This window comes from Mauremys mutica, unplaced genomic scaffold, assembly GCF_020497125.1.
Source record: "Mauremys mutica isolate MM-2020 ecotype Southern unplaced genomic scaffold, ASM2049712v1 Super-Scaffold_2380, whole genome shotgun sequence".
NCBI lineage: Eukaryota > Metazoa > Chordata > Testudines > Geoemydidae > Mauremys > Mauremys mutica.
In genome coordinates this window covers 1,090,994-1,162,329 of record NW_025423354.1, presented here as the reverse complement: position 1 = coordinate 1,162,329, position 71,336 = coordinate 1,090,994, and the positions used below count along the sequence as shown (strand labels likewise).

General features: G+C 49.8%; 1 protein-coding gene and 3 pseudogenes across 1 annotated transcript; 1 reads left to right on the top strand and 3 right to left on the bottom strand.

The window, feature by feature from the left end:
- Positions 1 to 2,705, bottom strand: part of LOC123361488 — a 4,007-nt pseudogene extending 1,302 nt beyond the window's left edge.
- Positions 2,706 to 9,258: 6,553 nt separating this feature from the next.
- Positions 9,259 to 11,258, top strand: LOC123361503 (annotated as a pseudogene).
- Positions 11,259 to 21,485: 10,227 nt separating this feature from the next.
- LOC123361487 lies at positions 21,486 to 57,737 on the bottom strand (annotated as a pseudogene).
- A 9,379-nt stretch (positions 57,738 to 67,116) lies between these two features.
- Positions 67,117 to 69,840, bottom strand: LOC123361485 (induced myeloid leukemia cell differentiation protein Mcl-1-like). The gene is made up of 3 exons (XM_045001444.1): positions 69,570 to 69,840; positions 67,801 to 68,048; positions 67,117 to 67,233 (listed from the first exon to the last, which is right to left on the bottom strand). The coding sequence occupies exons 1-3, from the start codon at positions 69,838 to 69,840 to the stop codon at positions 67,117 to 67,119; spliced, it is 636 nt and encodes a 211-aa protein (XP_044857379.1).
- Positions 69,841 to 71,336: the final 1,496 nt, after the last annotated feature.

The window sequence follows — 71,336 nt, the reverse complement described above, 5'->3', positions numbered from 1 at the left end:
CACAAATAGTTAGAACCTCCATTTTTGTATGAAAGATGGGTCAGTCCTAAATTAGAGTCATCCACGCGGCTTTCTGCAGCACAGCACCCAACAGGATGACACTGTAACACTAGTGTCAGTACTGAGAGTAGAGAGTACACCTAAGTTGCCCATACTTTCTCCGCAGCGCAGCACCCCCTGCCTTCATGCTGGGGCAATGAGGTCAGCAGTGGCTCCAAGAGTATAGTGAACGCTACTTACAGAACAAGCAGGAACTGACTCATTGCATGCCCCTTGCTTGAGTCTTGAACACCTGTGCAAAGTGGATGGCTAATCCTAGGTGAGCAAGAGGGGACTTCTGACACTGGTAGCATTTCACAGCCTCCTTGCACAGATGTAAATTACAACAGAAGAGACGAGACAGTGGGGAATCTGGCCTTGCCTTGGAGCTCTCCCACTGAAAAACCGACCATGTTTGTAAGACCCCACCTCAAATCAGGGATGCAGCCCAGCCACTAGGATGCCAACACTCTACAGAAGCAGATCTCGGTGTTCACCTGCTTGTAAGTGAGCCCCAAGGCTGAGCCCATCTCCCGGATCTGCTGGGGGCTGAGGTATTTCTGGCTCTGGAACCGCTGGTGCAGGGTTTGCAGCTGCTCCTGGGAGAAGGCCCTGCGGCTCTTGGCCTTCTTCACCCCTCCCCCGCATTCCACCCCACCCATGCGGATCGCAGGGTGTGGGGATGGGGGTTTCGTGTTGGGGCTGCTGGCTGAGTCCGGGGTGTTCCCGAGCTGGAGGAAGCTGGAGAGAGCTCTAGGGAGGGAGAAAGGAAAGTGGCGCATTAAGGGCGCCTGCAGCGTGACAGGAGACGTTCATCCCTAGGGGATACCGATTTGCTTTTGGTCGGTGCCTGAGCTCCCTGCTCGGGAAACGTGCCTATTGCATGTAACGGCAAAGGGTCACACGACTTAACGGGGTGTCTCAACCTCGCTGCGGGCACACCCCGCACAAACAGCCGCGAAAACTGAAGCGCTCTCTGGCGACGCCTGATGGGGGTTCCTGGCACTGCGGGCTCTAGGGTTAAACGCCACCACGGCGCCAGCTGCTACAATTCCTATTAGAAAGAAATGCTGGGGCCGGAGCCAGGGGGAGAACGTGCCCGAAGTAGTAACAGCGCAGATCAGCCTGGAGAGCAAGATGCAGGGCAGCCTCGGGGAAGGCGCTGTACAGAGCAATTCCCCATTGGCCCCGGGGGGTAAATTGGCTCCTGAGGGCTGGGAACAGCCTGAATTCGCTCTTTTCTCCCCGGTGTTGTCCGTGGGACAGGCACGGGGGGGGGGGGGGACCCGAAGGAGCCCCAGGAGTCTGCATGCGCCTTGGGAATCCACAAGAGCCAGACACCAGCAGCATGACAGACTCAGCAGCACCTTCGCAGCCTGGCTGGGCTCCGGGAGCTCTGGGCCACCCTCGCTAGAGACACCACCAAGGAGCTACCTGTCCCCCACCCAGCCCTGGGAGCCGATCCCTGTGCAGAGATCGCACCCCTCACAGCCCCCGACTCAGGCCCTTTCGCCTCCTCCCAGGAAGGGAGCAAGGCCTGATTTGGTCCAGAAGTGGAGCCAGGACAATGGCTAGAGCCTGCCTCCCTTCCTGGGTCTGGATCACCGCGGTGCCCTCCCTGGCGCCTCACCCGCCTCCTGGGACCTCGAGCCCTGCCCCACCACCGGGGGGGGGGCTTATTGCTACTTCTCCCTGCACCCCCCACAGGCTCTCGCGCCCGGTTAGCCACAGGCGGGGCCACAGCGCCCCCGCTTTCCACGCTGGAGCTTTCAGCGGGCGCGCCCCGGCCTGTTGCGGACTGGAATTGGTCCAAGAAGGACAGCCCAGTGCCCGAGCTGCAAATGGCCGGGACCAGACAAGAGGGGTCGGGGCTGGTGGTTTCCCTTCCCGGGCCAGACATGTACCAATCCCCATCGGAAAGTGGGTCCCTCCCAAGCCCCCCGCAACCCCTCGCCCGGCTTCTCTCTGAACAGCCCCCCGCACCCCCACACAACTCGGATTTAAACACGTCTGGCTTCCCCCCACTGAAGGCAGCGTTGGCATTTAGCATCCAGGAGAGCAGGAGCGGGCCTTTAGCTAGAGCCTTCCAACCACATGTCCAAGCAGCCCTGGACACCAACCTTTCTAGTTCTGCTCTGGGTCTGTTCTGAGGGGCGTCCACCCACCCGCACCAACTTGCTGCCAGACAGGACTGGTTATTGCACCTAGGAGTGGGTGCTTAAGCCCCCCATGAAATACCCTCTAAGCTAGTTTGGGTCGATCTTCCCCCAGATTAGACAGCGTTTCGGACTCCCTGTTCCTCCCTAAAAAATAAGGTAGCAGAATCTTTTGGGGAGAGGGGGAGGTCACTTGGCTATGGAGATAGAGGAAAGCTATTGAGATGAGCTCTCCCACACCCGCCCCTTGTTGAGTCATTCCAGACAGCAAGATTGATGATGATAATTTTCAGTCATTCCAAAATTGGCGTACCTGGATTATGGAGGGTCTTCTCCTCTGGCTCTGGGACTGGGACATCAGCATCTGCTGCCTCTTTGTGGGGGACATTGTCCATCTCCGCTGGGCAGTTCCAATAGTAGTCGCCATACCTTATTCCAGTTCCTACCCCGGCTGGGTAAGGCTGGTAGGGGGGCATTGCCAGGTGGGCACTCATGGATGTTTGTGTTTGGGGAACGTTACCCCCAAATAAACCCCTAACCTCAGAGAAGACAAGGTGGAGATGGAGAGGGGTAGACTCTATCAGACAAAGACACACACAGATGCCCATAGAGTGGGGGGTAGATTTATGCCCTTCCTAACTTTGCCTTGATTAGAGAGCATTTTCAAGGCCATTGTCATGTTAAAAGTAAGTTGATTGGAGGGGAGTGTCTGTGGATTGGAAGGAGGAAGAGTACAGAAGGGTGTGAAGGGGATGGGGGCGGAGTGAAAAAAAAAGCTCAATTTGGATAGTTTACAAACACTGTATGTTGTATGAGTATGTTGACAGTATTATATCAACAGCAGATCAGTTCCATGGCTGGATAATTAAGACAGATAATCAATAAGAGATAGACAATTATTGATTCCCTTTCCTCTGATGTGTAAAGTATTATTAAATAAAAGTGAGGTAGACAGGCCATTAAATGGCCAGCACTCTGGAACAGACTTACTCAGATTGGCAGAAAGGTGCCTAAAATTTGGCTATCCTTTATGCAGAGTGGAAACATTTTAATATTCAAGGAAGGATAACTACAGAATTTCCTTCTCACTTTAAGAATGGGTAGTAGGCCTGCCATTATTTCCATTAATAAGTAAATGGTAAACCTCCCCCCCCCTTGACTTCAGTGTCAGGATCAGGTCCTTTTTGAGTATACATTTTGGAAACATAGGGAGGCACCCCTTGCTAGTGCATACAGCCTTTGATTTAAGGGGGGGGGGCACGATGCCTTTGAATTTGATTGGTGAATTTTTTTCCATGCCCCTTCTCCCTGCAAAATAATCCAGAGACAGAGACAATAGCTTCCCACACACACAGACCAGACACCCCCCCCCCCGCAATGAAATCACTCAAAGAAAGGGGGAATGAGACACAGCAGGCACCAGACACCCCCTCCTAAAAGAATTCAAAGGTATCAGGAATTTGGCACCAGACATACACACAAACCTCCAGCGAAAATACCACTGCAAACCTCTTGTGGAGTTGAGCCAGCATAGATCTGCAGCCAAATCACTTGGGAACAAAGGCACCTGGGGGGGGTGCTCGAACCCCCACCCCCAACGGGCAGTCGCTGAGGCTACCTCCTAGAACTAGGTGCTAAGTGTATTAGATATGGTGCCATGGCTAGGAGACAGCTCACAGCTCTTAAATAAGCTCCAACAGGCTGGAGCCTTTGGTGTGCTGCCCACAGTAACAGCCCACTTTGATGAACTCTTAATTAAGTGGGATTTTGTTCCTAAATTAGATTGCATGGGCAGTTGGGCAGTGAACTAGGAACCCAGAGAAAACCTAATCAGGCTAAAAGGATGCATGAACTAAAGAAACAGCACAAACCGTGGCTGTCTCGTTCCCCTCCCCCATGCCGGGTCAGTAGGGTCAATTCCCCATCAGGCATTCTTCACATTCCTAATTTAAATAAATAAAACTATTAGTGGGGGTTGATCTTACTTTCTTTAATGACACTGGCAAAACTCCTGTTGACTCCCACAACTCCAGCATGCGCACTGTGTGTTGCAACATAGTCATGTCATCCTTAATATATTTATTTTCACATATTTGCTATTGCCTTAAATAGTAAATATTGCTATTGTGCTCTATTATCATGTTAAAGGATAATAAAATGGTAATGACAATTAATAATGCCATTGCTTAAGTTGCAGCATCACTCTGTGCCTCAGTTTCCCCAGCTGTCAAATGGAGATAATGGCCCAGATCCACAAAGATATTGAAATCAATAGATCTGGGCCAACAATACTTACTTGCTTTGAGATTTACTGATGAAACGCCCTATGGTAGAACTGGATATTATTATTATAAATAATAATAAAGAAACTGCATCAAAAAATAAGGCCCTGCAAAGAAGTATACACAGGCTTAACTTTATGTATATGGGTAGTGCCATGAAATTATGATGTCAAATTGAAGCATGTGCCTTTTGGATTGGGACCTAAGAGTTTAATTAATAAACAAAGACAAATATTATTTATTGTCATTGTTACTTTAATTGGCAAAACTGATCTATTATGTCAATAAAAATTACACATATATGGGTCCATATTGATCATTCACCTGCACCTTTGGCTTTGCAAAGTGCACCACTCAAAATGTTAATTTTAATACTATAATAATCTTAATACCGAGCTCCGCACATTGCTTTTCATGAGCAGACCTCCTAGTGTGGCAGAGACAAAGGAGAAAGATATGTTTTCTAAAGAGATTTTACAAAAGAGACAGAGGGCTAAATTCAGCCTGGGGGCAAATAGCTCTGATTGCCATTGTTGTCAGTGAGGGTAGTGCCTGCCTCTGCCAGGAGCAGAAAAGGAGCCAGGTTTTGAGCAGTGGTAGAGCCAACGGGTGATGGGTCATTGGCATGCTACCTTCAGTTATACCCATTGACTTGAAAAGACACCACGCATACACCTCAAAGCCAGGGGAGGGAGTCGCCTCTCAGGGAGATGGATTTAAAAATATTATTAAGATGATGTTTTAAAAAAGTGAATGGTACAGAGTTTAAGCATAGAAGTTTCTGGTTATCGGGGAATAATGTACAGATTTCAAGGGGTGCAAAATTCAGTTTAAGATTGGATGGCGTAAGGAATACATAATCTGCAATATTCCCTGATTGCAGGTAAAAGATTAACAGATCAACGTTAAGATGTGGGGGGATGTTCTTCATATGAGTAATTTGGTACTAGTTGCAGCTTCTGTGAGGCTGCTACTGAGAGTCCTAAGTAGAGAGCACTGCAGAGGTTCGTGTGCGGATGTGGCAGAGGGCACGGCCCAACAGGGAGCCAGGGGCGGGCACACGGCAGGGGCATAGGGTGGGGTGCCAGGTGCTGCAGAGGTTCGTGTGGGGATGTGGCAGAGGGCACAGTCCAGCAGGGAGCCAGGGGCGGGAACACTGCAGGGGTCACAGGGCTGGGTGCCGGGTGCTGCAGAGGCTCGTGTGGGGATGTGGCAGAGGGCACGGTCCAGCAGGGAGCCAGGGGTGGGCACACGGCACGGGTCACAGGGCGGGGTGCGGGTGCTGCACCGCAGCCTTTTTGGGAGGCATAGAGGGCCACTGCGAGTCCAGTCTTAGTGCAGCCAATCCCCCCCCCAGCTGAGTTCCGCCGACTCCATCCCGGGCTTTAGCTGCGACCTCCCCAGGGGCTGCTTGTGGTTTCACTCAGGCTCTGGCCACGTTTTGGGACAGGGGTCCTGGCAGGGCCACTCAGTGCTGGCTCCTGGGGGAGGGGAGGGCAGAAAGAGGACACACTGCCCCCTTCCCCCACCCCAGGCGGGGGGAGGAGAATGCAAGGGGGCCTGTCAGACACTCCTCTCTTCAGGACTTAACCCGGGCTGGGACCTGGGCACGGAGCTGGCCAGGCACCTTGGCCCCATAGGAGCATATGAGTTCCCCCTCCATGGAGACAGCCAGACACCTGGGTCTCACAGGAACACGTGGAGATGCCCGGACTCCTGAGTCCTGTAGGAGAGTAGGCAGCTGTCGCTGGCCATGAGGGTCCCCCCAGGAGGCCCGGATGCCTGGGTCCCTCAGGAACAGACGAGGTACAGAGACGCAGCGTCCTCTAGGAGCCAGTCACCCCAGTGCTACATCCCCAGGGCGAGTCCAGGGCCGCCCAGAGGGAGGGGGCAAAAGGGGCAATTTGCCCCAGGCCACACAGGGGCCCCCACAAGAGTTTTCCGAGGCCCCTGGAGTGGGGTCCTTCACTCACTCCGGGAGCCCCGGAAAACTCTCGCAGGGCCAGGGCCCCCGGAGCTGCTTCTGCTCCCGGTCTTCGCCGGCGGGGGGCGTCTTTCCGCTCCGGGGCGGAAGGACTCCCCGCCGGACAAGTAATGCCGAAGCGGGACCCGCCGCTGACGTACAGCCCGGTCTTCGGTGGTAATTCGGCAGCGGGGGGCCCTTCCGTTCCGGGACCTGCCACCGAAGTGCCCCGGAGACCCGCGGCGGGGGCCCCCTGCCACCGAATTACCGCCGAAGACCCGGCTGCACTTCGGCGGCGGGTCCCGCTTAAGCGGTAATTTGGCGGCGGGAGGGGGCCCCGCTGCGGGTTTCTGGGGCATTTCGGCGGCGGGTCCCGGAGCGGAAGGGCCCCCCGCCGCCGAATTACCGCCAAAGCGGGGGCCCCCCACCGCTGAAGACCCCAGGCCCCCGGAATCCTCTGGGCAGCCCTGGGCGACTCCCCTGGGGTCCCTGGGTTGGGAGGGGCGGCTGCCCCCAGGACTCCGCTGTCAGCTGCCCCCGCTGTCCCTGCTGCAAAGCCACTGCCCCTTGGCCACACCCACGGGCGGGCTCCCTGCCCCACACAGAGTCCGTGATTGGTCCAGCCCGGCACCTCTCAGGTGCATCCGATTGGGTGGCAGCCCCTGGACAATGGATGGGTGAAAGGCGCCAGGCAGAAGCAAGAGGTGATTGGTTGAGGTGTCCTGGCCAGGAGATGCAATTGGGTAGATGGCACCATGGAGTGCAGGCTCCAGCAGGCTTTCGGCCAATCGCAGAAAGGGCTTGGGACCCCCCCACCCGAGATCCCAACCCCTCCCCCCAGAACCCTTGGGTCCTCCCACTGCCCCCTGGGAAACTCTTTGCCCTCCCCAGGGAGCCTGCAGCTGTGAAGGGGTTGGTGCGTCTCCCCATGGGGCTGGCTCCAGCAGGGGCGGCTCTAGCAATTTCGCTGCCCCAAGCACGGCAGCACGCCGCGGGGGGCGCTCTGCCAGTCGCCGGTCCCGCGGCTCCGGTGGACCTCCCGCAGACGTGCCTGCGGAGGGTCCGCTGGTCCCGCAGCTCCGGTGGTCCTCGCGTGGACGTGCCTGCGGATGCTCCACCGGAGCCGCAGGACCAGCGGACCCTCCGCAGGCACGGCTGCGGGAGGTGCACCGGAGCTGCCTGCCGCCCTCCCGGTGACCGGCAGAGCGGCCCCGCGGCTTGCCGCCCCAAGCACGCGCTTGGCGTGCTGGGGCCTGGAGCCGGCCCTGGGGTCCAGGGGTCATGGGCAGGAAGAGCAGAGCATGACCTTCAGACGGGGCACCCCCCAGGGGGCTCTGGGAGCTACGGGGGGGCACATGGGCCAAGGGAGCCAGTGGGGTGTTACTGCTGGGGGTCAGGCGGGCGCCAGGGGCACCGGGGGGGGGAAGCACTCGCCATTGGGGGTCAGGGGGTGCCAGGAGCACCGGGGGGGGCAGCACTCACCGTTGGGGGTCAGGGGGGCGCAGGGGGCACGGGGGGTCAGCACTCGCCGTTGGGGGTCAGGGGGGCGCAGGGGGCACTGGGGGGCAGCACTCGCCATTGGGGGTCAGGGGGGCGCCAAGGGCACCGGGGGGGGGCAGCATTAGCATCCACCCTAAAAAGAAAGAAACAACAGAAGGAAGATCAAAGCCAGGTCCCAGGCTGACAGTCACGCCTGCAATTGACGGGTGATCAAGCACCAAACCCAGAGGCAGGGTGACACAGCAAGACCTAGAGACTTTGAATCCAAACTAAAACAGAGAGCAGCAATACCCAAAGTCCAAAGGCGCAAACAATTCGATGTTTATTGGGGTGAACTTCCAGCAAGCATGATTCCAGTTTCCTTCCTTAGTGTCCCCCTTCCCAGCTCTGACACCACAGAGCCTTGCCTGTGGCCCTGTTCCTGTTCCCATCCCGATTCCATTCCCTCTTTAGCAAAACATGATCCCAATTCCCCCACCCCCAGTCCCTGTGCCCATTCCCCCCCTTCCTGATTGAACCTGCGTTTTGCTTAGCTATTTCTTACCCAATCATTTTACTGAAATTTAACTAACCAACCCTAACATATTGTAACATGGTTATTTAACCAATTATACCCCACCACCTTCATTGGTTTACACCCAACAAAATGACTTATACAGCAGACAGAAACAATCACAGAACCAGACAGAGACCATGCAAATAAACATACAAAACAATACAGAAGTGAGGATTTCACAACTACATAGATATAGACATAAGGGTTTCCAGCTGTGTCTATTGATAAGTGAGTTCTTGCCAGACAGGATGCTATCAAACCAGGTTTCCTTTTACATCTTCTAGGCTCTTCTCTTTCTCTGGAGGTGATAGAAATATCAGGCCAGGATTGTATTCCTATCAGCCCAATAGCACCTTATTTCAATGGGACTAGTTTGGAATGTGAGGATGTGACCACACACTTCCCAGCTTATGGCTGCCTAACTACATCTTGGCTGAAGGCCTCAGACTGTCACAGTAAGAGAAGGCCATTCCACAGACAGTGATTTTGATTCTCTTTTATACCTCTATAACTAGTTTAGCAATAAGAATACACCTACATTCTTAAAGTAGAGGTGGCTGGTTTCAGTGGGGAAGACGGAAGCAGGAGTGGGGGGTTAGCGGGGGCTGCAGCCCGGGGAGAGCCGGCGGGGGTGGGAAAGTTGCAGGGGAACTTTCCGGCAGGGGGTCTGTGCGGTCTGGGCGCTTCGCCTCCCCGGGAGAAGCCCGGCTCCCCGCCCGCCCGCCCGCAGCCCCAGGCTCCCCCCGGCTGGCGCCGGCGAGGATGCAGTTAGGGGAGCAGCTCCTGGGCAGTGCCGCTAGCCTGGCCGGGCCCCCCTTCTACCCGCCCGAGAGCAGCAGCGCCCGTGGCGGCCACCCCGCGGCCAGCCCAGCTCGGGCTCCCCGCAGCGCCTGGACTTGGACAAGGGGCCGAAGAAGTGCGGCGGCGCTGGGCCGGGCATGCTGAGCGAGGCGGAGGCCGGCGAGCCCTTCCCCGGCACGGGCTCCAAGCAGGGTGGCCCGGAGGGGTGCAAGGCGGCCCCTGGCAGCGAGGCCGAGCTGCCCCCGGCCGCCGCCCGCTACCCGCTGGACAGCCTGAGCCCGGAGCGCTACTACCTGCAGTCCCCGGGGCCGCAGGGCGCCGAGCTGGGCGCGCCCTGCTCGCTCTTCCCCTACCCGGCGGCGCAGCACGGCTCCGTCTACCCCGCGCCCGGCGGGGCGCGCTACCCCTACGGCTCCGTGCTGGCCCCGGGGGGCTTCTCGGCCGCCGTCTGCTCCCCGGGCGGCCGCGCGCAGTTCGGGGGCGGCGGCGACGGCTACCAGTACGGCCAGGGGGCGGCGGGGCCCCTCTACAGCCCCTACCCGGCGGCGGGCTCCTGCGGCGGGCTGGGCGCCTTGGCCATGCCCGGCTCGGGGCCGGGGCTGCGGGCGCAGGTCTTCCTCTGCAACCGCCCGCTCTGGCTCAAGTTCCACCAGCACCAGACCGAGATGATCATCACCAAGCAGGGCAGGCGGATGTTTCCCTTCCTGAGCTTCAACATCACCGGCCTCAACCCCACGGCCCATTACAACGTGTTCGTGGAGGTGGTGCTGGCCGATCCCAACCACTGGCGCTTCCAGGGGGGCAAGTGGGTGACGTGCGGAAAAGCGGACAACAACATGCAAGGCAACAAGGTGTATGTTCACCCTGAATCCCCAAACACTGGGGCTCACTGGATGATGCAGGAGATCTCTTTTGGAAAACTAAAACTGACCAATAACAAAGGTGCTAACAATAATAATACTCAGATGATAGTACTTCAGTCTCTACACAAGTACCAACCTCGACTTCATATTGTGGAAGTGACTGAAGATGGGGTTGAAGATCTGAATGACTCTTCAAAGACTCAGACGTTTATTTTCCCGGAAATCCAGTTCATAGCAGTTACTGCATATCAAAACACTGATATCACTCAGCTTAAAATTGACCATAATCCTTTTGCAAAGGGCTTCAGGGACAACTATGATTCATCCCACCAGATTGTCCCAGGAGCCCGGTACAGCGTGCAACCATTCTTCCAGGAACAGTTTGTCAACAACTTGCCGCCAGCCAGATTTTACAATGGTGAGAGAACTGTACCTCAGACAAAAGGCCTACTCTATCCTCAGCAAAATGAAGAGGTGGCCAATCCTCCCCAGAGATGGTTTGTTACTCCTGTGCAGCAACCTGGTACCAACAAACTGGACATGAACTCCTATGAAACAGAATATTCTCCTAGCACCTTGCTCCCCTATGGCATTAAATCCCTTCCGTTGCAGACATCCCATGCTTTGGGATATTATCCTGATCCAACATTCCCTTCCATGGCAGGGTGGGGAAGCAGAGGTTCTTATCAGAGAAAAATGGCGACTGGGTTACCTTGGACCTCCCGAACAAGTCCCCCGGCTTTCTCTGAAGACCATCTTCCCAAGGAGAAGGTGAAAGAAGAAATCAGCTCATCTTGGATAGAGACCCCACCTTCCATAAAATCTCTAGATTCAAATGATTCTGGCATCTACACTAGTGCTTGTAAGAGAAGACGACTCTCTCCTAGTACTTCCAGCAATGAAAATTCTCCAACAATGAAATGTGAAGACATGAATGCTGAGGACTATAGCAAAGACACTTCAAAAGGCATGGGCTACTATGCTTTCTATACTACTACTTAGAGCATTATTTCATCCCAATTGGCTAAATTTTCAGAGTGGCTTTGGTTTTTTCTTTTTTCTGCATAAAAGTTGCCAAAAAGGTTCTTGCCTTCCACCTTGAATGAATTGTTTTCTTAAAGTACAGGCCTTTGCAGACAGGCCCGAATATCTATATCCTAACAGGAGCCAGGACTCCTGTGTTCTATCCCTGGCTCTAGGAGGGGAGTGGCGGTGGGGACTGGGAATCGGGACACTCCCAGCTGCCTTTTTGCATTCTCACCCAACAGGTCTTTGCACACTCACCACCATTCTCCTGTGATCACCCTCCAGCACTCACCACCAATTTCTGTCAGCTCTCTGTCCTTGCACACACACCCACCCTTGTACCCTCACCACTGATCTTTGCACACTCATGCAAGGATGCACTCTCTGACCCTTCTTGCACTCGCACATACCCTGACACATCCACCACCCACTCCTTGCACATGTACCCACAGTGGTGCACTCACTGCACAGCTGTGTGCACTGTCACCCCCCTTTGACACTGGTGCCTGCTCACACACTCATCCTTGTGCTCCCCTGCAGAACACGGCCTCTCAGGGGATGGGTGGGGGGTCAGGTTGGGTGAGCAGTGACCCCCCACCCATCCGCCCCGCCCAGTGGGGGATGCAGGATGCCGAGCAGGGACTTAAAACAGTCAAAACAAAACTTCAAAGTGCAAAAGCAAAAAAAAAATCGGTGGTGGGGGGAGCCAAAATTTGTTTTGCTTGGGGCAGCAAAAAACCTAGAGCCAGCCCTGGCTGGGAGAGCTCTTTCTCAGCGCTCTGCTGCGACTACACAAGCCACGTTAAAGCGCTGCCAGTGTAGACTAGCCCGAGGTTCTTTCTACTTATGGTATATTCTCTCTATTTCAGTGAGATGTTCATTCCCTTCATGAATCTGTTGTGAAAACATACGAATGGCCATACTGAGTCAGACCACTGGTCCACCTGGCCCAGAATCTTGTCTTCCGACAATGGCTGGTGCCAGATGCTTCAGGAGGAATGAATGATACAGGACAATTTATTGAGTGATCCATCCATCCCGTTGTCCAGTCCCAGCTCCTGGCAGTCAAAGTTTAGGGACACCTACAGCATGGGGTTGCGTCCCTGACTGTCTTGGCTAATAGCCATTAATGAACTTTTTTGAACCCACTTATACATTGGGCCCCACCCTATGCCCCTGCAGTGTGCCCGCCCCTGGCTCCCTGCTGGACCGTGCCCTCTGCCACATCCGCACACGAGCCTCTGCAGCACCCGGAACCCCGCCCTGTGACCCCTGCAGTGTGCCCGCCCCTGGCTCCCTGCTGTGCTGTGCCCTCTTCCACATCCCCACACAAACCTCTGCAGCACCCGGCACCCCGCCCTGTGACCCTGCAGTGTGCCCGCCCCTGGCTCCCTGCTGTGCTGTGCCCTCTGCCACATCCCCACACGAGCCTCTGCAGCACCCGGAACCCCGGCCCTGTGACCCCTGCAGTGTGCCCGCCCCTGGCTCCCTGCTGTGCTGTGCCCTCTGCCACATCCGCACACGAGCCTCTGCAGCACCCGGAACCCCGCCCTGTGACCCCTGCAGTGTGCCCGCCCCTGGCTCCCTGCTGTGCCATGCCCTCTGCCACATCCCCACACAAACCTCTGCAGCACCTGGCACCCCACCCGATGCCCCTGCAGTGTGCCCGCCCCTGGCTCCCTGCTGTGCTGTGCCCTCTGCCACATCCCCACACCAACCTCTGCAGCACCCGGAACCCCGCCCTGTGACCCCTGCAGTGTGCCCGCCCCTGGCTCCCTGCTGTGCTGTGCCCTCTGCCACATCCCCACACGAACCTCTGCAGCACCCGGAACCCCACCCTGTGACCCCTGCAGTGTGCCCGCCCCTGGCTCCCTGCTGTGCTGTGCCCTCTGCCACATCCGCACACGAGCCTCTGCAGCACCCAGAACCCCGCCCTGTGACCCCTGCAGTGTGCCCGCCCCTGGCTCCCTGCTGGGCCGTGCCCTCTGCCACATCCCCACACAAACCTCTGCAGTGCTCTCTACTTAGGACTCTCAGTAGCAGCCTCACAGAAGCTGCAACTAGTACCAAATTACTCATATGAAGAACATCCCCCCACATCTTAACGTTGACCTGTTAATCTTTTACCTGCAATCGGGGAATATTGCAGATTATGTATTCCTTACGCCATCCAATCTTAAACTGAATTTTGCACCCCTTGAAATCTGTACATTATTCCCCGATAACCAGAAACTTCTATGCTTAAACTCTGTACCATTCACTTTTTTAAAACATCATCTTAATAATATTTTTAAATCCATCTCCCTGAGAGGCGACTCCCTCCCCTGGCTTTGAGGTGCATGTGTGGTGTCTTTTCAAGCCAATGGGTATAACTGAAGGTAGCATGCCAATGACCCATCATCCGTTGGCTCTACCACTGCTCAAAACCTGGCTCCTTTTCTGCTCCTGGCAGAGGCAGGCACTACCCTCACTGACAACAATGGCAATCAGAGCTGTTTGCCCCCAGGCTGAATTTAGCCCTCTGTCTCTTTTGTAAAATCTCTTTAGAAAACATATCTTTCCCCTTTGTCTCTGCCACACTTGGAGGTCTGCTCATGAAAAGCAATGTGCAGAGCTCGGTATTAGGCGGGTCCGGCGGACCTTCCACAGTCATGCCTGCGGGAGGTCCACCAGAGCCCCGGGACGACCGGACCTCCCGTGGGCATGACTGCGGAGGGGGCGCTCGTCCCGCGGCTCCAGTGGACCTCCCGCAGGCATGACTGCGGACGGTTCACTGGTCGCGCGGCTCGGCTGGACCTCCCGCAGGCACGCCTGCGGACGCTCCACTGGAGCCGCCGGACCAGCGAACCCCCCGCAGCAGCGGGAGGTCCAGCCGAGATGCGCGACCAGCGGACCCTCCGCAGTCATGCCTGCCAGAGGTCCGCTGCTCCCGGGGTTCCGGGGCACCTCCCGCGCATGACTGCTTGGGGCGGCCAAATTTGTAGAGCCGCCCCTGATCGCAGGGGGGTGTCTGGTCTCTGTGTGTGGGAAGCTATTGTCTCTTTCTCTGGATTATTTTGCAGGGAGAAGGGGAATGGAAAAAAATTCACCAATCAAAGGCATCGTGCCCCCCACTTAAATCAAAGGCACTTTGGCAAAGTTTGTTGACTTCAGTGGCTCAGGATCAGGCAGCTCAAGCCTGGGGTTCTGCAGCAACTTTATTTTTTCCTGCACATGTTCTGCAGGTGTGCTTTTCAAACTCGATATTTTTCAGATTCATCCTGCAAACTTTCTCCCCTCTCCCCCTCCTCCCTCAAGTGAATGTGCTGCAGAGAAGCTCCTCAATGCTCCTCCCCCATCAGATTTGGAGATTTTTTTGAATCCATTGATTGCAGAAGAGGAATGATCTTCCCAGTATTTATTTTTAATTTTTTTAAATGAAAATAATAGCAACTTTGCCTTCTTTCCACTCCAAAATAAAATAAGTATTCTTAACTTTTAAAGCTAAGGCCCCCAAATTAAGCTTTATTTAACACCTTTATACATTAATGCAATTTTGTTTGCACTTTGAAGGTGTTTGGAAATGTATTTTTAAGTGGAGATTTTTTTTTTTGCACTAGGGTTGGGGAGGAGAAAAAGAGAGGGAGGAGAGAACATAGTAAACAAGGTTTTTGGTTTTTTTTAAGAGCAAAAATTAGGGAATAGGTTTGAAAAATGAGCAGAAACAGCCTGCCAAAAGGCATGAAAAGGAGTAAGAAGTGCAAGGTGGATCTACACGTTGCCTCCCTCTAAATCCAATCCTGGGAATTTTGTTAATACCAAAAAGCTCATCAAATGAGCAAATCTGCTCTGAACTCACCTCTGCACAATTCATAGATTTAGATAACTGGTAGAGAGAGGAAAAAAACTCTAAAATATTGTTGCATTAATTTGCAAGGAGGCTGAGTGGTTAACTGCTTGCAATTATAGCCCTGTTTTTCAATCTGCAGTGCAGACATACATGCTATCCTCATGCCACGGGGGAAACTCTGGGTTGGGGAAAGAGGGGGCTGTATGCACTAGCAAGGGGTGCAGAGAATCCTCCAGCAAGTGACCCGTGCCCCATGCTGCAGAGGAAGGCGAAAAACCTCCAGGGCCTCTGCCAATCTGCTCTGGAAGCAACTTTAGGCTGGTAACTATAATATCTACACAGAACTTGTATGAATGATTGTGTGAATGGATATATATATATATATATATATATAATCATAGGAATAAGTAGTCAAACAACGTTGTTTGCTGTTATCTTCTATTTTATTATGATATTTACAATAAATGTGACAAATGTCTTTTCCCCTTTAATGAGATCCTGCTAGTTTTTATTGGTATAACAAAGATATGCATGTGCCATATGTACTAAAGATTCATATGTCCCTTCATGCTTCAACCACCATTCCAGAGGAAGTGCTATTTCTTTTACTTACCATTTTTACAGTGCATATATTTGTAATCAAAACTAATAATATAAAGTGAGCACTGTGCACTTTGTATGTGTATTGTAATTGAAATCAGTACTGAAAATGTAAATATTTAATACATTTCAATTGCTCTTATATTGTTATAAGTGCAATTAAAAATAATCGTGATTAATCACAATTAATTTTGAGTTAATCACCTGTGTTAACTGTGATTAATTGACAGCACTCGTATGTATGTATTATGTTTGTGGTGTGGGTATTAATAAACATTTACACAACAAATAGATCTTATTCTTGGTTAAATACACCTTTGTTTGGCAGAATTTTGGAAAATCTAGACTATTCAATTGGAGGGTCTTACAATATTGTAGACCTGTCCAGGCAAGGTGAATAGGTTGGGTTTTAAACCACGTTAGCAAACACATTATTTTTAAAAATATAGTATTATCCAGGACTTTTCACCTAGTGGAGACAGGGCAAGGTCTGTCTCCATGTGTTAGGTAGTCATGGGCAATCCCAAACTCCTGTTTTTCTACTCCAGACAGAGCCTAAATGTTTTCTAGACTCCAGGTTTGATTTCTTTACACAGCTGCAAGTCCATGTCAGAGGTCATGCAGGTTGAAATTTCAAAGTACCAATAATTCCACCAAACTGAGAACAGAAAGCACACCTATATCAAATCAATCAAATATCGGTGTGAGAGTCTCAGAATATATGTATACGCACACACGTACACAAAGCACCAATGAAATGCAGCATCCTCTAAGGTGAGAGTGTGGTAACCAACCAGTCTACTGCACAGTGCACAACAGCTGAGGATGGAAAGTTTAGTCCAAGCACAGCAGGAAAATTCATTGCTACTTCAAGAAGTGTAATTAGGTCTTTAATGTTTATGGAGGGAAAACAAGACCTTGTTTAAAAAAAAGGTTTAATTTAAAATAAACTATTTTAAAATCATTTTAACCAGGGCTAAACAAGTTTTGTTAAACTCTTGGCCACATATTCACAGATGTCAACACTGCTAGATGTGATCAAACCCAGCACCAGAAGAATCCATCACTTGTACTAAGGCTAGTCTAGGGAGTTGGCTTCACTGCAGAGTTAACAGTGCTCTAACTTGAGCGTTGCCCCCAGATCAAATCCCATCCACACAATATCTCTGAACTCAAGCATGGGAGTTCTTTAACTTGATTTGGCTGGCTGGTCAATGGAGCTCAAGTGAACACAACTCAGCGGGCAATTCAATCACTACAATCTGAATGTTATTTCACTGTGTAGCTGCTCTCATCCGAGTTAGGCTAATTTGAGGTATTATTACAAAGAAAATAACCAAACCGAGATGCCATCCTGCAAGCTGCTCCCAGTGGGGCTAGCCTCCTGTGCCTCTGTGGAGAAGCTCACAAAATCAGCCCATAACAGTCACCAGTCAGCAAAATTAGTCGAGTTCCTACTCTACCCTTTCTCTTCAAATGAACCTCACTCCTGCTCAGACAGGCTTTGCAAAGGAGTTTTTTAGGCCACAACAGGAAGAGGGGCCCTCACAGAACATATTAAAAATCCCCACTCCAACTGGTAGTATCAGGAAGGAGCTGCAGGATAGACTAGGCATGCACACTAACGTTCTTCCGCCTGGTGACGGTACATTGTTAGTGTGGTGTAAGGCTTACAGGAGCATGGCTCTCACTTACAGGAGCATGGAAAAAGACTAAGAAAGACGGAAATGCCAACAAGCAGGCTTTTAGAGGGTTTTTTTTCCAGCGCGATTGGCAATACCACCCATCAAGCAGATACAATTAAACCTGCTCCAGGTGTGGGCATCCTGTTGATTTATACAGAGGCAACAGGATATTTTCTGTCTTGTTATTGATCCCTTTCTTAATGCTTCCAACCATTGTTCGCTGCTCTGGCTGCAGGGCCGGCTCTACAGTTTTTGCCGCCCCAAGCAGCACGCTGAATTGCCGCCCTGGGCTGGGGGGAGGGGGGGGGCAGTCCGTGTGCCCTTAGGGCGGCAGGTGCTTTTAAAGGGCTCTGGGCTCCCCGCGATTGCAGGCAGCCCAGAGCCCTCTGACTCCCGGCCGCGGCTGGGATTTAAAGGGCTCTGGGCTCCTCGCTGCAGCGGGCAGCCCAAAGCCCTCTGACTCCCCGCCTCGGCTGGGATTTAAAGGGACATGGGCTCCCCGTGGCTGCCGGCAGCGCAGAGCCCTCTGACTCCCCGCCTCGGCTGGGATTTAAAGGGCTCTGGGCTCCTCGCTGCAGCGGGCAGCCCAAAGCCCTCTGACTCCCAGCCGCGGCTGAGATTTAAAGGGACATGGGCTCCCCGCGGCTGCAGGCAGCCCAGAGCTCTCTGACTCCCCGCCTCGGCTGGGATTTAAAGGGTTCTGGGCGCCCCGCCGCGGGGGTGCTTTGGTGCATGCCTGCGGGAGGTCCACCGGGGCCATCTGCTGCCCTCACGCGGGATGCCGCCCCAAGCGCGTGCTTGGCGCGCTGGTGTCTGGAGCCGGCCCTGTCTGGCTGCCACTGCCCATTGAGTGGATGATTTCAGAGAACTCTCCACAGTGACGCTGGCCTTTGCTACGCTGGCACTTTCCAGCGCTGCAACTTTCTCGCTCAGGGGATGAAAACACCCCACTGTGACCCCCCTGAGCGGAGCGAGTTACAGCGTTGGAAAGCGCCACTGTAGACAGGGCCCCAGCGCTGGGAGCTGACCCCTCGGCCGGGACTGGGAGACGTGGGGGCTGGGCTGGGTCTGAACTGCTCCCCTCTCCCCATGCCGGCCGGCCGGACGAGGAGGAGGAGGAGGAGGAGGAGGAAGGGGCCATGCAGCCCAAGCTGGGGGAGCTCTCGACCTCCGAGGTCACCAAAGACTCCGTCCACCTCTCCTGGACCGTCCAGGCCGGGTCCTTCGACTCCTTCCTCCTGCAGTACCGGGACGCGGAGGGGAAACGCCAGGCGCTGCCCGTGGATGGGGGATCCCGCACGCTCATCGTCTCCGACCTGCTCCCCTCCCGCAAGTACAAGTTCAACTTCTACGGCATCTCCGGCCACAAGCGCCTCGGCCCCATCTCCACCAATGCCATCACAGGTCAGTGCCGGGGGGTGGGGGCAGCCAGGGCTCCTCGACAGCCTGGGGCGCCCGGCTGGATTCTACCAGCTCCCTTCCTGCCTCAGGTCTTCCCTCCGCAGCTGGACTCCTGGGTTCTCTCCCAGCTCTGGGAGGGGAGTGGGGGCTGGTGGGTTAGAGCAGGGGGGGGGCTGGGAGCCAGGACTCCTGGGTTCTCTTTCAGCTCTGCCTCTGACCTTCCGGGTGACCATGCAGGAAGCCCCATACCTGCCCCTGGCCTCGCTTTCCCCACCTGTAACACGGGGCTAACGATCCCATTGCGCTACTGACGAGCTGTGGGGACATACCCTTCTCTGCTGGGCCTCACCCCTGTGCCCCCTGCTCCTGACCCCCCCACTCCTGTCCTCCCTCCGTCCTCCCCCAACGCGGCAGTTAACCCTTTCCACTCTGTGACAGAGCCCCAAGTCAGGGCCTGGCTCCCGGTCAGGTGCATGATGGGATAGAATTAACCCCCTCTTGCCTGGCCCTGGCCCCTGGCCCCATCTCCCCCGGGGACAATTAACCCCGTCCTGCCCTTGCGGGAGCCTGAGCCCCCTCCTGCCCCCGCAGCCTTCCCGGAAGCCTCCAGTGTGACGCCCACCCGGCTGGAGCAGCTGCTCATCTCCGAGGTGACCCCGACCTCCCTGCGGCTGCACTGGGACACGCCCGAGGGCGACTTCGACACCTTCCTCGTCCGGTACCGGGCCGAGGGCCGGGGGCCCGCCCAGGAGGTGCCGGTGCCGGTGCCGGGCGCCCAGCGCTCGCCCGTGCTGCGGCCTGGCGCCGTGTACGGCCTGTGGCAGGGTGAGGAGACGGCCAATGTCCGCAGGGCCGCGCGGACCAGCAGCCTCGGTACGGCCTCACTGGGCTGGGTGGGGTGGGGTGGGGCATAGAGCCCGGCTGCCCCCCTGTCCCAGCGCCCCCTGCTGCCCCTTGTCCCAGCGCCCCCTGCTGCCCCCAGCCTGTCCCCGCAGCCCAGCGCCCCCTGCTGCCCCTCGTCCCAGTGCCCCCTGCTGCCCCCAGCCTGTCCCCTTCTCCCAGCGCCCCCTGCTGCCCCTTCTCCCAGCGCCCCCTGCTGCCCCCAGCCTGTCCCTTCAGCCCAGCGCCCCCTGCTGCCCCTTGTCCCAGCGCCCCCTGCTGCCCCCAGCCTGTGCCCGCCGCCCAGTGCCCCCTGCGGCCCCTTGTCCCAGCGCCCCCTGCTGCCCCCAGCCTGTCCCTTCAGCCCAGCGCCCCCTGCTGCCCCTCGTCCCAGCGCCCCCTGCTGCCCCCAGCCTGTCCCCTTGTCCCAGCGCCCCCTGCTGCCCCTTGTCCCAGCGCCCCCTGCTGCCCCTCGTCCCAGCGCCCCCTGCTGCCCCCAGCCTGTCCCCGCAGCCCAGCTCCCCCTGCTGCCCCTCGTCCCAGCGCCCCCTGCTGCCCCCAGCCTGTCCCCACAGCCCAGCGCCCCCTGCTGCCCCTCGTCCCAGAGCCCCCTGCTGCCCCCAGTCTGTCCCCGCAGCCCAGCGCCCCCTGCTGCCCCTTCTCCCAGCGCCCCCTGCTGCCTCCTACGGCACTGCACTGGACAGTCTGCTCATGTGCAAGAAGTTGCAAGATCAGAGACTAAGGCCTGGTCTACACTAGGAGGGGGGATTGATCTAAGTTACGCAACTTCAGCTACATGAATAATGTACTGAAGTCGATGTACTTAGATCTACTCACCGCAGTGTCTTCACTTCACTGCAGTGAGTCGACTGCTGCCGCTCCCCCGTCGACTCTGCCTGCGCCTCTCCCGGCGCTGGAGTACAGGTGTCAATGGGAGAGTGCTTGGGGGTTGATTTATCATGTCTAGACTAGACATGATAAATCGACCCCCGCTGGATCAATCGCTGCCCGCTGATCCGGTGGGTAGTATAGACATACCATAATTCTGCTTCTGATTTAATTATTTAGCAATTCCCTGGAGACATGTGGTACCTTTATACCCACCACTTTGACGCTTTCCTCTCTATGACCCCCAAAATGAACACATTACAATGACTTTCATGCATTTGCCCTTCCGTTTGGAATGTTCTGACTCTTCTGTATACACCAGTCACCCGCAGCCCAAGTGCAAGAGAGGGTTATGATCTATTACAGTCAAACCGCTGTTTGCCACCAAACCATTAACTCCTTTGAGATTGTGACTATGTCAAAAAATGGGATTTTTGTGTGGGGGGGGGGGGAGTTTTTTTTTTATATAAGTAGCTGGGTAATGATCAAGTGACTATAAAAAAAAAACAACCAACAAAAATACAGCTATTTATATAAATATATTAATCCCTGCAGGCAATGTGTCTCTTCAGCTTCACCAAAAAGGTTCATGAACAGATTGCATAAGCAAAGAATTTCTACATTCTTTACACTTCTCCTCCCCAGAAAAAGAAAGGGTTTTTTTCCTCTTCTTTATATTGCAGGCACAGAATGGCAACTCTGGCACTCGATAATCCATTCCCGGAGGTCCAGAAGTCAGCACCCCTACATTTAACAGGGGGGTGTTTGTTTTTTTTTTATATATATATATATATATATATCTCAAATCATCTTGGCTAGAGATTAGTTCCTTCAGGAGAAACAGTGCTTTTAGACTTCTTATACAGCAAAATGGGGAAAAAAATAACCCCAAACTTCTATGGCTCAACAACAAAAAGCTTCTTGAATTACCAAGCAGTTTCACGGAACAGCCTTCATTGCGCAATAGTCTCCCGAAGAGTGGGTGCTGTGTGTGTCCTGTCGGGCGGGGAATACTGCTCAAATGGCACGGAGAAGGTCAAGGTACTCCTGCAAGGAGAGAAGTCACATGGTTACATGGTCAGGGGTGAGGGAGGAGAGATAGCTAATGATGCTGCAACACTTTTCAGTTACCACAAGCATTAGGGTTAGAGCTGGGGATGCCAGAGCTGGGTTTTGAACACCCCCAAAGCATGAGGGTTTGGGGATCTGGGATTTTGGCTTAGCCAATTATAAAGATAGGGGCCAGGTCTGAATTTCAAGCCACCTCCAGAGCGCAACTGCAGGGCTCTGGTTCAGGCCCATCTCTGCTCAGGACTGATCTTTAGCCAGAGAGAAACACTTACCTCCGTTGGTGTTACAGTCAGGACCCTATCCAGGTCTTCCACTAGCTGCTTAAAGGTTGGCCGTTCCGATGGGACTACATGCCAGCACTCCTTCATGATCATGTACCTGAGGAGAACAAAGAGCAAGAGGCCTTCCCTGTGATGGGGTGGGGGAGAGAGAAGAGCACGTGTGCAGATCTACATGTCCCAGCACAGCCAGGCTTTGGCCCATGCACCTGCTGGGGCAGAACCAGCCCCCACTCCTTTGCATTGCTCTAAACAAAGTGAGACATGCAGCTCCTTCTGTGCCTGAACCCACTGCCCAGCCCAGATACAGCCACCAGTCTGTGCATTGCTACAGGGCGTAACACAACCCAGCTGGTATGCCTGCAGCAGAAGTAAAGAAAGGGGATCCCCTAGGTAAACCTCTCCAGCACGGGGCCTTAGGAACCCACAGTGCCGGAGCCCAAGAGGGGCAGGTATGGAAACTGGGTGTGAAGAGGGAGGGAAAGCCCAGGCTACAGAGTACTGAGAAAGGCAGCTGGGTCTATCAGGAGTTTTATTACTGTAGCTGTCTATCACACAGTCCTTGGCAGCATAGGCCTAAGGTTGCCAATGGCTTGGTGCTCTATGTAGCCCCAGCATTCATGGCCTTGGCAGCAGGACCAGAGGCCCCAAAGGGAAATCAAGGAGGAGGAAATTCACACTTCAACTTCTTTGACATGCACGCACACCCCTTTACAATAAGGTGGGCGACCTGCAAATCACAAAGCTAGCCATAAACTGTCACATTTGACTAGGAAGCCATTGGATTATCCAAACAGAAGCCCCTAATGTCCTAGTCGGAAATCTGGTTTGTATGGTAAACAATGCTAAGGCCTGGCTCTCGCCCTGTCACTTTGCTAGGAGCAAGAGGACACTCATCAGGCCCTATTGGTCTTGAGTGCCCTCTCCCTGAAGCAGGAACCAATGATGTTTACAGGAGAGGGCGTCCTCCCACAGAGATGCAGCACTTATGAAACAAGAGAAAATACCAATTTCATACAGATTGGTCTGCTTTGAAATCCAACATACAGCAGGGAAAGCTTTGCCTACAGCAGTTTTGTCCACAGTGTGGAGTAGGCAAAGCCAACTGGACCAGGGAAGAGTTAAGAGACAACAGCCGGGAACGGCGAGACAACAGGCTTAAAATGGAGTACTGCTAGCACCTTATAGACTAACAGACGTTTTGCAGCATGAGCTTTCGTGGGTGAATACCCACTTCTTCAGATGCAAGTGCATCTGCTGCATCTGAAGAAGTGGGTATTCACCCACGAAAGCTCATGCTGCAAAACGTCTGTTAGTCTATAAGGTGCCACAGGATTCTTTGCTGCTTTTACAGATCCAGACTAACACGGCTACCCCTCTGATACTTGACTGCTAGCACGACACTCACTGAATAGTGATTCATCCTGCCTCAGTCCCAGCGTACTGACTGGAGTTAGACACAGGCAATTAAATGTTACTTAATTCACATTTGTTTAGGGCGTTACTGAAGTTGAAACAACAAGGAAGGAAACTAAACGTAATGATGCCATTTTCAGAGGCTCAGAACCGGCCTCCTAGCAATGGTCTCAGGGCCAGAGAAAGTGTTTCTTGTCTGCAGTGACCAATGTGCCGGGAGCGGAGTACTGCTGCAATCAGACAAATACATCAGGCAGGAAATGCTGCATTCTAAGGGTAAGTCACCAGAGGCAGTGCTAGCCCACTGGGGGCTCAAAGAAGGACTATCCTCTTCCCCTGCTCCACCCCAACAAATACTGCTTGGGGACCTAAGCAATTGCTTAGTCTGCTTATGCCTGAGCCTCCCTAGGCAAATCCACAGACCTGAGCTGGGCATGGGTTGACATGAATCGACCAAGCATAGCAAGCGTAGCTGCATATTTTGACTGTCGGTGATGTAATGAGTCTAAATGCATCAGGCTCGGTAAGTCTATCTGGAGCCAGCCGGACAATCGCACAGCAGGACCAGCTAAACAGTAGTAAGTGGGGGTCAGACAAAGGAATGGGCAGCAATATTTATACACACACACACCCTGGAGAAAGTGAATTAAGAAGGAAAATAAACTCGTGCGTCAGCCAAGGTTTCTAGAAATGAAGCCATAAAGCAACTCCCTCCCTCACTTACAGGTCATGAGTGCAGTTTGCTGGCTTGTCCAGCCGATTGCCTTCTTTTAAGAATTTGAAGAGTTCCTTGCTTGGAATTCCCGGATATGGAGACCCCCCCCAAAGAAAAGATCTCCCACAGCAGCACTCCAAAAGACCAGCTGGGAACCAAAGAAAGATGTTTAAAATTCAATGAGGTTTTTCAGTTTGTTTGTTTTTTTGCTTTATTTCAGTGCAGCCATGCACAGCTAACACAGCCGTCAATAGCATGACTAATTGCCTAGGCCATTTTCACTAGTTACTTGGAGATCTCTGCTGATCCAACTCACTAGCAAAGAACTCCCAGGCACCACGTCTGAAACTGAAATCAGCATTTAATCAGATAGGTGACAGCCCATTTATTACCCCTGGCTCTTCGTTAGGTCTTCCACCAGCTCCACTGAATGGAACAAATCCAATGATTCATGCCCAGCTTCACTGAATCACAGGCTAGGAACCACAGGCCACTGTGCAAGCTGATAGCAAAGCTTGCTTGTTACAACCCTTATTTCACTGGCCGGACTGGAAGAAACACCCCCTACAAAAATCAGCACAGGTCTAATGTTAAATGCCTTGGCACTGCTGCTGTGCTACATTTAAAAGTCCACTTTTTCAAAATATATTTTGCCTCCATTTTCTTTTTTAAAATAGAGATTGTGTGTCTCTTTCTCTCTCTCTAATTTAGGTAAACTGACGTGTCCATTGCTGCATTACCTACGTGCTGAAACTACGATTTTGGATCACTGAAGCTACAGCATGTGAAATTTACAGAAGAGAGAATACAAATAATGCTTACACATCGCTCTGGTGAGTGTAGACCCCGTCAAACAATGCTTCTAGAGCCATCCATTTCACAGGCAGCCGACCCTGTAATTAGGAAGACAAAGGGAATGTTCCATCAGCATATTCACTCAGCCACAAGGGCACTGTCATGGTCTCACCCCCACTTGGAACTGTTGGGCTCCAATGTGGGGACCTGACTTGGTTTTCCTCTAAACTAAAATCCTAGTTTAGATCTAGTAAGCTGCCACCACTCAATCAGGAAATGTGGATTGAGACACAGTCCTTCCCCAAAATCCTAGGGGATTCCAAGAGCCCCAAATCCATGGAGTTCTTACACCCAGGAGAAATAAACCATTCCCCTGCTTTCTCAGTGAAAGCAAAGTAACAGTAAACAGGAATAAAGAATTTTCTTTAGCAAAACACACAATTGCAAATGTAGAAATCAAATTATAAGACTAATTCGCCTTTCTAATTAATACTCACTATTAAATAGTAGAAACTACTCCAGGAGAACTTGGAGACATGACTGTCCTCTCTTAGATCCAAAAAAGAGCTTTTTAACAAAGAACACAGACAAAGGCTTCCCTCCACAGAGATTTGAAAAAATCTTGTCTCTGATTGGTCCTCTGGTCAGGTGGTCATCAGGTACTGCATGTTAACCCTTTACAGGTAAAAGAGACCTTAACCCTGATCTGTTTATTTATGACACAGTCTTCCAAGGGGAGTAGTGGAGACAAAGGACATATCTGGCTTCAAGACTAAGCTTGATAAATTTATGGAGGGGATGGTATGATGGGATAGCCTAATTTTGGCAATTAATTGATCTTTGATTATTAGCAGGTAAATATACCCAATGGTCTGTGATGGGATGTTAGATGGGGTGTGATCTGAGTTACTACAGAGAATTCTTTCCTGGGTGCTGGCTGGTGAGTCTTGCCCACATGCTCAGGGTTTAGCTGATCGCCATATTTGGGGTCGGGAACCAATTTTCCTCCAGGGCAGATTGGCAGAGGCCCTGGAGGTTTTTCGCCTTCCTCTGCAGCATGGGGCACAGGTCACTTGCTGGAGGATTCTCTGCAGCTTGAGGTCTTCAAACCACAATTTGAGGACTTCAATAACTCAGACATAGGTTAGGGGTTTGTTACAGGAGTGGGTGTGTGAGATTCTGTGGCCTGCGTTGTGCAGGAGGTCAGACTAGATGATCATGACGGTCCCTTCTGATGCAGAGTCTATGAGGCAGGTCAGCAGCAAATGTAGCACTGAAGAGGAAGGGCCAATGGTTAGAACACTAGCTTAGGAAATGCAAATTCAAGTCCCAGCTCTGCCACAAAGTTCCTGTGTGACCCTGGGTGTGTCACTTTGTCTCTGTGCCTCAGTTCCCCCATCTGTAAACTTCCCTACCGCACAGGGGTGTTCTGGGGGTAAATGAATTAAAGACTATGAGGTGCTCAGATACTATAGTATTGAGGGCCACCGAAGTACCTAAGAAGGTTAGACAGGGACAGGACTCCTCATGACTTATGAGGAGAGGCTGAGGGAACTGGGATTGTTTAGAAGAATGAGGGGGGATTTGATAGCTGCTTTCAACTACCTGAAAGGGGGTTCCAAAGAGGATGGATCTAGACTGTTCTCAGTGGTAGAAGATGACAGAACAAGGAGTAATGGTCTCAAGTTGCAGAGGGGGAGGTTTAGGTTGGATATTAGGAAAAACTTTTTCACTAGTAGGGTGGTGAAGAACTGGAATGGGTTACCTAGGGAGGTAGTGGAATCTCCTTCCTTAGAGGTTTTTAAGGTCAGGCTTGACAAAGCCCTGGCTGGGATGATTTAGTTGGGTTTGGTCCTGCTTTGAGCAGGGGGTTGGACTAGATGACCTCCTGAGGTCCCTTCCAACCCTGAGATTCTATGATTCTATGATTCTAGGACTCGGGTCAGGTTCCCTAGCCAAGCGGCCACTGACAAACATCTCTCTTCAGAACCGACACACAAACATTAACTCAACTGCCTCACTGCCCTGTGGGCGAGCATTATCCTTTCCGTTTGATGGCTGGGAAGGCTTAGACATAGAGGGTACTATGTGAATTGCCTAAACCCACAGGGCTGGGACTCAAAGCCAGCATATTTTGGGCATTCAGGGAGTAAATAATAATAAATGACAGTCAAACCACCACTCTCTCTGCTTCCAGCTCCATTTTTTTCCCCAAAAAGGAGGACAATAAGGAAAAGCTTTTGAAAAACCAGTATCGATAACAGGTAGAGCCATATATATATTTGCTCCAACATCTAAAAGCCACCCAACTTCTCACTGAGCAAAGCAGTTAGTTATGTCTGTGCACACAATTAATCTTGTGGCCAATTCAGATGCATGAAGAAAGGGTGAAATCCTCCTGGCCTCTACACAGCCTGAATAAGAGGCTCCAGGAGCACAATATTACATTACAGGAGGAAACCCCTCTGCTTGCTGGGCCAGAAACCTGCAGTAGAGGTATGGAAAAGCAACTGTGTACACATAAGGCTGAGCTAGTACGGTGTGCACCACAGAGCAGAATGGGACTGCTTCCCACTGAAATCATGAAGTACGATGGTAGCATATGGCCTTCTCTGAAACATACCATCCTGCGTGCAGGCGCCTAGGAGGTTAATGATATTTTTGTGATTCCCAATCATTTTCAACATTTCCATTTCGGACACCAGGTCAGAAAGATCCTCGTCAGTAGCATCGTCTGGAGAAGACGGGGGGAAAAAAGAGAAAGAAACTGTTAGGAAGGGAATAGGCGTTTCTTAGAGTCTAGAGAGTAAAAGCATAACTAGATTGCATTAGTACTATACAGTATGTTATACACTCAGTGAACGGAGGCTGGCCATGTGGCCATCTGAGCATTTCTGAGAGCTGGTCATCCTGCAGGAAATGTTAATCAGGAATCACAGAACTGGAAGGGACCTCGAGAGGTCATCTAGTCCAGTTCCCTGCACTCATGCAGGACTAAGTATTATCTAGACCATCCCTGACAGGTGTTTGTCCAGCCTGCTCTTAAAAATCCCCAATGATGGAGATTCCACTCCCCCCCCGTCCCCAGGCAATTTATTCCAGTGCTTAACCGCTCTATTTGCTTTTGTCCCAAATCAGGGTGAAAACTTGAAACATCAAAACTTGTTGCCAAACAAAAAGTTCTGAAAAATTTTGACACGGAAATAAAACATTGTGAGTTTTGTTTTGATGTTTAGAAACTGAAAAAAAAATTGGATTGTCAACTTCAGTTTTAGGATTTTTTGGGCTTCACCGCCACTCTACCCCACCTTTTTACATCCATACAAACAAACTTTTTCCCATTTTTTGGTACTGGAAAAGAATCAGGGGCAGGTAAAATATGTCTGGAATCGTGGGGTAAAAGCCCCCAGAATAAATTGGAAAACCAATTTTGTTTTTTAGTTTTCAAAATCAAACCAAAACATAAAACATCAAAATGTTTCAGTTTGGCAATGTTGAAATCTTCCCCATCAAAAAAAAGTTTAATCAAAATTGACCAATGAGGTTTTGTCAAACCCCACTTTCTCATGGAAAAAATTTTCATTTGGTGTTAGTATTAATACTGTGCAGCACCTCAGCACTTCTTGCTTTGGCTTAGCCATGCCACTCCCCTCCAGGTGTTTTCCACAGCTAGTCAAGTCACTGCAGCTTCAGTGCTTTAGGCAGGGAAAACAGGAGAATCTGGAGAAGCCCAACCAATCTCATTGTTTTGCCTCTTCTTAAACTGTTGAGATGTAGTCTCAGGGTATGTCTACACTACAAGACTATTTCGAATCAACTTAAGTCGAATTTGTGGAATCGACCTTATGAAGTCGAATTTGTGTATCCACACTAAAAACACTAATTCGACTGTGTGAGTCCACAGTAATGGGGCCAGCGTCGAATTTGGAAGCGGTGCACTGTGGGAAGCTATCCCACAGTTCCCGCACTCCCCGCTGCCCATTGGAATTCTGGGATTTCCCCCCAATGTCTGCTGGGGGAAAAATGTGTCGAGGGTGGTTTTGGGTAACTGTCATCATTGAACCGTCAATCACGCCCTCCCTCCCTCCCAGAAAGCGCCTGCGGGCAATCTGTTCGTGCACTTTTCTGCTCAGTGACAGCACGGGCACCACAGCACTGCGAGCACGGAGCCCGCGGCAGTTATGGCCGTTGTCAACTCCTCGCACTTTATCATCCACCTCTTCCACAGTCAGCTGCTGAGAAATCGGGCTACTTTTCAATGGTGCTGCGAGCACTGGTGGACCATGGGGGACGTTTTACCAACATCAACGTCGGGTGGCCAGGCAAAGTTCATGACGCGCGTGTTTTCAGGAACTCTTGTCTGTTTAGACGCCTGCAGGAAGGTAGTTTCTTCCCGGACCACAAAATAACTCTTGGGGATGTGCAGATGCCTATAGTGATCCTCGGGGACCCAGCCTACCCGCTAATGCCCTGCCTCGTGAAGCCCTATGCAGGCACCTTGCACAGCGACAAGGAACTCTTCAAGTACCAGCGAGCAGCGAGCAGCGTGACCTGTGACTGTTCAGTTTCTTTACAGAGAAGCTGAACCTGCCCCTGTTTCTTTACCAAGTTACTGTTGACCAGCATCTGCAGTTACATACCCCGTCCACCCCGCTTCCCCCACTTCCAACACACGTTTAAAAATAAAATACATGTTCCACTGTAACTTTACAAAGGTTTCTTTATTGATGACTTTGCATTAAAGGGTTGAAACTGGGACGCAGACTGTGCTGGGTAGGGTGTGCGGTGATGTAAAGACCACCTCTAAACTCGAGGAATGACAGGCTCCTGCTCCCAGAGCGGTCTGCAGTGCTGGACCGGTTGTTTCAACGGAGCCTGCCATCCCTCCTTTTTGGGACTCTGTGTGCGGGGGCTATGTGGCCTTGTGGCGGGGGAGGACGGATACAGATTCCTCTGCTGCGTGGCTCTGTGGTCCAGGACAGGGACTGTTGCATGAGATCTGTAACCCCCCTCCCCCGCTACAAAGTCACGTACCCCCCCCCACCCACACACAGAACCTGCAAACCACCTCCCATACCGACCAGGGTGCCTACTGACTGCACTGTGTGTGTGACCTGCTGCTGATCCTGCCCCCGTCTCTGTACCCTGCTAAAGGTGACTGTCCTATGCAATACCCTACCCCCTTCCCCACCCACCCCTTCAAACGCAGCATTGTGTAAAAAAGCATGATGGAAACAGTAATTAACAGCAAAATATTTTTAATAATTAACCAGACAGTCAGGGGATGAAACTGGGATTGGGGCTAGGGTGAGTCTGGAAGGGAAGGAATTCTCAAAAATTAGGGTATGAGAGCTTCTGTGAACTTGAGCACTCGGCTGGGGTGCAGTGACAGTTTTCACGGCCCCTGGCACCACTCCTTCTGGTTACTTTGGGTGACGGGAGGTATGGGACTTTGTGGCGGGGGAGGGCGGTTGCAGATACACTGCGGGGGGGCTCTGTCCTCCTGGCTGCGGTCCTGCAGAACATCCACAAGGCGCCGGAGCGTGTCCATTTGCTCCCTCATTAGTCCAAGCAGCGTTTGAGTCGCCTGCTTGTCTTCCTCACGCCACCTCTCCTCCCGTTCGCTGTGTGAGCGCTGGTACAGAGAGAGGGTCTCCCTCCAGTGGCTCCGCTGGTCCGCCTCGGCTCGGGAGCACCCCATAACTTCAGCGATCATCTCGTCCCGTGTCTTTCTCTTTCGCCGCCTAATCTTTGCCAGCCTCTGTGAGGGGGATGCTGTGGCAGGTCTGGAGACAGTCGAAGCTGTGTGATGGGAAAGAGAGAGTGAATTCCTTGCAAAGATACATTTCTGCGAACAATGAACACAGTCTAGTCTGTGTCTGTGAACAACACCATGCACAGCACCTATCTCGTCCGCACTCCTGCAGCAGGCAATCCGGAAAGCATAAACGCTGCCCCTGTTCCACCCCATCGCAGTGTCCCCCGACCCTTGGAATTCCGGGTTGAGATCCCAGTGCCTGATGGTGCAAATTTCATTGTCGCGGGTGGTTCTGGATACATGTAGTCACTCATTCCTTCCTCCGGGAAAGCAACGGCAGACAATCATTTCGAGACCATTTTCCCTGGATTGCCCTGGCAGACGCCATAGCGTGGCAACCATGGAGCCTGTTTTGCCTCTTGTCACTGTCACCGTATGTGTACTAGATGCCGCGGACTGAGGCGATTCAGCAGCGCTACACAGCAGCATTCATTTGCTTTTGCATGACAGCACAGATGGTTATCAGCCATATTGTACCATCTACCATGCCATTGTAAATTGGCAAGGTGATGATGGTTACCAGCCGTATTGCATTATACCTTCTGCTGCTGTCATAGGTGCCCCTGGCCGAGATCAGCCGGGGGCGCAAAAGACAAAACTGGGAATGACTCCCCGAGTCAATCCCTCCTTTATGGTATCTAAAAATAGAATAATTCCTGCATAGAAGATGGGGCTAGTGTAGTAGAGATCCAGTGTTTCAGAGAACCAGAGAGCACAGCCGCTCCATGTCAGATTATGCAGGAATGATGAGCTGCATGGCATTCACAGGGGGTGCTCCTGCAACAACCCCACCTGTTGCTTCCCTCCTCCCCCAGCTTTCCCGGGCTACCGTTGCAGTGTCCCCTGATTTGTGTGCTAAAGTAATAAAGAATGCAGGAATAAGAAACAGTGACTTGTTACTGAAATGAAATGAGGGGAAGGCAGCCTCCAGCTGCTATGATTGTCCAGACAGGACATTAAGCAGTGTGGTGGGAGAGGAAAACAGCATCCTGCTGCTATGACAGTCCAGGCAGTACAGAATCTTTTCTTTACACATGAAGGGCGGGGGCTGATGGAGCTCAGCCCCCTGTTGCTGTGATGAGGACGGTTAGCAGGCCGTCTACTTATGGGCTGATGATGAGGACGGGTACCAGTCGTATTGCACTACACCATCTACAGCAAGGCTGATGATGATGACGACGGATATCAGTCATACTGCACCGTCAGCCACCCATGAGGCGGAGGGGGGAAAGGATGCTACAGTACAGTGCCGCAGCATCGCGTCTACCAGCAGCATTCAGTACACATAGGGTGACATTTAAAAGAGTCAAGAGACGATTTTTTTTCCTTTTCCTTCTGGGGGTGTGGGAGGGGGGTACATTGACGAGCTATGCCCTGAACCGCCACGGACAATGTGTTTGACCGTACAGGTATTGGGAGATCAGCCAAGAATGCAAATGCTTTTCGGAGACTGCAGGAACTGTGGGATACCTTGCGTCCTCAGTCCCCCCTCCCTCCATGAGCGTCCATTTGATTCTTTGGCTTTCCGTTACGCTTGTCACGCAGCAGCGTGCTGAGTCTCTGCTACGCCGTCTGTCCGGAGATTTTTTAAACATACTTTGGACCAGGCGTAACATTACAGTAATTCCCCTAATTAGATGCAGGAGTCGCCAAGCGAGATCGCACTGAGGAGGGTCACTGAAGGAGATAGAGAGCGCATGCTGCGTGAAAGCCAGCACAAACCAGGGCCCTATGCAGCCGTGCTCAGGGAGGCAATGCTCATGAAAGCCTGGCGCGGAAAAGTGTGCTACCACAGAGCACCCAATAAGGCAGCTCTCCCCAGGAACCTCCTGCGGAGGCTTTTCGATTACCTCCAGGAGAGCTTCGTGGAGATCTCCCAGGAGGATTTCTATTCTATCCCCATATATGTAGAGACCTCCTTTTCACATACTTCAGCTTCCTGTTATATTAAGAATAAAAGTTTACATGTTTAAAGCACTTACCGACTGCTCCTTCCCCTGATTCAGGGTCTGGGTTAACGGCCGGGGAGGGTTGGTAGGGGATCTCCGTGACGGTGATGAAGAGATCCTGGCTGTCGGGGAAACCAGCGTTGTAAGCGCTGTCGCCTGCCTCGTCCTCCACAAACCCTTCCTCATCTTCCCCGTCTGTGAACATCGCCGAGGAACTGTCCGTCAACACTGTCCCATCGTCAGAGTCCATGGTCACTGGTGGGGCAGTGGTGGCAGGCTCCGTAGCGTCCGTTTGCCGCTTTGATTTTTTGGTAGCCTTGTCTGGGGTCCTTGATTTTCACATGGCGCTGCGTTGCATCCCGCCTGTATCCTCCGTCTCTCATGGCTTTGGAGACCTTCTCGTAGGTCTTTGCATTCCGTTATTTGGAGCGCAGCTCCGAAAGCACAGACTCCTCGCCCCACACACCGATCAGATCCAAGACTTCCCGGTCAGTCTATGCTGGGTCCCTCTTTCTATTCAGAGATTACATGAACTCCTCTGCTGGAGAGCTCTGCATTGCTGCTGGTGCTGCTGAGCTCGCCCCGATGTCCAACCACGAAATGAGATTCAAACTGTCCAGACAGGAAAAGGAATTCAAATTTTCCCGGGGCTTTTCCTGTGTGGCTGGTCAGAACATCGAAGCTCGGACTACTGTCCAGAGCGCCAACAGAGTGGTGCACTGTGGGATAGCTCCCGGAGCTACTAAGTTCGATTTGCATCCACACCTAGCCTAATTCGACATAGCCATGTCGAATTTAGCGCTACTCCCCTCGTCGGGGAGGAGTACAGAATTCGAACTAAAGAGCCCTCTATGTCGAATTAAATGGCTTCCTGGTGTGGACGGGTGCGCGGTTAATTCAATTTAACACTGCTAAATTCGAATTAAAGTCCTAGTGTAGACCAGGCCTCAGGGAGCTTGGCCAGGGTTCAGTTTGATAGGAAGATCTATTGAAGTGCTTATATGACCCTCATCACCCAAGTAGACAAGCACTTTACAACCCTGAATGGATTTTATACTCAATACCCCCATGAGATCGGGAAGCATTATCCCTATTTTAAAGGCCAGGTGCTCTGACAAAGGGTAAAGAAAGTGACTTGTCTAACATCATAGAGGAAACCTGTGGTTGAGCTAGGAACTGAACCCAGGTCTCCTGTAGCCAAGTCCAATGCTGTATCTACTCAGCTACCCTTAAGATAACACTCACCACTTCCTGTGACCCACCCTAACAGAAATCTGTGGAAACAAGCATCAGTTATGGAAGCCAAAAGGAGAATTTGGCCTTAGGTTTGCTCTTCTTATGTAGTCATATTTTTTAAATAAAAAATGAACCCCAAACCAAGATAAATGCCAAGGGCAAATGCCTAACAGCCCCAACTCCTGCCATTCCTTCATGGTGCTGTTCTCTGTACCTTTTAACATCTTGACAGCTACAGTGATGGCCTTGTCTGGTTTGTCCTTATCGATCCCAGTCGCTTCTGCCATCACCACTTGACCAAAACAACCTTCACCCAGAGGTTTCCCCAGAGTCAGGCTGAAGTGACAGACACAAACAAATGAATTAATGTGTGACCGGGCAGAGGACTGGAATGAAGACAGAAGAACGACACGTTTAACTGACCGAGATCTTGTTAATTCCCACTTGGGATCAGCAGGCAGCTCGAGCTCTGAGACATTTGCTAGCTTCAGCCCATCGCTGGATGAGAGGTGGGTGAGATTGACCAGCGGGGTACCGGAATTCATGGAAGGGTTTGACTCCAATGACACCGGCTTCAATAGAGCAAATAAAATGTTATTGCCAACTGCCTCTGTGTCAGATACACGCAGCGGTGCTTGAAAAGGAACCAGCCAAGAAAATCACTTTGAACTAATCTTTGATTATTGAAGACTTACAATCAATTGTAACCTGGAAATTAAAAATATCAGTCTCATATTATGGGAGTGTATCTATCTAGGCAGGCAGAGCCAGATCCTCAGACAGTGTAAACCAGAGCAGCCTCACTGAAGACAGTACTCTATTGATTTACACCAGCTACATCAGTTTAGAGCAGCTAAAGTTCTGGCCTATATGCATGGAGTGTGTTTGTGTCCATGGAGTCAGTCCCAGCTTTCCAGTCCCAATAGGTGGTTTACAGCCAGAGAGGCTGAACCAGCAGGGTTTGCAGTCCTTTTTAATTCCTACGCTTACTGCTCTGCAGTGCCAGTCCCTGATGCCCGACTGGATGGGATTTTTATTGTACAGAGTGCCATCATTGTCCCTTGCGGAAAGAAGGCCCAATCCTGGACCCACAGAAATCAGTGGAAGTTTTGCGAGTGACTTCAGTGGGACCAGGACCAGGACTGCACTTCTTTTCCCACTCCTCCCCTTCATGCTGGCTACGGGCACAGGACTGTAGGCTATTCTCTGGAAGGTCCATTTTCCCTGGGGTGTTGTTACGAGTGGCCAGCAGGGCTGGTTTAAGGGTCTGTTTTACTAGTCCTAGGTAAGCCCAGGGCTCTGGGGAATTGCTGGCCTCTGACAAACAATAACTGCAAACTAAAAAGAGAGTTAACTGCCACTCACTACGTTTTCACTGAAAAAAATAAATGAATAAGTGAAACAAACTGAGACACGGGGCCTGACCCTCATTCAGGCAAAGGGCCCGCTGATGTTAATGGGATTGTTGCCTGAGTAAAAACATAGGGTCACGTTCCTAACGTAGAAAGGAAATGTAAAGGTAGGTTGGGGCTATAGGAATCTTGTATCTACTTTCTGTTACCTGTACAGTAGGGGTGTTCATGGCTTTTTTGTTGGTCATTTTCACCCTACAGACAATCATGATGACAACCACCAAGAAGAAGAAAATGAAGCCAACCCCACAGCGGAGGATCACAGCAAAAACGGAGCCAGAATCATCCGCCTCCACTAGCTCTGTAGAGTAACAAGAGACGGCAGTGAGGACAGGCGACAGCAGCCAACATGTACACATGTAGTGTGAGAAATTCAGGTAGGGCCTGAGCGAAAGCTCACTGTCACCAATGGGAATCTTCCCATTGACTTCAGTGCGAATTGGATCAGGCCTAGGTTGGACACCTCTTTGTCTATGTATTTCTGTATTTGCAATTCTGTGTTTTGCTATAGAATTTCTTTAAGTCTGTACTGTGATTGCTTTTACTGAGAAAGAAGGGAGGGGGAATTCTCTCCAGAGATTGATAAGTTTAGACCCTGTATTGTTTCATCTTGATTACAGAGAGAGTGACTTTTCTTTTTATTCTTTAATAAATTATTTTCTTTTCTTAGGACTTGGTTGATCTTTCTTTGGGTGGATTCTCAGGGAAAGGGGAGGGGGAATGGCTTATTTCTCCTGGGTGTAAGAACTCCATGGATTTGGGGCTCTTGGGATCCCCAAGGATTTTGGGGAAGGACTGTGCCCCAATCCACATTTCCTGATTGGGTGGTGGCAGCTTTTACTAGATCTAAACTAGGATTTTAGTTTAGAGGGAAACCAGTGCAGTGGGGGTGAGACCTATGACAGCTTCAAAGACATTAAATAAGATAGCATCACATACTCCAGTCAACTGAGGGCCAGAGAAGTTAAATGGACTCCATCAGCTTAAAGAACCACACCTTTGGGGTTGGTTTTTTTGGCAAATCTTTAACCTACTTGTGTTACCAGTAACACCTACCTGCCGATCACTAGAACTGAAAGAGACCAGTGAGAAAAAAAAATCTATTTTTTACAGTTTGTTTACTCTGGGTATTAGGCAGCACTTTATGTACAGTCAACCTCACTAGTTCCTTTATATAGTTATCTGTTTCCCTTTCTCAATGGGTATGTCTTCCAGTGGGTAACAGGTGAGAGACAAACATTAAAAACCATAGGAAAACCATGAGTGTAAAGCACAAAACTGCCAGGGTGTCCGACACTGGCTCGAGTATAGTACATGAACACCCTGTCTTTTCTTTAACTGATTGGATTTCAGACCAGTGGTGTCCACTTTAAGTGACTTGGCCAAGGTTACAGGGGGCCCATCAGTTGCAGGGCGGAAAATGAATGTTGGCGTCCTTGCCTCAAAGTGATTCATGCACGCGCACATGCACACGTGCTCGGTGTGCATAATCCCTGTGAGCAGAGTTAGTTAACCTTCCCAAGCCTCTGGACATCAGTTAGAAGCCAACTGCCCCCATACAGCTGTCAACAGTATTTTAACAACGCGTTTTGGAGCGGATTCTTGGTATACAGAATCAACTGGCATCAGTGATGCCAGTTCTGCACACTACAGAAAACCAAGGGCTGATGCAGAAAATGAGTGGTTAATCAGCTGTCAGCACTTTTAGCTACAGCAGGTGAATTCAAACGGAGCCACTGTAACCATCTTTCACTAGTTGTTATCTGGATCCCCATGCCTTGTTTGAAAGGGATCAGAGCACAATTAACCTGTCAAAAGCAGCGTTACTGCACTGGACATTGGGTGTAAGGGCTATGAAGCAAATATGGCTTGGTTTTAATGGAGGGTGTCACGCTCTTGCCATAAAACTATACTTTCCCCCCACCTTTTGTATCTCGGCATCTGCTCAAGTAACAGTGTTGACTGGCCTACATTCCTAACTTGTTTCTAAGTGTTGACAACAAAGCATGTCACTGCATTTAAATGTATACGTAATAGAAAGACAGAAAGGTTTTGACTGAAGAAAGGTTTTGGCTGCTGCGATGATGGGTTCAATTCTGATGCTCTTCCTGGAGATTTCACTGGGCATTCTGTCATGTAATTTACAGGTGAAACTGGACCAGATTTGATGCCAGAACTTGGAGTGGGGAGAGGGGTGTCTCGATCTAAACCTGTTACTGATCTGTCTCTATAGTGGCTTATATCATAGCCTTGCATCTTCACACCCCTCTTTATCCTTCTCTCCTAGGCATTTGTAAAGCACCCATCATGGTAGTATCTAGGATCTGAACTCTGGTAAAGCTTGGCTCCAGATACGAAGCATGTGTCATAAACCTAGATCCAAACACTCCAAACATCCAACCACGTGTCTTGCCTATTCTAGATATAAAGTGTCCATCATCTCATTGTATGGGACTTGAGCTCTGGGGAAGTGGGCTCTGAATACAGATTCAAACTGTGGGTCAGAGCTCTGTTCCTGTGACACAGAAGGTGTCTGGAAAGGTTTTTTAAAAATAACTAAGGAAAAGTTTTAGTCGAAAGCTGAGTCCAGACCCAGGGGATCACAAGAAGGATGTTCCCAATTTTGGGCAGTCAGTGTACTCGATAAACCATTAGAAACATGAAGTAACTCGTTGCAGACTTTAATCAAATCAGTGAGACACTGGAAATCCCTCTGGTTTATTTGGTGGTGTCACCAGGGCTGACGAGAGGGTAGGGGGCAAGCCAGTACAAATTACCGGGGCCCAGCAGTCTAGAATGGGACCCTGGCTTCCCCAGCTTCATCGGCCCTGTTTAGCCAGTCCACTCTTGCTGGGGGGCCTGAAAATTGTTTTTCGCTGGGGCCCGAACCCGCTCTCGGTGGCCCTGGTTGTCACTTTTGGCTCCTTGAGAGACCAACATTTGCAGACACACTTAGAAACTAAGACCATGTTTGCTAGACTGGTACGCAAGCCGGTGCAATGGTCTGGGGAAGGGATAATCCTCAGTCTCCCCCTTCCAGCCCCCCATTCCTTTCTAGGGTCATTTAACACACACAGGCTTACAATATTATAGATTCCAGCAAGGATTCTATAATATTAATTCTCTTTGGGAAATGTCATGTGATAAGTCATATGAATTTCACTCCTCTGCCATTTAAGAATGAACTGTATATAATTTATTTCAGCCATGTTTGGAAGTCTTCTCTTCCCCCGTTTTGAGTTTTGATGCACATTAGGGGGTATCTAAATGCCATTTACCAGAGGTAAAAATTAGAGGTTAGGATGGGATATTAAAAAAAAAAAAATCCAAACTTGCATGTTGCAAGTTCCAGCTTTCTTCTGCTGGCCACGGATTTCCAAAGAGCAAAGTCTAAACTACTCTGAACTCTGGAGAAAAAGAGAAAGAGGAAATGTTAATTTGTGATTCTGGTCTTTGTAGGTTAATCCACTGGGCTTGATCCTCAGCTGGTGTAAACTGTCCAAGCTCCACCAGCTGTTGATCTGGCCATTCACTTTTACCGGGCCTAAATCCTGGGATAGAAACTCCATCGTACCTGAAGAGTTTAATCTTCAATAAATGATACACTGAACTGATTTAATTTTTGCTTTATTTCTGGCACAGATCCTCAACTGATATAAATTGGCATATCTATCTATCTAAGCTCTATGAGGGTAGGAGGCAAGAAAGAGAGAAACAAAGCGATGTTTCTGTATCTAGAGAGAGATCTTTTTCTAGGCAGACAGAGGGATTACACTCCTATTGGTTTAACAGGCCTCCCACTGCCTCCGATAGCTTTTTAAACATTTACTTATTGCTGGAAGGTGCCTCTAGAGAAAATAAAGTGCTATGGTGCAAGAGATGTGACTGTGATGCAGAGGATGAAACTTTTCTATCTGAACTCAAGGGTAGATTCACACCACAGGAAAGTGGGAAGTGGAATTACTTTTACCTTTAGGTTTAATTCTGTGAGCATAATTTAGTGCAGCTGTCGTCACACATTTTTGTATAAATGCACATGCAAGCCTGAAAGAGCATGTAATTAGTACAAAATGTTTGTGCTGCACTGGGTGACTTGGAAATGTTATCTATTATCAGATCAGTTGCAGAGAGGAGTTACCTCCCTGATTCTCCTCTCGCCTTAACTTCTCCAAAGATCTAGAACTGCCTGTGTGCCCTCAACCTTGTCAACAAACCACAATGTGCTGATTAGGAAGCTTCAAAGGTTTAAGTGAAACAAACATATTCAGCTCTTCCAGGAGGAGCCTGAGTGAAGGAGGAGGAAACAGTCTGGAAAGAGAGAGATTTTTCTTTCTTTCTTGTGACTCTGCTGTGTTTATAACCATCCCACCAACTATTCTGTTCCCCAAAATGGTAAACAGGAAGGCATTTGTATAGTACAAGAGGGGAAAAATTTTTTTGATGTACAATTACAAGGTGGCACAGAAATTGTGGTCAGATAAGTCGCCTGGTTAGGCATTCATTTACTGGTTTTCGGTGTCTGTGGGCTCTGTTTGTAGACATCAAAATCACGCTGCCAACTGGTCCCTCTTTGGTATTACCCAGGGCAAAGGGGCTTCCAGCATTTCACCACAAGAATGTTACTGAACCGAGTCTCAGTATTTCTGCCGGGCTCGAGTTACACATCTGAATGATGACAGAGAGAGGTCTGCTTAAGAGCTTAGATCAGATGCTGATCTCTGTTACATGGGTGTAAGTCAGGAATCACTTCACTGATTTCAGTGGTATCACTCAGGTTTTTATGCAAGTTACAAAAATGTAAACCCAGTCTCTTTGTACCTTGTTGTATCTAGTTATTGCAGCGAGCACAGCAATACACCTGATCTATTTTTTTCAAGGTTACTTTTAAAAGAGACTAGCAACATGAGCAAATGCTCAGAGTTGGCATTCCACCAGAACGGGCAGCAGCTAATTTTAAGAGTTATTTGAACAATTAGTATGGTTATCAAAAAGACCCCCATTCTGGCACAGTCACTGTTATGATGATATACACTGATATCCTTCTCTCTCACTTATGATAAAGTTGCCAGGATTATGGGCAGTACTAAGGGAAATGCAATTTGTACATATCATAGAAAAAACATCTTGAGCAGAAAAATGTCAAAAGCCCTAATGGGCATGGAAATATTTACTATGTAAAGCCAGGGATCTCATGCTTGCTTGCCCTTATCAGGATTGCTCAGTGAACGCTGGCTCCGATCAAGCCATCAATAATAGCTCCAGAGATGAATGAACACAGCATAGCCAAGATTAGACCCACAATGCCTTACTTTGATGCCCCCAATTCGATGTTCTCCCTTGAATTCTTTGCCATTTTTCAGCCAGTATATGGATGGGGTGGGGTTGCCTGCTGCAGGGCAACGGAAGTGAACAGTACTTGCTGCCGGCACAGCTAGCAGCTTCTTCTCCAGCCTTTTTAAATGGGTCCAGTAAGGAGCACCTGAGAAGTGATAGACACAGAACAAATAGGCTTATTTCTGCAGAGCATAACATGGGGTAGAGCAGCTGCTTTCTAAGACCCAGAATAGAAGCTATACATACATGTGGCAAAACACATGTGGTTTTTCTTTTTAATTTAAGAAAAATGTGTCCTTTTGTAACACCACACAGCCCGTGTTTTGTGACACCCGGTGCTAAGAGATGAAGCAGTTTACTATAAACCACTTTTTAAACAAATATCTATATATAAACCAGCAAAGAACGATAAATTGAGTTAAATCAGGAGTTTCTCAAGTCAGGGCCAAATCCTGAGTAGTGCTGACTATCTTGCTTTACTTCCACTGGCTTCAAGGCATTAAAGGTGCTGAGTATTTGTCAGGGGCTGCTGGTCACCAGGGCCGGCTCTAGGTTTTTTGCCACCCCAAGCAAAAAAACTTGGCTGTCCCCCACCCCAGCCCTTGGCTCCCCGCCGCACCCCCCTGCTGCCCCAGCCCTGGGCTCCCCACTTCCCTCCCACCCACACACCCCCTGCCTCCTCAGCCCTGGTTTCCCCCCCCCTCCACCCACACCCCCTGATGCCCCAGCCCTGGGCTCTCCCCCCCTCCACCCGCACCTCCTGCCGCCCCAGCCCTGGGCTCCTCCCCCCCCTCCACCCTCCTTCTGCCCTAGCCCAGTGGTAACTCGCTCCCAGGGCGGGTCATTCAGCAGGAATTTTGGATGTGCACAGAACACAGACAGGACTGGTTCCCATATAGTTACAGAACTGCAGTCAAGTGCAACAATTTTCAGCTTGTGTGATTGGAGGAGATCTGGATGCATATTATAAGACTGTCCTCCATAAATGAGGAAAAGCTGAGGTGCTATTATTATTCTTTTGCTCCAATCTTTGTTTCTATGGGGAATTTGCCAATGCAATATCACTGTCTTCCTTTTAAACAAATAAAACTAAAGGCAATGGCTGTTGAAAATAGCAATTCCAGTCCTAATAACCACTGGGAAGCATTTCTTGCTCAATTTTATCCTATTTTTTCTACAGCAAGTTACAGTGGATCAGTATATTTGATTTGGGAGAAATGAAGTAACAGCTGCCCAAACTGAGCTTGAGCATTCCTGAATTTTGTGGAAGGCAGGTGCCAGATTCCCTTTCTGAACATTAGCTACATCTGGAAAGGAAAAGTCAATTTCTGCTTCCATGGCTCAGAAATGGAAATCCTCCTAAGTGCCTGGTACTGTATCTAAAGCTGCCCAGGTCCAGAGCCTCCCGTCCCTTACTTTTCATTTTAAATTCTAGTGGGATCCACGTACCTCCCTTGCCAGGCTTCAGATAGAGAGGGGCACTGTCCATTTAGTCCCCCCAATTCCTTCTTTGGGGGCTGCAAGGCGAGGTCACACCAGTATCCCTAATCCAGTCTGGTGACGTCTTCTGAAGGGGATATCTGGGCCAAAGCCTACTCCTTGAGCATATGACTAGGGTTATCATACGTTCGTATTTTCATGGACATGTCCGGCTTTGGGGGTTTTAAATAGCGATCAAACTCTCAGAAGGTCCGGGATTTTCCTCCCAATGCAGAGCGCAGCACGGCTGACATGGTGGCTCGGCCAGATTGAGCTGCTTGCATCGGGGTCTGCAGCATCCAGTGCCCCTCCTCTGCTCCCCCACTCCTGAAGCCTCAGCACGCCACGCCAGCAGCGCTCTGGGGAGGGCGGGGCTGTGCGCTCCACAGGGGAGCGCAGCAGCGTGTCTGCGGCAGAGTGTTGGGCTCTGCACAGAGCCAGACACACTGGTCTGAGCGGCACAGTAAGGGGACCGGGGGGGTTGGAGAAGGGGTAGGGGGTCCCGGGGGCAGTCAAGGGACAGGTAGCTGGGGGGTTGGATGGGTCAGGGGTTCTGTGGGGGTCTGTCAGGTGGCAGGGGTGTGGAGCGGGGTTAATGCAGTCAAGGGACAGGGAGCGGGGGGGTTGGATGGGTTGGGGTTTGGGGGGGCTGTTAGGGGAAATGGGTGTGGAAAGGCGTTGGGAAAGTCAAGGGACAGGGAGCAGGGGGGGTTGGATGGGTTGTGGGGCTGTCAGGGGGTGGGGGTGTGGAGAGGGGTCAGGGCAGTCAAGGGGACAGGGATCGGGGGAGTTGGATGGGTCAGGGATTCTGGGAGGGCTGTCAGGGGTCGGGGTGTGGAGAGGGGTCAGGGCAGTCAGGGACAGGGAGCGGGGGGGTTGAATGGGGTGGAGGTTCGGGGGGACAGTCAGGGGCAGGGGGGGTTAGATGGGTCAGGGTTTCAGGGAGAGCAGTCAGGGGACAGGCAGTGGTTGGATAGGTGTGGGAGTCCCGGGGGTCTGTTAGGGGGCAGGGGTGTGGATGGGGGCCAGGGTAGTCAGGGGATGGGTAGGGGGTGGGATCCTAGGGGGCAGTTAAGGTGGGGGGGTCTCAGGAGGGGACAGTCAGGGACAAGGAGAAGGGAGGCTTAGATAAGGGGTGGGGTCCCAGGGGGTGGTTAGGGGCAGGGGTCTCGGTGGGAGGGGGCAGTCAGGGACCACCAGCAGGGGGGCTTAGATAGGTGGGGTCCTGGGGGGGGCAGTCAGGGGCAGGGGTCCCAGGAAGGGGCGATCAGGAGACAAGGAGCAGGGGGGCTTAGATAGGAGGTGGGGTCCTGGGGGCAGTTAGGGGCAGGAGTCTCGGTGGGAGGGGGCAGTCAGGGACCACCAGCAGGGGGGCTTAGATAGGTGGGGTCCTGGGAGGGCAGTTAAGGGCAGGGTTCTGGGGGGTGAGCAGGGGACAAGGAGCAGGGGGGCTTAGATAGAGGGTGGGGTCCCAGGGGGCAGTCAGGGGCAGAGGTCTTGGGGGGGGGGGGTGATCAGGGGACAAGGAGCAGGGGGTTGGATGGTTTGGGGGGCAGTCAGGGGGTGGGAATTGGGGTCTCCCTGCCCTTCCCAGTGTAGCTCTCCATTCACACCAAGCTGCAGGACGAGGTCTTAGTACCTCACTCCCTTCTCCCTTTCCTGTTGATAGTGGCCAAGGGAATGCTGGGAAATGTAGTTCTTTCCTTGCTCCAGGGCTGGCTCTATAGGTAGGGAGCTAATGAAGGAACTACAGCTCCCAGGGGACCTTGTTCATTCTCAGCTCCCATGCTGGATCCCTGCCGCCCCTGCAAATGGGCCACCCAGAGCATAGGTAATAATTGGAGATATACCAATCTCCTAGAACTGGAAGGGACCTTGAAAGGTCATCAAGTCCAGCCCCCTGCCTTCAGTGGCAGGACCAATTTTTTTCCCAGATCCCCAAGTAGTCCCCTCATGGATTGAACTCACAATTCTGGGTTTAGCAGGCTAATGCTCAAACCACTGAGCTATCCCTCCCCCCAAAGCATCTACTTGCTTTGCTGGTGCCTAGAGCAGCCTCTGGTGGTCACCTTGTAGGAGAAGGCCCTTAATGAGCAGGTATCAGAAAACTAACTGCTGCTGATGGCTCAGCTGGCACCATAACTCCCAATTACTGTTCACCTCTTGCAAGACACTCTGGAACAAATGTATTACATTGGCAGACCTGTTTTACAGAGTCCTAGAGATCTAATGCTGTGGGTAGGAGAAGTGTTCCAGTCATGTTGAATTTCTGCCAAGGTACATAGCTGATCTGGAGTTCAAATACTAGACACACACACAGGCAATCTGCCTTGCACAAATAGAAAGTGCATAATAGAACACAATGCTAATGCCTCTGAAGCATGTAATGATCCAGATTAATGGTATTACACTCAAAATAGCAAGCATGAGGGTTGAAAGAGCCCATTAGAAAAGGAAAACAATACAAATTACTTTGTATTTGTTCGACTAGCCTCCCTAATCTTTTAATGAGCCATTACATTTCTTTTTAAAACTGTACGTAGCAATTTACTTATTTCACCATCAAAAGCCTTTCTATAGCCATTTAGTATCTCATCAGATCAATACACCTGAAACATCCTGAACAGAGCTCCTTTAAATTACATATTGATTTTTCCATTTAAGTCGTCAACAGCTACATTATTTATTCCAAATTTCAGAACAAGCTTTGATAAGTTCTTTTTTGCCTTTAGTAGAATTGTTTCTAAAATTCGAGAAGAAAGCTTCTAAATAAAAATGCTTGAAATTTTTCCCATTCATATGCAGTTTATTTTAAACATACTAGAATGTGAATGTTTTTTTTTAATTAACTGCACTATTTTAGCACATATTTCTCAAACATTTGAAGTAGCAACAATTTCATCTCAGCCTATTGTCACCTAACAAAGAATCTCTTCACTCAGCAAGCACTGCCCAGTATATTAACTCCATCACTCAATGTTTATTTTCTCCTTCTTGCACTTAAGGGCCAACCATATTACCCATTTTTAAAAAAAAAAGCACACTATTCTCAGCTTTTGGATTATTTGACAGAATTTGAATCAAAAGGCTTGTAGTCCTCACATGGATGTGGCTACTTCGACCAAAAAAAAAAGTCACAAACCAACTAATACTGCATTACAACACCTACTCTGTGTTGTCTTCTAAGTCAGCCAGGAGGATTGTTAAAGTAAACTTGAGACAGAAGAATAAGTTGTATACTTCTGTAAGTCACAGCATTAAGAAACTCGATCACTTCCTTACAAAGCTGGAGCCCGCTGACAATATTTGAAACATCTGTCAAACCCCACTACTGAACTTTCAGTGCACAGCAGGAAGGTAAACACGGCCAATCATTATGTGGCAAGATACGTGAGTAGTTCTTAAGTGACACTCTTCCTTGGTATTCTCCTTGAACAGCAAACCCATATTCAGGCTGATGAACAGCAATGGTCTGTTTACTGTTACCATGCATCTTCTCCCATGAGATTTGTGTTATTTCAATCAGGGTGACATTCTTCCCCCAAACTGCTGTTACATGTGGATCAACAACTGGTCCAGCCAAGGCACCTAAAACCAAAGAAATGTTATGTTAGTAGAGAGATGGGTCCGAATCACTAAGTTAAGAACCATATTCCAAGATAGTTGTCAATAGGGAAGGTGGGTCCTTGAGCTGTTCAGGGTGTTGGGATCCAAAGTTTTATTAGGGCTCAGTGCACAGAGCATAAGAACATAAGAACATAAGAAAGGCCGTACCGGGTCAGACCAAAGGTCCATCTAGCCCAGTATCTGTCTACCGACAGTGGCCAATGCCAGGTGCCCCTGAGGGAGTGAACCTAACAGGCAATGATCAAGTGATCTCTCTCCTGCCATCCATCTCCATCCTCTGACGAACAGAGGCTAGGGACACCATTCTTACCCATCCTGGCTAATAGCCATTTATGGACTTAGCCACCATGAATTTATCCAGTCCCCTTTTAAACATTGTTATAGTCCTAGCCTTCACAACCTCCTCAGGTAAGGAGTTCCACAAGTTGACTGTGCGCTGCGTGAAGAAGAACTTCCTTTTATTTGTTTTAAACCTGCTGCCTATTAATTTCATTTGGTGACCCCTAGTTCTTGTATTATGGGAATAAGTAAATAACTTTTCCTTATCCACTTTCTCAACATCACTCATGATTTTATATACCTCTATCATGTCCCCCCTTAGTCTTCTCTTTTCCAAACTGAAGAGTCCTAGCCTCTTTAATCTTTCCTCATATGGGACCCTCTCTAAACCCCTAATCATTTTAGTTGCTCTTTTCTGAACCTTTTCTAGTGCTAGAATATCTTTTTTGAGGTGAGGAGACCACATCTGTACACAGTATTCGAGATGTGGGCGTACCATGGATTTATATAAGGGCAATAATATATTCTCAGTCTTATTCTCTATCCCCTTTTTAATGATTCCTAACATCCTGTTTGCTTTTTTGACCGCCTCTGCACACTGCGTGGACATCATCAGAGAACTATCCACGATAACTCCAAGATCTTTTTCCTGACTCGTTGTAGCTAAATTAGCCCCCATCATGTTGTATGTATAGTTGGGGTTATTTTTTCCAATGTGCATTACTTTACATTTATCCACATTAAATTTCATTTGCCATTTTGTTGCCCAATCACTTAGTTTTGTGAGATCTTTTTGAAGTTCTTCACAGTCTGCTTTGGTCTTAACTATCTTGAGTAGTTTAGTATCATCTGCAAACTTTGCCACCTCACTGTTTACCCCTTTCTCCAGATCATTTATGAATAAATTGAATAGGATTGGTCCCAGGACTGACCCTTGGGGAACACCACTAGTTACCCCTCTCCATTCTGAGAATTTACCATTAATTCCTACCCTTTGTTCCCTGTCCTTTAACCAGTTCTCAATCCATGAAAGGACCTTTCCTTTTATCCCATGACAGCTTAATTTACGTAAGAGCCTTTGGTGAGGGACCTTGTCAAAGGCTTTCTGGAAATCTAAGTACACTATGTCCACCGGATCCCCCTTGTCCACATGTTTGTTGACCCCTTCAAAGAACTCTAATAGATTAGTAAGACATGATTTCCCTTTACAGAAACCATGTTGACTATTGCTCAAGAGTTTATGTTTTTCTATGTGTCTGACAATTTTATTCTTTACTATTGTTTCAACTAATTTGCCCGGTACCGACGTTAGACTTACCGGTCTGTAATTGCCGGGATCACCCCTAGAGCCCTTTTTAAATATTGACGTTACATTAGCTAACTTCCAGTCATTGGGTACCGAAGCCGATTTAAAGGACAGGTTACAAACCTTAGTTAATAGTTCCGCAACTTCACATTTGAGTTCTTTCAGAACCCTTGGGTGAATGCCATCTGGTCCCGGTGACTTGTTAATGTTGAGTTTATCAATTAATTCCAAAACCTCCTCTAGTGACACTTCAGTCTGTGACAGTTCCTCAGATTTGTCACCTACAAAAGCCAGCTCAGGTTTGGGAATCTCCCTAACATCCTCAGCCGTGAAGACTGAAGCAAAGAATCCATTTAGTTTCTCCGCAATGACTTTATCGTCTTTAAGCGCTCCTTTTGTATTTTCATCGTCAAGGGGCCCCACTGGTTGTTTAGCAGGCTTCCTGCTTCTGATGTACTTAAAAAACATTTTGTTATTACCTTTGGAGTTTTTGGCTAGCCGTTCTTCAAACTCCTCTTTGGCTTTTCTTATTACACTCTTGCACTTAAGTTGGCAGTGTTTGTGCTCCTTTCTATTTGCCTCACTAGGATTTGACTTCCACTTTTTAAAGGAAGTCTTTTTATCTCTCACTGTTTCTTTCACATGGTTGTTAAGCCACGGTGGCTCTTTTTTAGTTCTTTTACTGTTTTTCTTAATTTGGGGTATACATTGAAGTTGGGCCTCTATTATGGTGTCTTTAAAAAGGGCCCACGCAACTTGCAGGGATTTCACTTTAGTCACTGTACCTTTTAACTTTTGTCTAACTAACCCCCTCATTTTTGTATAGTTCCCCCTTTTGAAATTAAAGGCCACAGTGTTGGGCAGTTGAGATGTTCTTCCCACCACAGGGATGTTGAATGCTATTGTATTATGGTCACTATTTCCAAGCGGTCCTGCTATAGTTACCTCTTGGACCAGCTCCTGCGCTCCACTCAGGATTAAATCTAGAGTCGCCTCTCCCCTTGTGGGTTCCCGTACCAGCTGCTCCATGAAGCAGTCATTTAAAGTATCGAGAAATTTTATCTCTGCATTTCGTCCTGAAGTGAAATGTTCCCAGTCAATATGGGGATAATTGAAATCCCCCACTATTATTGGGTTCTTAATTTTGATAGCCTCTCTAATTTCCCTTAGCATTTCATCATCACTATTACTGTCCTGGTCAGGTGGTCGATAATAGATCCCTACTGTTATATTTTTACTAGAGCATGACATTTCTATCCATAGAGACTCTATGGAACCTGTGGATTCGCTTAAGATTTTTACTTCATTTGAATCTACACTTTCTTTAACATATAGTGCCACTCCTCCCCCTGCATGGCCTGTCCTGTCCTTCCGATATATTTTGTACCCCGGAATGATTGTGTCCCATTGATTGCTCTCAGTCCACCAGGTTTCTGTGATGCCTATTATATCTATATCCTCCCTTATCACAAGGCACTCTAGTTCACCCATCTTATTATTTAGACTTCTGGCATTTGTGTACAAGCACTTTAAAAACTTGTCCCTGTTTTTTAGCCTGCCTTTTTCTGATGTGCCAGATCCTTTTTTATGTGACTGTTTATCATCTGATCCGGCCCTTACATTATACTTCTCATTCCTCTGCTCCTGCCCTTTTATTAGGGCTCAGTGCACAGAGCAGACTCATGAAGTTAATTTTCTTCTACTGATTACTACCTTCCTACCACACATTAAATCATTGAGAGCAAACTGACTATACAAAGGTACTACTGCTGTTTCTTCTGGCCATTTGGTTTAACTGTATCATGTCCTATTAGGGAGCCAGAGTAAGATTCCCTAAAGCACCAAAAAAAAAATCCCGCAAAACAAACCACATGTCCAGTACTGAAGGATTGTAGGTGAGTCACAGAACGTTGAACTGTTTAATACAGCGGTCTCCAAAGTGGGGTGCACAAGAGGATCTTCGGCGTGCGCTGCAGGAGGAGCGCCGTACTGACAGCTAAAATGCTGTACTTTCCCAGACTGCACTGTGGTTTGGAAATTCTTAAGCTGCGATTCTCCATGCTAAACTTTTTCGTTCATAATAAAATTGAACAGTTAGCGGTTATCTTTCAGCTCACCACCCTGTCAGAATTACATTGCGGAACACATTTTTCTCCTTACCCTTCGTGTGCATGGAGAGTAGCATGATCAAGGAAACATGAAGCTGCCAGTTTGATGCTTCCAGCCAACCCATTGCTGCAGGAGAGGACTGATTCTGATTTGCCTGTGTTCTTCTGGGTAGTCCCTGTGCTTCGCCTCTGTCAGATCCTCAGACAAGTCTGCCAGCAAGCCTGAGAGAGGAGAATGTGAAAGACAAGCTGTCATAAACAGATAGTTAAGGGTTAAGGCCTCAATCAAGGGACAAGATAATTTCGAAACTCTGTGGAGGGAAGTCTTTGTCTGTGTTCTTTGTTCTCTCTTTGGATCTAAGAGGGGCCAGACATATCTCCAAGTTTTCCTGAAGTATTTTCTACTATTCAGTATAGTGAGTATTAGAAAGGCGGATTAGTCTTATAATTAATTTCTGCATTTGCAATTGTGTGTTTGCTGGAGAAATATCTTTATTTCTGTTTGCTGTTACTTTGATTATTCTGAGAAAGGAGGGGGGGAGTCTCTCCAGGTTTATAAGCAAGACCCTGTATATTTTTTCCATCCTGGTGTTACAGAGATAGTGTACTTTCTTTCTTTTAATAAAATCCTTTTCTTTTTAGAACCTGATTGATTTCTTCCCTTGTTAGGATTTTCAGGGGAAGGGGAGGGGGGAAAAGTGAATCCCTCTTTGTTTGGATTCAAGGAGTTTGAATCAAGGTGAAGGTGGGGGGAATGGATTATTTCCCTTTGTGTTAAGATCCAAGGAAGTTGGGATCTGTGTTCCCCAGGGAAAGTTTTGGGGGAACAGGGAGTGTGCTAGACACTGGAATTTCTAGCTGGTGGCAGCATAACCAGATCTAAACTAGGATTTAAGTTTAGAGGAGCCCATGCAGGTCCCCATCTTGTGGACGCTAAAGTTCAAAGTGGGGAATAAATACGTCCCGGCTCATGTGGAAGGAAGATACCACCTTTGGTAGGAAGGCTGGGTGGGGCCGTAGCTGGACCTTGTCCTTATAAAACACTCCGTTTACAAGAACTCTAGTTCATACGAACAAAGCCTAAGCAACGCTAGTAAGAGCGGCAAACATCCCATGCACCGCCACTGGCTGCAAGAAGGAACTGAGGGTGGGGGGAGCCAGCAGCACCCCCTATACCATGCCATGCGGGCGCCACTCCAGAGGGGGCTGGAGCAGCTCCCCTATGGATACTGCTGGTGGAAAAACGTCCTGCACCGGTGCTTGTGGAGAGCACACACACAATGTGCAATGGACATGAGCAGGCACCCGAAGAACTTGCAATAAATTTGTTGTTATTGCTAATGGTAATGTTTGTTATTAATGTGTTGCTATTACCAAGAAATGTAAAAAATGTGCAGTGTGCCTAATCTTGTGGAAAATCCCTTAAACATGTTGAGAGTAATGCATGAAGACATACTTTATGTTAAAAGGCCGTGTTATACTAATGTTTCACTGTTAGTGCCTGTAGACAATCTTGGAACTTTTCATAGAAGAAAAGACACTCCAGACCTAACGTGCTGTATAAAAAGGGAAACTAAGGCACACTACCAAATTGATTTTATGGCTAAATGCCAAGATTCCTGTACTATAAACATTAATATCTATCTTAACTTGATGTTAATTGGGTTCCAAACATTTGCCAAAATTTGTATGGATAAAGTAGCTCTGTTCTTTAGCTCTTGGCAAGATCACATGAAACATACAGGAACCCTGCTGCAAAAGCAGATCCAATCCGCTGTTGTTCAAACCAAGTTTTACCTTAAGTTTGTAAAGAGATTCAATCATGTTATTGAACATGACTTTGATAAACCATTTCTGTTATACACTGGTACGGCCTCTAGCCCAACACTAGCTGTAGTGAGACAGACCCAAGGAAAGGGGGCTCTTGGGATGCAGTCAGTGATGTTTTGTCATCCCTTCCTGCATCAATTTTGCATTGGGGGTGTGACGTTATTGATATAAATGGGGACCATATAGAATATGGGTTGCAACCAAGATCCTGTAGTGGCACCAAATCTTAGGTAAAGGGGGTCATATAAGGTGTCTAAGACCAGGTTATGGGTTGCTGGTTATGATTATGCTGTCTGTGTGCATGTATCATTTTGTAGTTGAAATTATAAGTATTGGCTCTGTACTGTCTGTATTTTGTATTGTGCTCTGCTGCTGGGTGACACCGCAGACGAGTGGGTGTTAGCCCTGCCTAGCCTGCTTGATGGCCCATTAAGGACCATCAGCTACACAACTGACCCATGGAGAGAAGGCACCTGAGACTGAGCTATGTTTCTAAAATGCTTTGAGATCCCTTCATTAGCAGTAGTATATGGAATACTAATGCTTAGCTCTTCTACGGTGCTTTTTCATCAGTAGATCTCAAAGTGCTTCATAACATTTAATGTCTGTATCCTCACAATGCCTCTGTGAGGCAGGACAGGGCTATTATCCCCTTTGTACAGATAGGGAACTGAGGCACAGAGAGGCTAAGTGAGTTGCCAGTAGTTGCAGGGGGGTGGGGGAGGGATATCTCTAGTGGTTTGAGCAATGGCCTGCTAAACCCAGGGTTGTAAGCTCAATTCTTGAGGGGGCCATTTAGGGATCTGGGGCAAAAATCTGTCTGGAGATTGGTCCTGCTTTGAGCAGGGGGTTGGACTAGATGACCTCCTGAGGTCCCTGATATTCTATGATTCACAGAGGAAGTCTGAAGCAGAGCTAGGAACTGAACCTAGGACTTTTAAGGCCTAGATTAGTATCCTAAGTACCGAATCATCAATAGGCTCTGGAGGTTGGCCTGGCTACCATTGTAGAACAGCATGAAAGGTCCTGGGACCAGCATATCCCATTTCTTTCCATGGCTTAATGAGAGTACAAAGTGCACCCCAGAACTCCTCATGTTTGGGCACAAACTGAGGACCCCAGCAAACCTCTTGTGTGGAGTTCCTGAAGAGAAACAAAGGGATCTGAACCATTTGGATTATGCAGAAACCCAACAGTCCAAAACAGAAAGAGCTCCCACCATTGCCTTGTAAAGCTTCACTCTTCTGAGGGCACTTTTCAGTGTCACTGTATATGTTGTAGTGGCGATTTTCTTTTCTTTTCACAATCTCTGTCTAATCATGCTTGGTCATTGTTTGGCGTTTACTGAGCATTCTTCTCACTCTTCCTTGCAGCAGCTGTGCCTTTAAAATAAAACAACTAGATGATCACATTTCAAGATGTTTTGCTTGTCCATTGCTGTTCTTTCTTCCTGGCTTTGCTGAAAATCCTCCGTAGTAAAGGAATAGGGTAGAGAAAGGGCCAAGCACATGCCCAGCCTTTGAGAAAGCTCAGATCCATAAATTCATAGCTGGCCCCTCTGGCCTTGCCTAGACTAGAATAAAAGGTGTGATGTTAGCATAAGTGCTTGTTTGACAAGCCTAGTGTCAACAAGGCAGGGTGAGAGTGAGACAGTACAGTGGTTAAAAACGCCCGAAGCTGTCTACCCACATACTCTCACTGCAGTTAGCCCCAGGGAAGCTGCTCCAGTTCAGGGCCCTATCTAATCCCAGACATAGCACCCCTTCAGCAATTAGTTGCCAGCAGCTGCTTTAGCTGAAGCCTGATTTAAAGGTAATTCCTGGTCAGCACCAGTTCACTGCTATTTCCTAGCATAGACAAGGCCTTACACCAGTAATGGGAGAAATTCAGAAAAAATCCCTCATGTAGCTGCAGCTGAGTCAGGAGACCTGGGTTCTGTTCTCATCCGTACTACTGACACACCATGTGACCTCAGCAAGCCACATCCTTTCCTTGTGCCTCAGTTTCCCTATTTGTAATATGGGGAGGATAATATGCTCCTCCTTGGTTAAGTGATTTGAAATCTTTGTGTCAGCTAAGAGTTAATAGTTTGGCCTAAACCAAGACTGCACCTTTTGTGTGAATCACACTGGGATCAGTTCCCACAGTGAAAAGAATCTGGTGTCTTTCTCCTTGGGAAGGGAGGAGGGGATTGAGTGGGGTGGAGTGTGATGTTTTGAAAGGTCTTTGAAGGAGGACAGGGCAGGCTACCTGTGAAGTGTTCTTATTGACAAACCTCAACCGACCACTTTTCTTCTTCATTAAGAGAAAACTGCCATGGAGAAGATGTGAAAGACCCAGGGAACCTCTGAACTCAGCTCTATGGGAAATGCACAGCTCAGTGGAACCTGCAAATGGGCTGTGCTTAGGGGTTTGGCAGGTTGTTTGGGGAGGGGACACTAGTGGATTGGGAATGGTGGCCCTTAGCTAAAGGGCGAGTCAGTCACCTTATGTTCTCCACTCATCAGATTCTTTCCACAGCTGGAGACCCTCCCTGATCCTGGGATGACTAATTTCTCTGCTGTTTTGGAAACCCTCTCAAATGGCAGCATGCACACACCAAGGCTTGAACCCTTCCCAGCTCTCCCTCTTGTTATCCACTCGATCCACCCTCCCTGGTCTCTGTGCACTTCCTAAATAACCCACTTCTCTATTTCTGAAAACCTCAACTGGCCCTTCAAACACAAGATCCCCACATATGCTCTCCATGGCATTCACCTTCTGGCTACCTCACTGACTGCTTCAACCAACTAATCTGGCTTCTGCCCATGGTAGCTGAGCACCAGATGTTTCACCTCCCTGTTATTGGACACCCACCATGCTCCCCACTTCTGCCTCCAGACCAGCTGGTAAGGGGTGCATGTCAGAGAGGGGCACCTGGCTGCTAGTGCAGAGAATGTGTGTGTGGAGGGGTTAAAGAGAGATCTGGCATGCAGTTCAGTCAGGAACTGAAGAGCAGAGAAGCCATGCCGAGGCACTTCTGGAGTGATAAGATCAGGGGGTATTATCTTGGCAGGGCAGGAAGAGAAAGGGGGCAGGGGTCTGAGACCAGCCTACAGTTCCTCCATTCAGTGGGTTGCAGACAAGTGTATCCTGAGGGTTAACAACCCCTGGAGGATCAAATCACCCCAACACCTTCACATATTTAAGAGTGAGAGAAGAATGTGGTGTGCTAGGCTCCCTCCCTTGTTTCAGTCTCCAACTCTGGTATCTGGGAGTCCCCTAGACCAAATGTGCTAGGAATTATGTCTCCTGCTCACATAGCAGGGCTCTGATCTGATATCAAAGGAGCAAATCTCAGTGCTCCAGGGTCAAATCATCACAGCATTTTTCCCAGCCTCTCTCTCCTTCCGCATGTCACGTTCAACTGGCAACAACAGCACAGAAACCCATGTGATTCTGGGGTGCTGTATACACAGAGGAATCACAATCCCAGAGCTGTGTAATTCACAGATGCTACTAAAGTAGGAGGGCATTGCAAATACCAGGCAGCACAAAGAAATAATAGAAAAAGGAAGGCAGAAAGACAAGGGATGGGGCTGAAAATAACACCAGATTCAGTTGGGAAAAACAACAGCTAATACATCTGGGGAAACATAATCCCAAACACAGCTGCTCAATGGGAGGGAGACCTCTAGAAAGCACTGATGGTGAAAGAGACCGAGCATGGGCAGCAAAATAGGTGTGTGTGCAAATGATAATTATGAATCTAATTAAAGAAATAGTAATAATACTTTACACTTGTACAGCTGCCATCAATAGATCTCAAAGCACCTTACAAAAATAAACATAATTATCCCAATTTTACAGATTGAAGGACGTTGAGGCATACAGAGGCTAAATGACTTGCCCAGGGTTATACAGTAAGTACTGCACGTACAGTTAGGAAAAAATGTTAGGTTACATAGGCAGAAGGAGGCCATCTCAGAGCAAAGGGGTGAGATTATGCACAGCTGTGGTGAGGTCACACAGAATACTGTGTTCAATTTTCTGGGCATTGCTTGAATAAACGTGCTCAGAAAAGATCAACAAACATGATTAGAGGGCAGTTCAGTAAAACCAGAATAATAGGATCCCATGTTTATGGTCTTTCAGTGGTGTTTGTATCTACTGCTACATTTACAATTAAAGGGGGATTTTTCTTACCACCAGCACTGCACACTCAGCCTGGACTCTGAGGGTTTGCCCACACTACAAAATCACATGAGAATCCAGGAAGAGATAATCAAGTCAGCTGACACTGTGCTAACCACCAGATTGTAATCAGTTCAGATCATGGGGGCTGGAGCACATGACTTATGAGGAGAGGCTGAGGGAACTGAGATTGTTTAGCCTGCAGAAGAGAAGAATGAGGGGGGATTTGATAGCTGCTTTCAACTACCTGAAAGGGGGTTCCAAGGAGGATGGATCTAGACTGTTCTCAGTGGTAGAAGATGACAGAACAAGGAGTAATGGTCTCAAGTTGCAGAGGGGGCGGTTTAGGTTGGACATTAGGAAAAACTTTTTCCCTAGTAGGGTGGTGAAGAACTGGAATGGGTTACCTAGGGAGGTGGTGGAATCTCCTTCCTTAGAGGTTTTTAAGGTCAGGCTTGACAAAGCCCTGGCTGGGATGATTTAGTTGGGTTTGGTCCTGCTTTGAGCAGGGGGTTGGACTAGATGACCTCCTGAGGTCCCTTCCAACCCTGAGATTCTATGAAATTCCTATCAAATTGGAAATTTGATTGGAGGGAAGAAAAAAACCCAACCCAATGGATTCCAGCCACTTGGGCCTGATTCACTGTTGTCCTGCTGCCTGCGTCATCACTTCCCCCAGCGCAGAGGGGATCAAGGGCCACCATTGTGCCTTGGTAGCATTTTATCCTGCGCTGGTGTCATTTCACGTTCTCTGTATGTATAAATATCTCCTGTCTGTGTGTTCCATTCTATGCATCCGAAGAAGTGAGCTGTAGCTCACGAAAGCTCATGCTGAAATAAATTTGTTAGTCTCTAAGGTGCCACAAGTACTCCTGTTCTTTTTAGGATTTCGCACACCCATCACCCACAGCACAGCTCCCAGTGCTGGCAAGGGGGGCATTGCAGAGATGACAGCCTTTACCCAGTGACTGAATGTTTATCATAGTTATCATGGTTTTCGTTGTTCAAGTCTCATGCAGTATCACAGGGGGGAGGATAGGGAATCCTGATAGGCTCCACTACTGTTTCTGCCCTCAGTTTCTCTCCTTTTCCCATCCTCCTTCCTCTGCTTGTCTCCCTCTTCCCTGGCTCGCTCTGTTTTTTCCTGTCGTCTCTTTCCATTTCCTTCACAGCAGCTGCTCCCAGTTCCCACCCCATGGGCTTCTGTTTTCCTGGGTTGTCACCTATCTGGTACCTTTATGGACCAGCATTCAATTTGCGTAGGGAAATGAAAACACAAATTGCAGTTCTCTTGAAGGGTTGCCAAGCAACTGATTCTACATTCCACTTCTAGAGCCCACACTTTGCAGTCTAGCTACAAGGCCTCTGCGTCTGCTGCTGTCCACAGGAAAAGAGACAATGGTGGTACAGAGCAAGCAGGACAATTCCTGTAATGTTGCAGGGCTACTGTTGAGCCAGAGAAGAGAAACCAGAGAGACTGAAAGCACAGAACCTCCCCCCCCCATGTCTGAACTGGGGAGCAGAGCAGAGGGGGAGTGGGAATATGGTGGATATGGGAACTGAGCCTAGGGAATCCTGAGACCAGTAAACTCAACTGTGTGTGGGCTTGTGCATTTGTGTCATAATAAACCTAGCTAATATACATAAGTTTCATGTTGTTGTTTTAGGAAATGAAAGGAATCTAGGATATTTAGGTGCCAAAGGGGACCTTAGTGAAAAAAAGTTTGGGAACCACTGATGTATAAACTATATCAGCAAAAGACAAAAGCTCTTTTTTGCCAGTGTAAGCTGTACATATGTTAGGAGGGTTTGCCAGTGTAACTGCACCAGCAAATCTTTCTAATATAGACTTGGCCTTATGGGATGGAAACAGGGCCGGCTCCAGAGCCCAGCGGGGCAAGCCCCTGCCTGGGGCGGCCCTTTCCCGGGGGGGCGGCAGGCTGGGCCGGCGGACCTGCCGCAGTCATGCCTGCGGGAGGTCCACCGGAGCCCCGGGAGCAGCGGACCTGCCGCAGGCATGACTGCGGAGGGGACGCTCGGCCGGCGGCTCCAGTGGACCTCCCGCAGGCATGACTGCGGCAGCTCCACTGGGAGCCGCCGGACCTGCGAACCGCCCGCAGCTGCGGGAGGTCCAGCCGAGCCGCGCGACCAGCGGTCCCTCTGCAGTCATGCCCGCGGGAGGTCCGCTGCTCCCGCGGCTCGGGGGCGCCTCCCGGGCATGACTGCTTGGGGCGGCCAAAAACCTAGAGCCGCCCCTGGATGGAAATCTCTCTCTCTCTGAAATGTCCATCTTTTCCTCCTAATCTTCAGTATACACCAGTCTGTGAGCCCTTCCTGCAAGGCAGATGTTACATTGTTTTCAGAACGAGAGACAGCAGCTCTTACCTTTACCCTGGTGGGCCTCCCCGGTCTGGTGGTGCATAACTACCATGCCGTAGCACATCTTGCCTGTACTGTGGCAAAAGCTTTGAATTTAACTTCTACTGTTCTTGCCTTATTAACTCAAGAAATGGGAGAAGTTCGCCGAGGAGTTTTGCAGAATCGCTTAGCTATTGATTACTTATTGCTGCGACATGGTCATCCTTGCTCTGATTTTGTGGGTATGTGTTGCTTTAATATTACAGATGCGAGTGAGGCTATTGAGGCTGATTTGGATCATTTGCGCCACCTAGCGGAGGGCATCCGCCAGCAACAGGGAGATTTCTGGCTGTGGTCATGGATGTCGTCGCTACGTGGCTGGGCTGCACATTTATTGCAAGGTTTAGTGCTAGGGGTGCTGTGTGTTTTTATTGTTTGCCTTTTGTATTTTTGCTATTTGTGTGGCCGCAGTTGCTGTTGTGTGGCACGCACCTTGGTGGGACCCTCCTGGCCCCTTGGGCCGCTTATGTTAGCTAGAGGAGGGATGTAATGGGTAAGAGCAGGGCACTGCGGAAGATATTGTTACGGTTTATTTAGGCAGCTGGTGTTTTTACTTGCCTTTTAGTTTTGGATTGTAATAGATTGTAGTGATTTGATGCTATGAGCTGGGAATGTATTGCTAATGCCTCCCCTTTTTTTTGGTTTTGAGAAAAGGGGGGAGATGTGGGAATGTATTGCTAACTTGGCGGATGGCAGTGTGGGAAGGTAAGGTATGTAGGCTTCAAGGACGGGCTAATTAGGCTGTGAGCTGTGTAGTTAGATTGGCCTTGGCTGGTTCTCATCTGCTAGTAGGCAGTAAACAGGATAATAAATCAGAAGGTTGTACAGGATGACAATTATCCAATGAGGTTATAGCTGTGCCTGTGTGTATTTTATTAACCAGTTAGCAATTGCTTGATTGCTTGCCTTAATTGTATATAACAAGTATGCTGGAGAGAAATAAATGATTCTGCTTGCAATCATATTGGTTGTTGTGCTTTATCCCGGCCCGCATGAGATGCATGAGATGCAACACAAGCACTCCTGGTAAGGATGTGCACCACTGACAGAAGGAGGGTCCTGTGAACATGAAATACCACAGTAAATACTGGAACAGTGCAGAGAAGGGCTGCTAGGATGAGCTAAGGAATGGAGAACCTGCATTGCAAAAGGGAGCTTAAGGAGCTTGACTTGTTTAGCCTGGCCAAATGAAGGCTGAGGAGAGAGGTGATTGCTTTCTATAAATACATCAGTGGGATAAACCCCATTGAGGGAGAGGAATTGTTTAAGTGAAGCACCAGTGCTGGCATGAGAACAAATAGATACAAACTGGCCATCAGCAAGTTTAGGTTTGAAATTAGATGACAGTTTCTAACCATCAGAAGAGTGAAGTTCTGGAACAGCCTTCCAAGGGGAGCAGTGTGGGCAAAAAACCTAGCTGGTTTCAAGACTGAGTTTGATAAGTTTATGAAGGGGGTGGTGTGATGAGAGGCAGGGCCGGCTCTAGGTTTTTTGCCGCCCCAAGCAAAACATTTTTGGCTGCCCCCCCCCAGACATGAGCCCCCCTGCCCACCGGTGCCCCCCCACTCACACCCCCTGTTGCCCCAGCACTGGGCTCCCCCCCAAATGTGGGATCCGCTACCAGCACACTGCAGCCGAGCCCTGGCCCAGCTGAGACTCCGTCCCCATGCAGGTGGAGCTGCTGGGCAGCACGGAGCGGGAGTACTTCCAGGTGGCGGCGCGGCTACGGGGTGGCGCAAAGAACACGGCCCCCTCCCTGGGCTTCGCAGCACTGCTGGTGGCCAAGGTGGATCAGTTCGCGCTCACCGCCCTTACCCCCGACATGCTGGCGGCCGAGGATCTGGAGATCCCCCCGGACCTGCTGCTCTTCAGCCTCACGGTGCCCTGGCCCAGCCCCGGCAGGAGGGAAGGCAAAGATCTCTGGCTGGGGGGCTACCTGCTCAGCACCGACGAACCCAGCCGGCCGCTCACATCCTCACACACTCCAGGAGCCCCTCGCCGCCATCGCAGCCCGGGCTCGGCTCCAGGAGACCCCGTTTCCCTCCCTCCCCGGCTCCTCACACACACTGGGTAGGGCCGCCCAGAGGATTCAGGGGGCCTGGGGCAAAGCAATTTTGGGGGCCCCTTCCATAAAAAAAAGTTGCAATACTATAGTAACATGTATTTGGAAATGTAAAAAATAACTAGTGAAAATTAATTTGTAATAATTTGAAAATACACCAAATACATTATTTAAAAACATTAAATGCTTTACTGGTCAGTATACATTTGCAATTACAAAATGGGCTGTTGCTGGGTGATGGTGATGGTTGGTGCCAATGGGCTGTCACTGCCTGGAGGTGGTGCTGCTGTTGCCCAGGGCTGGGTGGGGAGCTGGGCTCTGGGGGGTGCCCGGCTCACAGGGGCTGGGCTCAGGACTGTGGGGAGATGGGGTCGGAGGTTGTCTGGCTCAGAGGGGCTCGCCTCAGAGCTGGGGGTCTGGGGTGGGGGGGGATGGGGTCGGAGGGTGCCCACCTCAGAGCAGCTGGGCTCAGAGCTGGGGGTCATGGCTGTGGGGGGAATGGGGTCAGGGGGGTGTCCAGCTCAGAGGGGCTGGGGTCAGAGCTGGAGGTCAGGACTGTGGGAGGAATGGGTACAGGGGGTTGGCCAGCTCAGAGGGGCTGGGGTCAGAGCTGGGGGTCAGGGCTGTGGGAGGAGTGGGTACAGGGGGGTGTCCGGATCAGAGGGGCTGGGCTCGGAGCTGGGGGTCAGGGCTGTGGGGGGAATGGGGTCAGGGGGGTGTCCAGCTCAGAGGGGCTGGGCTCAGAGCTGGGGGTCAGGGCTGTGGGGGGAATGGGGTCAGGGGGGTGTCCAGCTCAGAGGGGCTGGGCTCAGAGCTGGGGGTCAGGGCTGTGGGGGGAATGGGGTCAGGGGGGTGTCCAGCTCAGAGGGGCTGGGCTCAGAGCTGGGGGTCAGGGCTGTGGGGGGAATGGGGTCAGGGGGTGCCCACCTCAGAGCAGCTGGGCTCAGAGCTGGGGGTCAGGGCAGTGGGGGATGGGGTCAGGGGGGTGTCCAGCTCAGAGGGGCTGGGCTCAGAGCTGGGGGTCAGGGCTGTGGGGGGAATGGGGTCGGGGGTGCCCACCTCAGAGCAGCTGGGCTCAGAGCTGGGGGTCAGGGCAGTGGGGGATGGGGTCGGGGGTGTCCGGATCAGAGGGGCTGGGCTCAGAGCTGGGGGTCAGGGCTGTGGGGGGAATGGGGTCAGGGGGGTGTCCGGATCAGAGGGGCTGGGCTCGGAGCTGGGGGTCAGGGCTGTGGGGGGAATGGGGTGAGGGGGGTGTCTGGATCAGAGGGGCTGGGCTCGGAGCTGGGGGTCAGGGCTGGGGGGAATGGGGCTAGGGGGGGAGAATGGATCAGAGGGGCTGGGCTCGGAGCTGGGGGTCAGAGCTGTGGGGGGAATGGGGTGAGGGGGGTGTCTGGATCAGAGGGGCTGGGCTCGGAGCTGGGGGTCAGGGCTGTGGGGGGAATGGGGTGAGGGGGGTGTCTGGATCAGAGGGGCTGGGCTCGGAGCTGGGGGTCAGGGCTGGGGGGAATGGGGTCGGGGGGTGCCCAGCTCAGAGGGGCTGGGCTCGGAGCTGGGGGTCAGGGCTGTGAGGCGGATGGGGCCGGGGGGGTGCCCAGGTCCTAGGGGCTGGGCTTGGAGCTGGGGATCAGGGCTGGGTGGGGAGGATGGGTTTGGGGGGGTGCCCACCTCAGAGGGGCTGGGCTTGGAGCTGGGGGTCAGGGCTGGGCCTGGGGGGTAATGGGGTCGGGGAGTGCCTGACAACCACCTCCCTGAGACCCCCCCAATCCAACCCCCCCTTCCCTGGCCCCTGACCGCCCCCCCCCACAGAACCTGTGCCCCCTCCCTGCCCCCTGAGTGTCCCCAGGACTTCCTGCCCCTTAGCCACTCCCCCCGCCCCGGCTGCTTACCCCCGGCTCACCGCGCGGCAGCCGCATGGCTCCGGACGGGGCTGAGCTCTTCCCCGCTCAGAGCCGCGTGGGGAGGGGGCGGGGCCGCGAGCTCCAGGCTGAGCTCAGCTCCCTCCGCTTGGCCCGGAGCTCGCAGCCCCGCCCCCTCACCACGCAGCTCTGAGCGGGGCGGAGCTCAGCCCCGCCCCCCCCAGCCAAGCTGCTGCTGGGCTGTTTAGGACCTGGCGTGAACAAGCGGAGGAGGAGCGGCCCGTCTTCTGCAGCCAGGTGGGGCTGCGCTACCGGTAAGGGGCCATCCCTCTCCCCGAAGCGGAGCCGGTAGCGCGGCCCTGCCCCGGCTGCAGGGGACGGGCCGCTCCTCCGCTCGCAGCAGCAGGATGAGCTGGGGCCCCAGCCTTTTGCCTCCCCCTATATTTTGCCGCCCTAGGCACCAGCTTGTTTTGCTGGTGCCTAGAGCCGCCCCTGATGAGAGGCCATGTACCATCGTGGGAAATATCTGTGACTGTTAATAGCAAATATCCCCAGTGGATGGAGATGAGACACTAGATGGGGAGGGCTCTAAGTTACTACAGAGAATTCTTTCCCAGGAGTATGGTTGGTGGGTCTCAATCCTGATCATGTGGGTAACTTTTCATATTTGGGGTCAAGAAGGAATTTTCCCCTGGGTCAGATTGCTGATTTGAACTAGAGAAAATGGTGGATTCTCTGTAGTTGAAGTCTTTAACTCAAGATCTGAGGACTTTAGTATCTCAGTCAGAGATTATGGGCCTATTGCAGAAGTCGGTGGGTGAGGTTCTGTGGCCTGCAATGTGCGCGGGAGGTCAGACTAAATTATCATGATGGCTTCTTCTGGCCTTCAAGTCTGAGTCTTCTATGTCAGTGGTCCTCAACGTGGTGCCCACCGGGGCATTTATGTGCGCCCACCTAGTGCCCAGCAGGGAAGAGAAGCCGCGGCCCCGCAACTGACGGGGACAGAGAACTCCGGGGCTGCGGGCGCTGGTGTTCTCTGCCCTCGCAGCTTCTCTCCGGCTTCTCTTCTCTCTGGATTCATATATTATGTTATACTAAATATGATGTTTTGCATATTATTTAATGTACAAATACAAAATAAGCTTTGAAAAATTGTTGGCGCCCACCACACTCTTCTGAAAACATGAATGTGCTACTGGCCACAAAAAGGTTGGGGACCACGGTTCTAGGTGAACAGACTGATGAATCACAGGCTATGTCAATGCTATGAGCAATACAGTTGCAGTGCCATAATATGGATGGAAGGGTTTTTTCCTCTCAATATAGATAATCCATCTCTCTGAAGTCCACACCCTACACACTATTGTACAAAGATTATTACAGAATATGCCCTGTGAGGTGAGGTATCATTTAAAAACGAATTCATTGATCATTAATATTTTTGTGATCTATGTACACTGTAGGTATTGTTATGGATATGCTAGAATTATGACTAAAGTGTGTTTAAACCAGGCATGTCAGACAGAGTTGTTAAACAGGTCTATCCTCAATAAAGTGGGTGTTTACTGCAATTTACATATAAGCTGTAAACAGGACCATCAAGACAGCAGGGGGAGGTGATGGCAGGAAACAGAACAATTTGCATTTCAGCAAACACCAGATGAGGAAAAAAGAGCACATAGAGCTTCCTTCACCCCCAGACTCCATGTTACCTTTCTCTCAGGTTCAGTAAACTTTACTTTGAGGGGTAACCCCCAGAAGAATACAGTTTAAAGGTTTACTGATCCACAAAGACAGGGCTGAACCTTAAGTGATTTGAATCAGTATGCAATAATATTAGTGTATTTTGAACAGTGACAGGACACTGTCATGGGGGAAAGCTCGCAGCACTGGGTGCCCGGCTGGGCAGTGACAGGGCACTACCACAGAGGAAGCTCACAGCACAGGGTGTCCGGCTAGGCAGTGACAGGGCACTGTTCCTGGGGCAGCTCGCAGCGCTGCAGGCTCCCAAGCCTGAGCTGCCAGTGGGTATCGAAATGGCCTGTTTAAGACAGGAAGTGGAGGTCAGCGGGCGGCTGGGAGCTCTTACTGGAAGCCCAGAGTCAAGGACCTCCCGCCCCATTCAGGCCGTGCTGATAAGAGGTTTCCTTTTATCGTAAGTCGCTGCTGGAGCGATTCTCTGAAATCCCCTGGGACCTTAGGGAGGGAGGGAGGGTGGCAGAGAGGGGGCCAGAGCAGGGAGCAGAGGGAGGGGTGAGATGGGGTGACAGGGCTCTGGGGGAGAGCTGGGCGAAGGGAGCCAAGGGGCCGTGGGGAGGGTGAGGTGGAAGATGGGGGGGGTCTCAGACCCAGTGGGGAAGATGGGGGGCAGGACGGAGACCTCGCTAACATTGCAACGCTTGTTCTAAGCAGCACCAGTGTCGCTAACCGATCGGAAAGGGCAGCGTCTCTGCAAGGGGGTGTGTGGAGCGGTGGGGGGGGGGACTCCAGTAACTTGCTGCACCCGCTGATCTAGCTGGCATCTGCCCAGGGGTTACTAGGGAGCTGCTGGTGAAGGGGAGTTCCCTTGGGGCACTGCCCACGGTGGTGAGCTCCCCGCTGGGATGAGGCTGGGGATTCCCGGGACACGGTTGCAACTGCTGTTCCAGCCAGAACCTACCTGGGAATTTCTGTGGCTGGGGGAGGGGACCCTGAGGAGGTTCTACCCCCACCCCCACCCCAGTGACGGTCTCTTCCCCCCCCCCCCGCCCACAGGGCTCTGCACGTCGCTGTGTCCCAGGGGAACCTGCCCATTGCCCAGCGCCTGGTCAGCCTCTTCCTGCAGGGTCAGCGGGACCTGGACATCTACAACAACCTGCGGCAGGTCAGTGTGGGGGGCTGGGGGTCCCAGCGGGGCAGGATGGGGGGGGGCAGTCTCTGGGCTCTGATACCAGACTGGCCCCTGGCAGATGGGGGGAGCTGGGTATCGGGGGAGGGGTGTGATGCCGACCTGCCCCTGTCTCTCTGCCCCCCCGGACCCCGGGCAGTGGGGGGGGGGTCGCTGTGGGGTGCTGGGTAGTTGTGTTGTACTCAAAGTACCATACAGGATCTTTTCAGGGGGATTAAGGCAAAACCCCACATTTATTAGTAATACAGGTATCAATTAATACTCTATGATATGCATATGAGATATAGATCACAGTCATGCATTCACACACACACGTGCAGCGGTTAACACTTTTTAATGTAGTCCTATGTGATGTTTAGCTGAACTCTTGTATGTGACTGTTTAAGAGGTAAATTGAGCTGCTCAGTGAAGAAAGATTCCCCCTTCTCCTTTTAAAGATAGTTGTGATCTGCTAAACTCGTTGAGATTTAAAGGGTTAGAGAGGAATGCGAGTTTCCTTACTAACACAATTTTGTGTCAACTGAAGATGATCATGGAGCAAGGGTTCTCACAACTTTTGTACTATGGACAGGATGTTAGGGATTTGTCTTGACACCCCCTCATTCACAGCTGGAAACTATGTAAGCAGCTGCTATGGCTGTCTTAGCAAGAGAGTACTAGAAAAGCTATAATGCTTTGTCATCTGTGTGACTTGAGGTAACAGCTGAATGCAAGTAGAGATAGTACTATGGTAAGAGGGAGCTCCAAGGCCTGTGCAAGGGCTATGAGCTACCCCAGGTCCATAGAACACTTTGGGCATGTACAGTATATTCATTCATAGGATAACTGAAGACTTCCACTACCACTGTAGCAGCAGGCTGGAAATTACATGCACATTAAGGAGAAAAGTTCACTACAGTCATAGCATACACTTAGCCACAGAATACTGTTATGTGGTGCTACTGCCTTAACTTCCAGGCAGAGGAACAGCAGCAAGATTTATTGTGCAGAAGTGAACAAAAACCACTTTGACAAGAGTAGGATGCTCATTTATTATGTAAACAAGCAAGCCTGACACTAGCACCATGTTTAAAGTCTAGGCTTTGTTTTACATTAGCTTCCATTTCAACCCTAATTCAGTCTGAACAAGATTTTCTACAGTGAAGACCAATACCTAATTTTGCTGAAAACCAAATTCAACGTGAAACTATTGTGCATCCAGAGAGGGAATCAACTGGCTCATAGTTAAAAAAACAAAACAGATTACTCCCTGCAAGCCTGTCCAGAAGTAGCTACTGAAGGACTGAATTATGTCAAATTAATGGATTCATGGTGCTAACTGCAGATTCAATCCAATTTAGTTTTATTTAGTTTGAGAAAATGCTTACATTCAAATTAGCTTCATTTAGAATCAAGACTAAAAAAAAATGGGTCAAAATAAAATGCGACTAGGAAATAGCCAACAGTGGCTTCCAGAACACTCACCCATCCATTAAAGAGTCAGGAATAGCCCAAAGATCAAAACAAAATAAAAAAAAAAACCACTTGTGCTGTTGCCAGCACATCATGGGGAACACAGTAATCAGTCACATAGCTGATCTTTGCCAGAGAAGCCTAGCAGTTTTACTAGAGTACATGGAGGAAGACACTTTGTGGAAGTCAGGTAAAAGAAGCAAAAAACATGCTGTGTGCAATGGGCTGAAGTATACTATTTCAATACAGTGATTTGGATTCACTCAAGCCATCTCTCAAGAGATTCTGTAAAAAGTACATATTTTACAGTTTTATAGACATTTACAAAGTTCTCTGTACAGCCTCCCCACCCCCTGGGAAGTTTTTACATACTTACAACTGCACTCCCTCTCTTTATAGCTGCATGTGTTTTTTGGGAGTCATAACAGAGGGGGCAAATAATGGCCTAAGGAGCTCTACTGACAGCCTGTTAAAGTTGATTAGCTACAGTAAGGTCAGGCTTCTCAGCTGTCAAGATTGACTGTACCCCTTTTTACTGCTGACAGAATGTAGGCATATTTCAGCAAAAGTTCCACTCATAGCTGGTATATCTGGCTATATACAGAATAAACCTTTTTGCACTTCTAACTCAAGACACAAGCCACAAACTTAGAGACTCAGTGGGTCCACAGGACCCTAGTCCACATTTCCAGTGAGCTATGATCACAACTCAGAGCTAAGGAAATGAAACTCATTCCACATACAGCCATCATACCAAAACTAGTAAAAGTCTCTAGGTAGTCTGGAGTAAGAGCCACTGGTGCTTTTGTTGATTTGCAGAACAGGAGCTGTTTCCCTTAGGTGAGAAGACTGCACTTGAAAATAATACTCTTCGCATCCTCTCACAGGGCTCTTCAAGGAAGCAGTATTACTGGATTCATTTTCTGTTCTTGTTAGCAAAAAAATCCTCTTGTTGGTACTCAGACTGCACCATACTATCCTTTCTGGGGGGAAGTCACTCAGCGAGATTCCCAGATGTTATTTTCTATGTTCCTGTGAAGTACAGTGTCAGGTATTCTTTCACGGTAGGCAGTGTGCAGTTCAGTAACTCCAGATGCAAAGGAGAGCTAGTCCACCTGGCATGTAGGCTATTTATACCATTCCTGGCTCATCGCATCATGTAGGCCAAGCTTGCTCCTAGTCCAGCAAAGGCTGCAAAAGCCACCAGAACATTACTGATGCTACCTTCTAGATCCTCCACACGGAATAATTCAACAAATCCCTCCTGGAAAAAAAAGTGAATTATTAATGTCTAACATTAGCCATTTTTCCAGGGGGGAAGGGAAGAGAGGCACACAATGCAGTTTGCCTTTATGAAGTTCTCATAACAGCAGCATCCCTGCACACCAACTGGGTGGTTATGACAAACTTGTACCAAATACAGAAACAATTCAGTACATTCTACCTGATTAAGGGAACCTGTCTAGTGGGTTGAGTGTGGAATTTGGATCTAATTGCAGAATACTCATGGTATGACAGAACAAGTCAATTCACTTTTGCACCTTCTGTTTCCTATTTTTAATTTGGAGGCTTTCAGATATATGGATGAAAGTGCTCTAAGTATAGAGTAACACCATAAAGCACCATGTATGTTTACTACACCAATTAAGTGATTAATTATCTGCTTGTACTGCTCCAACCAGTAGTTTTAACTGGACTGGTAAATCACCCTGTATACCCTAGGCATGTACAAGCATAGGTGTCACCAAGTGTCAGTCACAAATAGGTAAATATTACTAGACTGATGGACAACTTCATTAGTCACATTCAGTCCCTGCAATCTCTCACTTACCCAGCCTCTTTGGTTAACTAGCCAATCTCGTTTGCCTCTGACAAGCACATCTGTGATAATCCCTGCTAGTGTGTTGATGCAATTCTCCTGGTTTATGCTCTTCAGGTGTTTTGCAACAAAGGCACCAAAAGAGATGAGTGTCACAATTCTACCCCAGTTTGTTACTCCATCACTGAAAACATGGGTTGCAACAGCAGTCACTGACTTCAGATCGTCCTCATTCTTGATGTCAAGCTTCTGAAGCATCCCTGAAGTAAAAGATTAGCAGAAAAACACACAGACTACAAAAGTGACTCACTAAGTGACCACAAACACTATACAATAGGTAGTATAAACACCAGCAAAAATATAAAGGTAATAAAAAGGTAATAATTGGAGCTATATCAATCTCCTAGAACTGGAAGGGACCTCAAAAGGTCATCAAGTCCAGCCCCCTGCCTTCACTAGCAGGACCAATTTTTGCCCCAGATCCCTAAGTGGCCCCCTCAAGGATTGAGCTCACAACCCTGGGTTTAGCAGGCCAATGCTCAAACCACTGAGCTATCCCTCTCCAAAGGTTAGATGAAGGCTATATCCTCCTTAAAGGCTAGACAAGTATGGTATATCCTTCCTCCCAAGTAGACTAGAGGAAGACAGGCAAGCCATTATCTCCAGGCATTAAGTTTGGAAATGTTAGTACACAATTATATTAGCATAAGCTATTTAATTTGTTAAATCCTTTTTGAGACAGGGACCTAAAATGAAAGTGCCGTGACACTGCACTTAAGCTTTGGGAAAAAGCTCTGTATTAGCCAAATCACAGTACCCTCCTCCTCACTGGATATAGAATGACAGACCACCAAACAACAAAACCAGTTTCTTTTCTTTTCTTTTGGACACTCTTTGAACAGGCTAGGTGAGTTAGAACAATTATGAAAACGGTCACTCCTTTATCATGTTAGTTTAGTTATTAAAAGGAAGTCCAACCATCTGGCCCCAGGGCCCTCTTGATGAATTAACGATCAGACATTTGAAACTATTCTTGTTATTAGTTAAAATTTACAGGATTCTCCTCCAATATTAGTTCCCTATTCAGAACCAGGAGTTAAAAGATTAGATATCCAAAAATATTGTTTATCCCAGCAATATACTCAAACTCATGAAAGAGGTAATTTATTCAGGTGGCTTAATGCCAACTGTAAAGGCTAATGAATTCCATTCCCCAAAGAACTAAACCCACTGAAAGTCCTTATCTTCTTTGATCTAAGTAAAATATAACCCTGTGGAAAGTCTACAGTATCTCAAATACTTTAGACTCATTAAATTTTAGAAGTTATTTGAGGTTTCTCTTCAAAAAAGAAAAAAAAAGTTACAGCATTGCTCAAAAGTGGAAGTTTTGAGACTTCATATTACAGCAACTACTGTAACATGTGACTTACATTTCATGAAAAAGTTTTCAAAGCATGGCATTTCAATAGAACCTGAAACTGAGGGCTTAACGTAGTACTGAAATTCTTTTTTGCTATTACTAATCAAGTCTGAGACACTAGAAGAGAACTGAAGAAAACATGACCTTCAGAGGTTACCAGAAACTGCAGATTGGAATATTACAAGTCAAGAAGATTCAGGACACCCACCTATGGACATGGACTTTAGCATTCAAGTTTCTGTAGCTATTTTAAGACTATTGTGAAGCATTAAAGGATGAAGCTGGTGTAAAATGCTAAAATAGTGCAACAGAAATAAACGTCTGAACAAATACTTGCTAGTACTCCGGCCCCGCCCCGCACCTTGGAAGGCGATCTGGTGCTTCTCGATGACGCCGTCGCCCACCCTCCGCAGCGTCTCCAGCGCCTTCTCCATGGTGGCGGGGCCCGCGCCCCACGGCCCACTCAGCAGCCGCCTGAAGAGCTTCTTGCCGCCGGGCCCGCAGAGCTCCGCGGCCTCCCGCAGGTAGCGGCTGATGAGCTCCAGCGAGTCCTGGTACAGCCCGTCCAGGTTGTCGTTCTCTGCGAGCGGGGTGCTGGGTAGGGCGCCGGTGGTGGCGTCCGGCGGGCCCATCCTGTCGGCGTCGGGGTCGGACAATCGGGGAAGGTAGGTAGGCAGGCAGGGGCCGCTCGCTATATAGAGCGCGCGAGCGGATGGTGGTGGGTCCCGCGGGCCGAAGGGGAACTGATGAATGGGTGGCTCATCGGGGGCAGGGCCGGAGAGGAAGTGGAGTGGGCTAGGGCTGGCTGTCAGAGAATCGGGGGAGGTGGCGTGCAGGGGAGCACGGAGGCCGTGGAGGCGGTGAGAAATCAGGAGAGTCTGGTCTGCTCTGGGCAGGGCGGGCGGGGGTGGGGGAGGGGTCCAGAAAGCGATGGAGAAATCCAGGCTTGCTGGCTTTACGCCTCCTGCAGGCGGGGAAGCGACTTTCTGGATGCCTGTGGGTTTCCCCACGCTGCACCAGCACAGGGAGGGGGGGGGGGGGTATTTTAAAGAGGGTGGGGGGGATTATGGTGCACTAGGGTCACATTCTAACTTACAAGAGTTAGAAACTTACTTACTTTTTCTTTAAGAATGAAGGCTGGTGACCCACACCCAAGGATTACAGAGTTAATAGTCCATCAGGATGGACAGAACTGTTCACACCTCTCAGAACTATTGTTTCAGGATGTTTGCAAACTCAGGCAGGTGTCACCTTCTCTGTTATATTTAAGTCACATTTTCAAGCTTTTCTTCTTCACAAGGATGAGGTTCAAAACATAAATATTTTTAAATGAAAGCTTATAGTTAGAAGCATGATGACATGATATTCCAGGAGCTAGGACCCTATCTATAAGCCTATTGTACCTATGCCTCAATTTATAGCCCTACATATGTGTGTTTGTTAGGGAAATCTGATAACCAACTGCAAGTATTTGAACGTATTAAGAAGCATTGTTTAGGGTGTTGTATAGTAACTAGGAGTCATGGGATAGAAATTAAGAAGAGAAAGTCCTTAGCGTCCAACGGAATCCTTAGGTAGAAGAGGAAAACTAAGTCCAGTTCTACACTAGAAACTATTCCTGATAGAACAATGTTGGTTAGGGGCATGATTTTTTTATGACATTTTTATGCTGGTGAAAACCCTACTATACGTGCAGTTATACTGGCAAAAGAGATTTTGCTGGTATTGCTTAGTTCATTTGGGGAATTGTATAAACTATACTGGCAAATGCTCTTTTGGCAGTATAAGCTGCATCTACGCTAGGAGGGTTTGCCAGTGTTGGGAAATGGCATTGTTGTATATATTAAACATAGTAATAAATGCCCTCTAGTTCTCATGTAGCACTTTTTGTCATTAGATCTCAACATGCTTTATAAAGGAGGTATCATAATACCCCTTTTATAGAAGGAGAAACTGAGGCACGGAGAAGGGGAGTGAATCACCCAAGGTCCACATAAAATATGTGGTACCACTCAGTGCACATAAGGGCTGCTTAGAATTGTATCGGCTGATCATGGTTAAATTGCTGGAAAGCTCAATCGTAAATGAATTCATCAATGGCATTACGCTAACTGAAGCACAAATGATT

Coding starts and splice junctions, on each gene's coding strand:
- LOC123361485 (XM_045001444.1), bottom strand. CDS start 69,840: ATGGGCCCGCCGGACGCCACCACCGGCGCCCTACCCAGCACCCCGCTC. Junction 68,049..69,569: donor GCACCAGATCGCCTTCCAAG/GTGCGGGGCGGG, acceptor CTTTTACTTCAG/GGATGCTTCAGAAGCTTGAC. Junction 67,234..67,800: donor TAGTTAACCAAAGAGGCTGG/GTAAGTGAGAGA, acceptor TTTTTTTTCCAG/GAGGGATTTGTTGAATTATT.